We start from the raw sequence: 65,000 nt of genomic DNA, 5'->3' as shown, positions 1-65,000 counted from the left end.
CAATCTATCCACCAGTTCTTGCAGTTTCTCCTTCGAATCCGCAACCAGTGCCGTGTCATCAGCGTACCTCAGATTATTAATATTCTTACCTCCAACCTCGATTTCATGTAAACAATAGTATTTCCGACAAAACTTAACATTAAAATTGAACGAATCACCTCAAACATCATCAGAGGAAGTTTCACGTCAGAAGCTGGTATGTACCGCCCCTTCCAATTCCTTCAGTTCGTCCATTAAAACTTGTCCGTATAATTAAAACAAGTCTGGCGACAGAACACATCCCTGTCGTACTCCTCTTTTTATAGTCACCCACTCCGTCTTCTCCTCTCCGATTCTAACAGCAGCTTTTTTTATTCCAATACAGGTTTACAATGATTATTACATCCTTATTTTCTACCCCAATCATTCGCAACATTCCCACCATCTCTTCATGCCTCACGGTGTCAAAGGCCTTTTCAAAATCCACAGAACATTAGTATAAATTCTTCTGTACTGCCAGAGATATTTCTATCAACATTTGCAATGCAAAAACAGCATTTCTAGAACCTTTGCTCCTTCGAAATCCATACTGCTTCTTTGCCACATAGTTATTTATGTTTCGTCTTATTCTTTCCCCTATCACTCTTAACAATACTTTCCCCGTTTGACTCATTACTGTACACTTATTGTTCTATGCTTATCACATTCCAGTGCGCCATTTTTCTTTGGTATGGCCACAAAGACACTTTCTCTCATTGATTCTGGGATGTATCCAGCATCATATATTCTGTTTGCCAAAGTGGTTATTTTTTCTAATCCAAATTCTCCGGCTGCCTCCATCATCTCAACCATCACTCCATCGTCTCCTTCTGCTTTATTCTTACCCATATTTCTCATAGCTTTCTGAATTTCCTCTTTTAAAATGACTGGTCCGCTCATTTCACCGTCAGTCTCGGGTTTGAATCCTTTCTCATCATGAAGCTCTTGAATATATTCCTCCCATCTCTTTAATACTTCTTCTTTATCCATTAAAATGTTTCCATTTTTATCTTTTATTACTGAACTTTTAGCATATCTTTTTCTTCCGCTTATCTCTTCAGTAACTTTATACATCTTCTTAGTGTTAGTTCTCTGTAATATTTCTACTTGTTGGCATTTTTCATTCAACCATTCCTCTTTCTTCTCTTTGCATTTTCTTTTTATTTCAACATCCAGTTCTCTATATCTACATTCATTATGTTTTTCTCTTCTTCTTTCCTCCATCATTGCTAAAATATCACCAGTAATCCACTGTTGTCTTCTTTCCTGTTCCTTTTCTGGTACGGTTTCCTCCACTGCCTGCAAAATAGCCGTCTGCAAGTGCTTCCACTCCTGTTCAATCCCACCTTCTTTCAGCTCTTCTGCGCTTAGTATATCATACCTATTCCTTAACTCGAGATGAAACTCATTTCCTCTCTCTTCCATTCCAATAAAACTCTACTCTCTTCTTTTGCGCATCATTTTTCTTCTGACTTTCTTGAGTTTAACTTCATCTATATATGACACCAGTAAAACGCCTTTGTCGGCGAGCTACAAACGAGGCTATTTAAATCCAAAAGCAATGAAATATCGCCTTACACCCCGGGGATGCCCAGAGTATATTGACGGCTATTAACCTACGGAGTTTCATGCCTTTACGACAAACTATCTTGCCTGTGGTCCTCTTTTGAAGATTTTCGACATGCTGCACTTGGCACGTGTCGAAAGCTAATCTTGAAGAATTGCGCTGTCATCTTGTGCAACCACGCAACGACCGGCCCAGTGATTGCCAAGATATAAACTTCTCGAAAGCATTATAGCTGGCCTGGGCCGGGATGGGCCGGGCCCAATCGGGCTGCTCATTTTGTGAGAAAATGCCACTACTTTAGAGATTCGCCAGGGCTTCGCTCTCGCTCGTAATGAGTTACCTCGAGGGCCTTTACCAAGGGCTTGGAAGAATGCAGTTATTATCCCTATCCCCAAACCTGGAGGAGGGTTCAAACCAGTCTCAGTAACATCGTGCTTTTGTAAAATGTTGGAGAGAATTGTACTAGAAAGAGTAATGTATGTAATACATGATCAGATGAATAATATTCTTTATGGTTTTATTATAGGTAGAGGAACAACAGACGCAGTGATGAAATGCTTGTCCTATGACTCGGACTACCGCAGGACATTTGTGGCCCTCAAGGGTGCGTTTGACAAAGCCAAGGGAGAAATTATATTTTATGAACTGGCTAATATGGGGGTATTGGGCAGGCTCCTTCTCTGGTTGGGGGATTATCTGCATGGCAGAAGGGCTCAAGTCTCCTACCAGGGAGCCCTATCCCAGGAGGGCAGACTCAAGGTAGGGACTCCCCAGGGAGGGGTAATAAGCCCTAGGCCATTCGATGTGTTAATGAACAAAATTGCTAAACAAAAGCTAACCGATGGAGTGAAAATCATGATATATGCTGATTATAATGTTACTGGTAAATCAGTAGAAAACGTGCAACAGGCCTTAATCATGTTTGGGGATATGACACAAAAAATGGGTCATAATAAATTAAAATAAAATAAAATTTCAGTGTCGAGCAAAGGCTAGCAAGCATATATCAGTAAATAAAATAGAATAGAGGGTAAACGGTTATAAATCCCTGGGAATGTACATAGGATACACTGCAGAGGCTAAGGTGGCCGAGATAAATTATATAACTACACAGTGTAAGGCACGAATACAACCCTGAGGTCCCTGTGCTGGGGTGATGACAGGGTCTGTGTTCCTGTGCTCAGAATGCTTAATGTAAGCACTGTCAGGTCGGTCATAGATTATGACAGTCCGATCCTCTTTTACCTTGGCGAAAGGCGGTTTGAGGAACTCGAAAAAGCACAAAACGAGTGCATGAGAATCATACTAAATTGTCCAAAAAAAAAAAAAAACAGTGATAGACACCATGAAACTTCAGCTAAGTCTGCCTGGTATAAAAGACAGAGTGGGAGAACAAAAAATTATTGCTGTCATGAAGCACATAAGATCACCAGACGATCACGAACTACTCACTGACGTACGGGTCTACTTAAGCCGTATTCGGACCTTCTGGAAGCAAGAGAAAAGATGATTCATAAGCATCTTGCACAGACACTGCAAGATTATGATGCAATAAAACTCTGTGTACAGAAGGGTAAGTTTACACTACCACCACCTTGGGAAGATGAAAGGGTTAATGTAGACATCACACCTCTGACAAAGAAAAAACACTCACGTGATCATGCACTACTAAAGGTGGAATATGAAAAGAAAATCAAAACAGTTGGCTTAGATGACATCTTCCTCGTTTCCTGTGACGGCTCAGTTCTACCAAACGGGGAGGCGGGGTGTAGAATCCTCATCTGGGACTACATATCGAAAATGGATAACTGAGCAGACAGAACACAGATATAGGCTGAGTGATGATACATCATCAACACAGGCTGAATTATACGCAATTCTGTATGGGCTGAATGCGATAAGAGAGGGTAAAGGTGATGTGTGCTTCTTTGTGGACACCAGGGGAACACTAGAATCTTTAACAGTAAAACATCAGTATTGGAGAGTATAGTTATACAATGCAGAAATATCATTCACGAATTTAAAATGGTAGGGAGAAAAATAATGTTCACGTGGATTCCATCTCAGGTGGGTATAGATGGGAATGAAAGAGTTGATACAATAGCCAGAAGTGCTACCACCAAACTACAGAGGGATATGAAGTGCCAGCTGACCATGAGACAAGTGTGGACCGTTGTAAGAAACTTCCAGAAGGAGAAAGAAAATGAAAACATGATCAGAAAATATCAAACTAAAGCTATCGGTATTATGGACCACTACGCTGTTGTAACAAGAAGTACCACCTTTACATATGGGAAAAACACCAGCAAATGGAAGGACTCTGTATGCACTAGGTTGCGACTAGAATACAAATACTATTGGGAATTAGGAAACAGCAGCCAAAACCACGTCAATAGGTGCAGGTTATGTGACAGTTCCAGATCTCACACACTGCAACAGTATATATCATATTGTAAAACACTAGATAAGACCAGGAACAGCAAAATAAACGAGCTGACAAAACTGATCAAATGAATGTTTGATAATGACAAAATATACAGCATCCTAAAAGACTGCAAACAACTTTAATACATTTTATAAGAGTATCATATGTGTGTGATATAGCAAAAGACTATAAAGGCGCTTTGTATGTGACCAAAGAACATGTATGGAGATTTGGTGGGCAAGGAAGCTTGTGTAATGTTAATGTAAATGTATGCCAGTATACACGTTTGTACTTGCAGGTGCAAATGTGTGCCAGCATCCATGATAGCAAACACAAGCTTTTTGTTCGCTGTCTATATAATTGCATAGGCCTACAGATTCAATCACCAAATTGTATGTGGTAAAATTAGTCTTTGCCTATGGGCAGTATCATAATTATAAATCAACGTAACAATCACTATTGCAAACGCAAAATGTGTAAATGATATAATTAAGTAGTATGTGTAGAACTAACTATAATCTAATAAGTTAGAAGTGGTGGAGACTGTGTATCCCTCATCCCTTTGAGATAATGTAAGTATCATTGTAATTTTATGTTTATCCAAATAAAATTAACAGTCAATCGCTCCCTCCCTCTCTCACCACGACTCCATCTCACCGTGACTCAGTCTTGCCCACACAACTCCTCGTGCTTAGGCTTAGATAAATTTCACATGAGCTATTAGGCCATTCGCTACGTCAGTTCATACAGACTCCCCCTCACCACAGCACTCACCGCCTCTCTACGTAGCTGTGAGTAGGGTGTGTGTGTTTGTGCGTTACATTCACGCAATCAGTATATTATTTTATTCTGCGAACTAATACTTGTCATTTCAAACTGCACTCTTTAACGTGGGATGCAGGTTAATCCCATTTAATAACCATGTGTTCTATAAATATCAGATATTAATTTGTGGCTTTGGCTTACCTTTCCTAGCACCATTTCCTTAGTGACTTGTTTTGCGTAGTGCACCTTAACAATTTCTTGTAGTTGATCTATACCACTTTAATATCGACATAATATGAAACTTAGTATACAAGAGGATGCTGTGGTGTAATATTCAGGATAAATGGCAAAGTAAGAGGTATGACGAAGCCTCTTATGCCTGGTACTAAACAGCCCATAGCTTCTACAAAAACAGTATAACCTGGCTCTTTTTTGTTCATTTACTTAATTTTCTTTTCTTCCACTTCTCCCCGCGGTGGCTTAGTGGTTAGCGTCGCTGACTGCCAAGCTGCCGGCCCGTTAGCGCCAGGGTTGGAATCCTGGTCAAGGCAGCTGGGGTCACGACTCAGGTGTCCATCCACCCTTTGTGGGATAGGAGGTAACATGAGTAAAGAGGGTAACACCCACGGCAGGTAATTGTGGTGACCTGGATGATGCAGTGGCCTTGTATCCCAGGTTACTGGGTGAGTAAACCACCACAGGCTCAAAGGCCTAGGTTACAGAGATGAACACTGCGGCTAAGTGCCTCATGGCGTATGCTCCCACCTTTACCTACTTCTCTCTCTCTCTCTCTCTCTCTCTCTCTCTCTCTCTCTCTCTCTCTCTCTCTCTCTCTCTCTCTCTCTCTCTATCTATCTATCTATCTATCTATCTATCTATCTATCTTTCCTGGATAGAGATGACACATTTAGCCAGGTAAAAGTGAGTGGGATTTAGATGTTACTCAAGGGACTGCATTCTTGCTGGATAAGGAGTCTCCCTAGCGCCTCCTCCTCAGCGATTTATTTTTGATTCTGGCTGGTTAGTTCCTTTACTTATGCAGAATATGGCTACATTAGAATGATTTAAACAACGCAAAAGACGACAGTAACCTATAATGAACAAAAATAAATCCCTTAGGAACAGGTGTTAGGGTGCTTCCTTACCCGAAGAGAATACGGGCCGATGACACTAACCTCTCGTTTCTACTATCTTATCGGCCGTTTTAAGATTGTGACTTATGGAATTTCCCACTGAAAGGTTGGTAATATCTCATCGTTGGCGAATATATACAGTTGGTAATATCTCTTCATTGGCCATTTTTTCTGCACATTACTCTTCAATATCCTCTCATATACAGTTCGTACTACCCCTTCTTTGACTTGGCGATTTATTCAGCACACTATTCCTCAATATCGTCATATATACAGGGTGAAATAGTGCTCCATTAGAAACTCACGTGACAGGATCTATCTTGTTACGGGGACGGCTCAGTTGGCTGGTATGGGCATGGTTGTGGCGTTTGGGGTAGGAAGTAATAAAATATGACGGGTAGGTGCTGACAACACTGACTGAGCCGTGCCCGCCACACACGAGACATCACCCAGCGGAGTGGAAGTGAAGCATTATATACGGACCAGCCTGTATAACTGATACATAATTTAGTCGATATTAAAACGATATTAACACCATGCAAGAGGGGGGACTTTCTGGCCACCACTTTGTGGTTCTAATGTAATGGAGGAATATGAGAAGGGAAGAACTAAAAGCAGTAGTCCATACAAGGAGGGTGGAAAGGTTGCATGATGTTGGAAAAAAGGCAGAATATAAAACAGAAGTGGACAAGCGATTGAGCAAATATGATCCGGAGTAGATGAGGGACGTGGAAGGTGTGTGCAAGATATTCACTGATGAAATCCGTGCAGCATGTGAGATGCTGTGTGTGGTTAAGAGAAGAGGAAAGAAGGTACAAGGAACAGCACCGTGGAATGAAGAGGTGGGACAGGCTGTGGCACAAAAGTAGAAAGTAGCCTATATAGTGAGTGGATGAGAAACGGGCGTGGAGGAAGTTGAGAGACGGAAGAGAGAGTCATATGTAGAGAGGAAGAGAGAGGTGAAAAGATTAATAAGAGAAAGAAAAGAATGGATGAGGAATTTGAAAGGAATTGAGTGTAAAGTGGAGGGAATATAAGAAAATGTTCTGGAAAGAGGTAAAGAGTAAGACAGGGTGATAAAGAAGTCTGTTGGGGAGTTAAAGATAAAAATGGTAGATTACTAGTGAAGAAGGAAGAAAAAGTGAGCAGATGGAGAGAGCACTTTAAAGAATTATTGAACATAGAGAATAAAAAGCAATGCCAGTATAAGTGGCTGGGGAAAGGGTGGGAGAACGAGGGAGGTAAGAAGAGAGGAAGAAATCAGTAGGATAGAAGTTGTGGAAGCCATGAAGAAAGTCAAAATGGGGAAAGCCTCAGGAATTAATGGAGTGTGTGTGGTGAAATGCTTAAGTGTGGGGGACAGATAGTAGTAGAATGGATGTTGAAGATGTGTAGATTTGCCTGGGAGGAAGGTAGAGTGCCGGAGGATAGGAAGTCAGGTATAATTATTCCCCCGTACAAAGGAAAAAGCGATAAAGAAGTAGGGCATTTGTGTTCTTAGTGTAATAGGAAAAGTACAGTATATGACTGAATACTTACTGACAGAGTCAGGGAAATAACAGAGTAATTAGTTGGAGAAGAACAGGGAGGTTTTAGGAAGGGAAGAGGATGTGTAGATCAGATATTCAGTATTAAGTCTTTAGTAGAAAAGTTTCTAGAGAGGAGAATGAAGTTGTATGCAGCCTTCATGGATTTGGAGAAAGCATATGACAGGGTGGACAGAAAAGAATTGTGGAAAGTATTAAAAAAATATGGAGTAAATGGGAAGTTGTTGAATGCTGTGAAGAGTGTGTATCAGGGTGCTCAGGCTGCAGTGCACGTGGATACTGAAATGAGTGAATTTTTCTATTTGAAAGTTAGATTGAAACAGGGATGTGTCTTGTCTCCATGGTTGTTCAATCTGTATATGGATTATATGGATGGGGTTATAAAAGAAGTACAAGGTAGGGCAATGGATGTTGGAGTGACCCTAATGAGAGTGGGCATTGTTTGGAAACTCCCTCTACTATTGTTTGCAGATGATACTGTATTGTTAAGTGAAGATGAAGGGGAGCTACAAGGCTTGGTGAATGAGTTTGGGAGAGTGTGTAAGAAACGGAATCTAAAGGTGAATGTAGGCAAGAGTAAAGTTATTGTCTTCGAGAGAAATGAAGTCACTGAATATATAGTGAGGTCGGATGAGGAAGAATGGAAAATGTGAGTGTATTAAAGTACTTGGGTAGTGTGATGCGTAAGGATGGAAGTTTAGAGGGTGAAGTGCTTGAAAGGGTACAACAAGAAAGAAAGGTTGCTGGTTCCTTGAAAGCAGTGATAAGAAACAGGGAAGTGAGCATGGAAGTAAAAAAGTCGATGCAAGACAGTATTGTGATGCCAACTCTAACGTATGGATGTGAACCTTGGATCTTGTTGGAGGGTCACAGGTCAAGAGTGAGAGCAGTGGAACTGTGTTATCTGGGATGAGCATATGGAGTCACATGGAGACAGACTGACAAATGAGGAAAAGGAGCATTGTGGTGTGGATGTGATAGGAAGCGTTAGGAGAAATACATTGATGTGGTTTGGCCATATGGAGAGGATGGAGAGCGAGAGACAGACGAGGAGAGTGTATGTGAGTGAGGTGGGGGGGGGGGAGAGGAAGCGGTAGGCCAGGGATGAGATAGAGGGATGGAGAGGTATATGAGAGAGGGGGGTGTGAGCTGAGCTGGGAGCAGGGTAATGTAATGGCGGGGGACAGGGCGACATGGAGTAGATATGTTTGTGATCACCCCTTACTGGATTAAGGCGCCTGGCAAGAGACAGATAGACAGTGTCACGGTGTAATATGCAAAGTAAATCGCTAAAGAAAAGGTGTTACAAAGCCCCCTCTATCACCTCCAACACATGTAATACTGTAGGTTGGTATTGTAAGTGGCCCTGGAATTTTCTTAAAACATTTTCCAGTGATTTATTTTTGCCAGTTGCTCCTTTATAATCTCTTGCGTTGTTCAAACAATCGATATCGATTATACCACGGCTGTTACTACTGCTACTACTACTACTACTACTACTATTACTACTAGCACCACTTACTATTATATTATTATTATCATTATTATTACTGTATTATTATTATTATTATTATTATTATCATTCGCCTCTCGCGGAGCGGAAGCGTGTGTTATGTTTTTAGCTGTGTGTTGGGGCTGAGATGCGAATGAATGTGTTTGGATGGATGAGTAAGTGGGGAGTGTGTCGTCCTGTCTCGGCTACCTCCCTTTCCTTGGGGAAAGCAGCCTAGGTATATAGATAGATAGAGAGAGAGTGTGTGTGTGTGTGTGTGTGTGTGTGTGTGTGTGTGTGTGTGTGTGTGTGTGTGTGTGTGTGTGTGTGTGTGTGTGTGTGTGTGTGTGTGTGTGTGTGTGTGTGTGTGTTAATCAATTTAACTAAACTTGATGGAAAGGTTGAGAGATAGGCCTCATAGAAACCAATTGTTTTTTAGAGCATTAGGTCAAAGGTGAGTATCACAGTGCTAGAAAGGTCTGCTATGTATTTTCGACCAAACTTTGGGAAATAACTGACAATAAGGCAAGAATGAAGTGATTTAAACGGAGAACAGTGACCCGTGTGAGACATTAGCGTATTTCAATTCTTATCCAATTTTGCCCAATTTGGTGCATGGGTTGAACGTCGACCAAGGAGCAGATCTACTGCCTTTGAGAACAACAGGTCAATGCTCAGGGAAGAATATACAGAACAACGGGATTCAGTTTTGAAAGCAATCAGCCATGGGTCAAGGTCACAGGAAAAGGTCAAAGTTTGAGCCATGTATCTCTGTGTGAATATAATACGTGAAACGATTCTGATGTATTTGGTGGATGAGTTCAGGATCACTCTGAAGTGTGATCTAGAGTTTTTGAGATACGTCAAAGGTCAAAGTCCAACGACAAGATCAGCTTAAAAAGATTCGGTTTGATATAAGCTAAATTATATGGAAGTTTTCGGGTAAAAAGAAAAATTAAAATAGAAATTTAGTTTTGAGAGCAATGAGAGGTCGAGATCACAGGGAAAGATTAAATTTCATGATCGCTGGAAAAAGTCAGTTCAAACATTCCTGATCTTATCTGAACAAAAGTTAGTGGGGGGATTTAAAAGTTAGGCAAGAATGATGTAATTTGATATTGAGTGTAATCTGTCGAAGGTCAACGTCGCAGGGCGAAGTCAAATATTCCATCAGGTCAGTCGGGGGACGTGAGTGCCGAAAGCTATGATTGCTTCTTATTCTTCTTCATTTTATTGTTATAGTTATTATTGTTATTATTATTATTATTATTATTATTATTATTATTATTATCTAGGAAGAAAAATGAATGCGAACTACTCTGAAAATAGAAAGTTATTCTGGAAAGAGGCGCGGAAATGTAGAAGTGAGAGCGTTAAGAAATGGGATGGTATGAAGGATGCAGGTGGTAGATTATTAACCCATGGAGATAAAGTAAAGACCAGATGGAAAGAAAATTTTGAAAGCCTGATGAATGGGGATAGAGAGAGCAGAGCATCTGTAAACATGATTGGTTTTGGGGGTGTGCAGAGAAGGAATGCAGTGCCTGGAGACGTGACACTCGCACAGGTTAAGAGTGCTGTGAAGCGGCTGAAAAATGGGAAAGCAGCTGGGGTTGATGAGGTGTATGCAGAGATGCTTAAATGTAGCGGAGAGAATGGAATGAAGTGCTTGCTGGAGATATGTAAGAAGGCATGGATGAGTGAAACTGTGCCTGCAGAGTGGAAAAAGGCTGTGATTGTACTGTACAAAAATATAGGTGAACGAAGTGAATGCAAGAATTATCGTGGCATAAGCTTACTGAGTGTGGTAGGGAAGGTATATGGAAGAATTTTTAGAGAGAAAGTAGGAGAGATATCAGACGTCCTAGTGAGTGATGAACAGGGTGGCTTTAGGAGTGGCAAAGGATGTGTGGACCAAATATTTGCAGTGAGACAGATAGTAGAGAAGGCTTGTGAGAAGGACCATAGGGTGTTTATGGCATTCATGGATCTGGAAAAAGCATATGACAAAGTGGAGAGAGAAGGATTGTGGAAAGTTTTGCGCATGTACGGTGTAGAGGGTAAGCTGTTAGGTGCCGTCAAGAGTTCTTATGATGGTAGTGAAGCATGTGTCAGGGTTAATGGGCATCTAAGTGAATGGTTCACAATCAGTGTGGGCGTGCGACAAGGTTGTGTGATGTCCCCATGGTTGTTCAATGTATATATGGATGGGGTGATGAGAGAAGTGAAAACACGAGTACTGGAGAGAGAGAGATGCATTGGTAATGAATGGTGATGGATGGAATATCTTTGTTGTATGCTGATGATGCAGTACTGCTTGCAAGTACTGGACGAGAACTTGGTAGGCTGGTGCAGAGTTTTGCTGATGTCTGTAAGCATCGTTCCTTGAAAGTAAATGTAGAAAAGAGTAAAGTGATGGTTACTGAGAGAGAAGGTGACTCCCAGTGCAATGTAACAGTGAATGGAGAGAGACTGGAATTGGTGAGTGAGTTCAAATACCTGGGTACAGTGATAGAAAAGAGAGGAAAATGTGCAAAAGAAGTTGAAAGTAGAGTGACACAAGAAAGAAAAGTAGTTGGTGCAATGAAGGCCTTGATAAGAAACAGGCTTGAGTGTTGCAGCTGCACGAGGCTTACATGAAGGAGTGTTAGTGCTAACTTTAACATATGTATGTGAGACTATGATGTGGCATGAAAATGATAAGTCAAGAGTAAGAGCAGTGGAGATGGGACTGCTGAGGAATGTATGTGGAGTACAGAGAGTGGATAGGATACGAAATAATGTGATTCGTGAAAGATGCGGAGTGAGGAAGTCGGTGGACACCAGAATTGAAGAGAGTGTACTGAGATGGTATGGTCATGTGGAGAGAATGGATAACAACAGAGTGATGAAGAAGGTATATCTGAGTGAATTCGAAGGAGGGAGGAGGCGAGGTAGGCCAAGGAGAAGGTGGAGAGATATGGTGGATGAATGTGTGAGGAAGAGAGGATTGGAAGTCGGTGAGGCTAGGGAACTGACAGGAGATCGAGCTGGCTGGATGAATTTTGTGAGGAGATGTGCATGATCAGGGATTTTTGGCACCCCTTTTTAACGTGGCAGCATCTGGATTGACTCTGTTGGATACGATTATGTGAAGCTACAGAACGTGGTGAATGTTTTTGGCGTATCCGACAGAGCCAGGATTCCTGGGGCTTGAATGATGAGTGAATGGAAGAGTGGCCCATTGGACTGGGCAATTTTGGGCTGTCTGGACATTGCTACTCCTCACCCTGCCCGTGGGTGGGAAAGGAGGTCCGGATGATGATGATGATGATGATGATAATTATCCCTGCTGCGCTGCTGCTGCTGCTGCTGCTGCTGCTGCTGCTGCTGCTGCTGCTGCTCCTCCTCCTCCTCCTCCTCCTCCTCCTACTACTACTACTACTACTTCTATAAGTAATAGTAGTAGTAGTAGTAGCAACAGAACTATCATTATTTTCATACCTAACCTCACTAACACAACCTAAGCTAACCTGACCTAACCTAACCTAAGCTAACTTGACCTAACTTAACATAAGCTAACCTGACCTAACCTCACTAATGCAGCCTAAGCTAACCTGACCTAACCTAACCTAATCTAACATGACCTAACCTCACTAACACAACCAAAGCTAACCTGACCTAACCTAATCTAATCTAACATGACCTAACCTCACTAACAAAACCAAAGCTAACCTGACCTAACCTAACCTAATCTAACATGACCTAATCTCACTAACAAAACCTAAGCTAATCTCAATTGACCTTTCTGTCCATTCTACAGCTTGTGCAACAATAAGACCAATAAGGATGAACAAACAACGTCTCTTATCTGGCCATGAGACCGAACTCCTGACCAATGAAGAGTTACAGAAGGCCAGCAAGGACCTGGTGATGTACAAAAGTGGTTTGGTCCGAATCCTGCCTGACGGATGGTTGTACCCGGCCATTGCTACACGATATCTGGACCGGATCTACAACATGGAGGTACCCTAACACATTTTCCTATGCCATTTATTATCCATGTCTGCTACGCAATATATTACAACATGGAGGTACCGAAACACATTTTCCGTAGTTATTTATTTTCCATGTCACAGTTAAGTGTTATATGGGATGTCATATTCCAAAACAGATATTGGAGGTATGTGCTGTATTCTGAGCGGCATTGGAGATTCAGTAACGTATCTTCTGTAGCGATTTATTTTCCACGTTCCCGGAGCCCAAAGACAACGATAATTCTATCTATCTATTGCCAGACGCCTTAATCTCGTAAGGGATGGTCACAAACAGATTGCCTGTATGTCACCCTGTTTCCCGACATTTCACTGCCCTGCTCCCAGCTCACACTCCCCTCTCTCATATACCTCTCCACTCCATCCCTTCATCTCATCCTTGGCCTCCCCCTCCCCCTCTCCCCCTCCACCTCACTCACATACACTCTCCTCATTAATCTCTCACTCTCCATCCTCTTCACATGGCCAAACCACCTCAGTGTGTTTCTCTTACGCTTCCTATCACATCCACATTCACACCACAACGCACCTTCACTTTCTCATTTGTCAGTCTGTCTCTCCATGTGACTCCACATGCTCCTCTCAAATAACTTATTTCCACTGCTCTCACTCTTGACTTCTGTCCCTCCAACAAGGTCCAAGCTTCACTTCCATACGTTAGAGCTGGTGTCACATTACTGTCATGTAACTTTTTCACTTCCATGCTCACTTCCCTGTTTCTTATCACTGTTTTCAAGGAACCATCAACCTTTCCTCCTTATTGTACTCTTTCAAGCACTTCACTCTCTAAACTTCCATCCTTACTCATCACACTGCCCAAGTACTTAAATGCACTCACATTTTCCATTTCCTCCTCATCCAACCTTACTGTACATTCACTGACTTCAGTTCTCTCGAAGACCATAACTTTGCTCTTCCCTAAATTCACATTTAGATTCCCTTTCTTACACACTCTCCCAAACTCATTCGCCAAGCGTTGCAGATCCCCTTCGTCTTCACTTAACAACACGGTATCATCTGCAAACAACAGTGCAGGGAGTCTTCAGACACTGCCCTCTCTCATTAGGGCTGCTCCAACATCTACTGCCCTACCGTCTATCTCTTTTATAACCCCATCCATATACAGATTGAACAACCATGGTGACATGACACATCCCTGTTTCAACCAAACCTTCAAATTGAAAAATTCACTCAGTTCACCATCCACACGCACTGCAGCCTTAGCACCCTCATTCACACTCTTCACAGCATTCAACAACTTCCCATTTACTCCACATATTCTTCATACTTTTTGCAATCCTTGTCTATCCACCCTGTCATACTGTACGCTTTCTTCACATCCATGGAGGCCACATACAACTTCATTTCCTGCTTTAGAAACCATTCCACTAAAGATCTAAGAATGAATATCTGATCTACACAACTTCTTCCCTTCCTAGAACCTCCCTGTTCTTTTCCAACTAATTCCTCTGCTATTTCCCTAACTCTGTCAATAGGTATCTAACCATATACTTTTCCTATTATATTAGGGAGACAAATGTCCCTATGATTACCACACACTTTTTTTTTTCCATTTCCTTTGTACAAGGGAATCATTATACCTGACTTCCAATCCTCCAGGACTCTACCTTCCTCCCAGGCCAATCTGCACATCTATATCCATTCATCTACTATCTCTCCCCTATTTTTCAACATTTCACCACACTCACTCCATTAATTCCTGGGGCTTTCCCCATTTTGACTTTCTTCATTGCTTCCACAACTTCCATCCTGCTGAATTCTTCCTCTCTTCTCACATCCATTCATCTCCCATCCATTCCCTAGCCACTTATACTCCCATTACTTGCATTCTCTATGTTCAGCAATTCTTTAAAGTGTTTTCTCCATCTGCACACTTTTTCTCCCTTCTCTACTAGTAATTTTCTATTTTTATCTCTCACTCCCCGACTTCTTTCTTTGACACAGTGTCTCTCTTTACCTCTTTCCAGAACATTTTACATTTCCTCCACTTTACACTCTAATTTTTTCCAAATTCCTCATCCACTCTCGTCTTACTCTCTCTTACTAATGTTTTCACCTCTCTTCCTCTCTACATATAACTCTCTCTCTTCCATCTCTCAACTTCATCCACGTCCCTGTTTCTCATCCACTCATTATATGCTTTCTTGTTTCGTGCCACAACCTGTCTCACCTCTTCATTCCACTATACTGTTCCCTGCAACCCCTTTTGTCTTCTCGTCACCCCACACACTACCTCACATGCTGCACAGATTTCTTCTGTGAATATCTTGTACACACCTTCCACGTCCCCCATCTGCTCCAATCCACATTTACCCAATCGCTCCTCCATTTCTCTCTTGTATTATGCCTTTTTCCCATCCACTTGTAACATTTCCACCCTCCTTGTATGAACTACTTTCTCCTGTCCTTCCCTTCTTCTAGGTCTCCATTTCATTGGGACCTTGATTCTCACCACCACCAAGTGGTGGTAGGAAAGTCCACTCCCCCAACCTCTATATGCTCTTGCATCCATTACACACCTTCTCATCCTATCATCCACACACACATAATCAATCATTCCCTTCCATTCATTCAGTTCACCATTCACCCTTCTCATCACTCGCCAAGTATACCTATGGATCATTTTGTGTCTGAAGTGGGTATTTGGTTATCACCAACCTCCTCCCATCACAAATGTCCACTAAAGCACTGCCATTCCATCCATCTCTGCAGGCACATCCCACTCACCAACTACTCCATCCACCTTCACATTCTCACCTTTTCCATTCATATCTCCAATCAAAAACACTCTCTCATTCCTTTCAAACTTTTCCATGCACGCTTTCACATTAATCTAGAACTCTTCTCTCAGTCTGCTTGCACGATCTTGCGTTGGCCCATACACGCACACAATCGCACACATTTGTAGTCCAACTTTCATTCTTGCCCACACAGCCCTTGAGCCAACTGATCCATACTCTCTTAAATTCTCCTTCCATCTGTTACAACAATACACACTCCTTCTTTTGCCCTCTCATTCTCACCTACTCCCGCGCATATACCCCATCCATACTCCCATTCTGTCACACTCTCACCTCCCCATTTAGTTTCATTTAATCCACATACATCCACGTTCGCACCCTCAAGCACCTTGTCAATATCTCTCTCACTCTTTCTCTCTCTCTTTCACGTCATCATTTGCACCCCTTACATTCCACGTCGCAGTCCGATTTGCACCCCTTACATGCCATGACACAACGATAATTTACCTATCTATATACCTAGGCTCCTTCCCCCCGAATAAAAAAAGAAGAGAAGTTGCCAAAACAGGAATACCACTCCCAATTTACTCATCCACACAAACACACATTTACTTATATCTTAGCCTCTCCCCCTCACCTATGGCGGGGGGAACACAATCTGGCCCACTCTACGGCCAGGCTGTGTTAGGAAGAATTCTGCCACCGTATTCCCTGCGTGGCATAAAAGGCGACTAAAAGGGGCGGGGTGAGGGAACTGGGGACTCCCTCCTCTGTTTTTTAGTTCCTACAGTGAGACAGGCAGAAAACGATAATCCATCCATGCATCCAATATCCAGTCCTATATCGCCCCATGGGGAGCGTAGGAGCCTGGCGCTAGGCAAGTTGATCCTGACATTTAAGATAAGAGGGACCAGCCTCGTGAGCAATAAACCTCAACCATCCCTTGGATATAAACCTGTACTGGCTCAATCTGATTCGAGCGCCTTAATCACCCACTAAACAACCAGGCGCCTTAATTTAGTTATATGGTTACCACCCAGCATAGTGAATTGTTTCCTGGTGTACAGGAAACCATTTGGCTTGTCACTTAGTGTAGAGTCCCGCATAGGCAGAAGGAAGAGGAAAGAATCAAGGAAAGAAAGATAGAAGAGGGAGTGTAAAGTCACCTGTAGGCAGAGGGAATAGGAAAGAATAAGGGAAAGAAAGACAGAAGAGGAAGGAAGCAAGAGAGGAAAAGAGAGACACCCAAAGCAGCACTGCATTGAGTGAGTGGATAGTGAGCGCCCCCACCTACCACAAACTCATACGGCTATTGATGAGGAGGATTATTATAGCTGAGAATAATTTTAATAACGATAAATAACTATTGATGATGATGACAGTGGTCACGGTAAAAATAAACTGAAGATAATGATAAGTTTGCTTATGGTAATGTTGATGGCGAGGGTGATGATGATGACGATGATGATGATAGGAATTTTTTATTATTAATTATGATGATGATAATGACAAGGATGATGATAGCGGTGATGATCTATCTATCTATTGCCAGATGCCTTAATCCCGTACGGGGTGGCCACAAACAAATCGCCTCCACGTCACACTGTCCTCGCCAATTCACTGCCCTGCTCCCAACTCACACCCCTCTCTCTCATATACCATTCCACTCCATCCCTCCATCTCATCCTCGGCCTCCCCCTCCCTCTCCCCCCCTCCACCTCACATACTGTACACTCTCCTAGTCAGTCTCTCACCCTCCATCCTCTCCACATGGCCAAACCACCTCAGTGTGTTCCTCCTAATGCTTCCTATCACATCCACATCCACACCACAACGCTCCTTTCACATCCTCATTTGTCAGCCTGTCTCTCCATGTGACTCCACAGGCTCCTCTTAACCCCTTCGCCCATGATGACGCACTTGTCATCATTTGGAAGTTTCTGTGACTATACGCAAAGAAGCGTTTGTCATCTTAAAAGTATAAAAACTTACGCCAAAGAAAAAGTGACAGTGAATCAGGTGAATATAGTGTGCAATAGCCAGTGAGGAAGGACATGGTGATAGGTTTAGCTGAGGGAGGAGGGAAACCACCTGACGACACGGTGTTGTCTTGAAGGGAATATTTGCCAAGGTGTTGAAGTCCTTGTTTTATGCTGATATATGGTGGATAGTGTTATTGTGCAATAGATAGGAGTATAGTGCAGTGAGTGTACGTGATGGAATATTGGCTAGGGCAGGAGGCACTTACGCCTAGCCACGGCACGCCGTTGTCAGGAGGGGATAAAATACAGGAGGTTTATAGGGATATTTCATTTTATCATATTGCTACATTTATTCCGTATGCTTTCTGTGTGAAATAAAGCATGAGTATTATTGATATACTTATCTTATGCTTGTGTGGATGAACGTAAACACTGCACCACGTGCTCGTCGGAATATATCGTCTGGGATACCTTAAGTATCGCAGATGTGACATACAGAGCTCGATCAGGTACTGTTGTGGTGAAATATCATGTATGTCTCATAAAATGATGGATCTGATTATGTTGTTACGGAACAGAGAGAGATAATGAACACTTCAAGTAAGAATACTAAAATCACTACTGTCCCACAAAGTTCCAGGTTCAAAACAAAAGACTTAGGTAAAATTACAAGTTAAAGTTTAATGCTCAAACTAACAACTAAATATTCAGGACTCATAAGGATAATGTAATGGCAAAAACAGGTTAAATATATGGTTAACTGTAATAGCCTCTATTAACACGATTTAGCAAGAACAAATTTATTTAAGTCAGCCCTGATAAAATGAGAAAACCGGATAATGCTCAGTTAAAGTAAGATATAATATTATCACAGATACAAAACACTACTCACACTGGCTGACTTTAAAACTTTACATGAATCACAAAAACCTTACCAGGCCTACGAATTAACGCAATAGGCTATACAGTACAAGAAAAATGGTAATAATACTTAAACTCAAATTATACAGCAGCTAGATGGCTGGAGACTTCCTGAGCACTCACAAAAATAATAATACACTGTACAGGGGAGGACAGAGATGTGAACAAAATTAGGAGTAGATCTAAGTGGCAACTAATGCAGAGACTGAGCTCATTATATAGAGGGCCGGCAGAGCTTGATTCAACTTGCAAGAAGGACGCGCAAATGAGGGCACAGAGGACGAAGAGTTGACACTCCTGCTCTGAACAACAGGAAGAACGACTTACTCCACTATAAGGGGGAGAAGGGGGGAGTGAGGTAGAACACGCAAGCCTGGTCACTATGGAAGCCACGAGGCGAATCGTGATCAAACATGCAGCATACTGTACGTTAGAATTATACAAAGGATGATGAAATCATAGGCTATGTAACAATGTGTACTGTGAAGTAAAACTGTGAACACTGCAGCATCTTCTGGTAAGGGAAACATCATCTGGTACACCTTAGCGGACAGGTAAGGGTCACGTACTTGTACTTTTTGTGATGTAATATACTGTTTATCTCATATATTGATAAATATGGTTGTTTTATGTGAAAAGACAGTGAAAAAGTGAGCCACGTGCTCGTAAGGAAAAGTATGTGTCATACACCTGTGCTAGCACAAAGGTAGCAAAATGTAACGCGAGGTTTGGAACACATGCATTTACATATATATATTTTTTCTTGGTGAAATCTACTGTGTTTCCCATGTACTGATGTATTTGGCTATGTTTTATGTGAAAAGACAGTGAAAAGCGAGCCACGTGCTCGTAAGGAAGAGTGTGTGTCGTACACCTGAGCTAGGACACGGGTAGCGAGATGCAATGCGAGGTTTGGAACACGAGCATTTACATATGTTTTTTTTCTTGGTGAAATCTACTCTGTTTCCCATGTACTGATATATTTGGCTACATTTTATGTGTAAAGACAGTGAAAGACTGACTTACTGCAGCGTGTTCTAGTAAGGGAAACACCATCTGCTACACCTTAGCACACAGGTAACGGCCTACGGAGCACTTCCATCTACAATTTAGTGGTGAAATGTACTGTGTAGCTCATAAAAATTTGGTTATGTGTAATGTCCAAAGAAAATGAAAGGGGTATCAACATGCTACTGGTCCTTACCTGTGTCCTAAGTCAGGTGTAGGAGACAATGTTTTCCAAGGACAGACATGTATATCATGAACCCTTGCGTTGTGCCAGTGTTAAGCCAAGTTCTTGGCTGGCTGTGAATAACATATCTTGACTACTTTATTTCAGCTCACACTCCTACCATAGCACTGGACTACCACGGGGTCCACAATCCCTGAGACAGCAATTTATTCTCCAGGTGGCTTGCAATGACAGCAGTCTTGCAGAAATGAGATGCGGGTTGGCACAACACGAGTGGCATCAGATCCTTGAGGAGGTAGTGTCAGAGAGCGACAGTGAGAGTGACCATTCTGGGGTGAAGGAGGTTGAGCTGACTCCATCTGGTCAGCAAGAGAAGCTGCCCTGCTGCCTTCCTTCAAGGGAGACCACACCACCATCATCAGCTGGCTTCACCGAACAATCCTCCCGACCTTTAGGACTTGCCGGTCCCACTGCTCTCTTCGTCGGCTCCCAATCTCCAGGTCCCTCTGCCCCCCCTTGGCGAGCCAGTGTCACCAAAATCCAGGCCATCGTTCGTTGTGATGGCCCCTCCACCCACTTCTGCCATGCAGGATGCTACGGTGACATCCTCACCGGCCAGGCCAAGGAGACTGGTGTCCCCAGAGCCCTCTATCTCGTCTTCGTCCTCGTCCGAGGCGTTCCCTCCTAGACGAGGGCATCGTGGTCCACTGCCTGGACATGGGGGACATCCAAGGGGTCGGAGGGCAGGCCAAAGGGTGTCGACTGGCTGACCCGCTGCCACCGCCGCCACCGTTGCTGAAGAGGATCCTGGGTGGAGCAGTGGCCCGTTCACACCGAACCATAGGCCGTTCACTGGCTCCCCGGAAATAAAGGTGGATATCCCAACATATCCCTTGCAGTTTTTCCAGCTCTTCTTCACGTGGGAGTTGTTGTCATACCTCACTGTGGAGACCAACCGGTACACCACATTTCTGGGGACTCAGTTGGATGCCTGGTTTTCCTACAGTGAAGAGGAGATGGCCAAGTTCCTGGGGTTATACCATTTCATGGGTGTCATGCACATGCTGACCATCAGGCACTACTGGAGGAGCTCCAAGCTGCATGACTACCCTAGGGTCCGGCAGGCGATAAGTGGAAGATGCTTCAACGCCATCCTGAAGCACTTTCACTCCTTCAACACGCTTGCCATTCCCCAGGACAACCAAGATTGGCTCATCCTCATTCGCACGGTAATGGAGTACCTCCTTCAGCGGTTCCAGTCAGCATACCTACCCGAGGAGCAGCTCAGCCTGGATGAGGGCTCTCTAGGGTGGAAGGGTCGACTGTCCTTCCATATCTACAACCCCCAGAAGCCCAGCAAGTACGCCATCAAGATGTACATGTTGGCTGAGTCGTCCTCGGGCTACATCTGGAACCTGGAGGTCTACACGGGGGTGCACGTACCCTCCAGAACACTGTGTTGGGCCTCATGGAACTGTTGAAGGACCAGGGCTATAAGTTGTTCATAGACAACTATTACAATTCTGTAGCCCTGTGCGAATGACTCTTCACTGCAGGATTTTACATGTGTGGGGCCTTATGGCTGCCTAGAGGAACGCCACGCCAGCTGCAGGCCATTGCCAAGGCTAAGAGCCTGCCCTTGGGAGTCATAGCATGCAGGCACAAGAACAATGTGCTAGTCTTACCATGGAGAGACAAGCGCATTGTGAACATGGTGTCCACCTTCCACACTGTGGACACCAAACCGAAGAGGGTTCGAGGAAAGGTGCGGGGTAATGACGGGCGGACAACCTATGTGGAGAGGATCGTTGACAAGCCCGTCATTGTGGAGGAGTACAGCAGGTATATGGGTGGGGTGGATCATTTCGATCACATGGTCCAGTACTGCTCCATCCAATGCTGAACTGTCCCGTGGACGAAGAAGATCACATTCTACTTCATCCAAATGGCACTGTTCAATGCGTTTGCCTTGTATAAGAAGTACAGACACACGCAAGTAACTCTCCTGGAATTTGTGGAGCAGATCATCTACGATCTTCTGCATTTCCACAAAGGACTGGCCCGCATTTGGACACACACTCCACCACGCTCCAGACCTACCTACCCGGCGGCCAGCACCAGCATCAACTGGCACCTAGCAGGCACAACCACCAACGCCAGGATTGGACCAGTCACCACCAGCACCAGCACAGCCTGCGGGAGACCCCACTCCAGCACCACCAGAAGCAGGGCCATCACAGGTGCCACCATCACCACCAGCACCACTTGCAGGAGGCCCATCAGGGGTGCCATAACCACCACCACCTCCAGTTGCTGGTCCATCGGGAGAACCCTTGCCTGGCCCTGCAGCTCCGGCACTACAGGACCACAGAGCACTAGGGTATCCAGGCAAGCGTTGCTGGGTCATCGACGACAAATTGAGGTTGGATCGCACTCTGGTGCCACCACCGGGCGAGGATCCCTGACAAGAAGAGGCTCAGGTTGCCTTGTGCGTCAAGTTGAGGAGGAGGAAAGACACAAGCAACATGTTTCCTATATGTGATGTGCCGCTTTGCATGGGTGATTGTTTCAATCGGTACCATACCAAGCGATACCTTCACTAGTGGAGCACACACACACATACACACACACACACACACACACACACACACACACACACACACACACACACACACACACACACACACACACACACACACACACACACACACACACACATACACATACACACACACACACATACACACACAGGACTAAACTCCTCAACCAATGTGGTCCTGCAGGAAGATCATCGCCACTGGAGAAGTACTTTTTTTTTTTTTTTATATATATATTTACCTTTATTTTTTTTATGTGTCTGACTCTGGGCAAAGGCTTCAGGGCCTATATCTTGGGGGCAGCAGCCTATCCTAAGGCCTGGTAGTCCTCCTACACCTCCACATGTCACCACTCCGGCGGTAACACTCAACGTCCATATTGAATATATGCTAGGGCTGTCTCATACAGGACTGGTGTATTGGTATTAGCTGGGGTATTTTTACGACATGTCGGCGGGTCATCTGGTAGATTAGGAAAGTTTGCTTTTTTTATGAAATTCAAATCCTTAACCCGCCCCATCCCATCGACGTATGGGTACGTTGCAACGATTTGCATTTGCCAGTCCCGGCGACGTACGGTACGTCGTGCAATTGCAATGTGCATAATTTCGACAGTTTTCAAAATTCGCGCTTGATTTGCGGTACGTACCCTCGCATGACCTTCCCCTACCTGCCACCAGGCGGGGACACTCGGCGACCCCGTGCGATCCGCGCTAGCCCACCACTCATCCACTCACCTGGTAGCCATGGTCCTGCTCAGACAAGGCTAAGAGAGGTCTCTCAGACAGCGAAATTCAAGTCGCCCTGGACACCTTTACCAGCGACAGTGATTCCCCACTGGACAATGAGGATATGGACAAGGATTATGTGCAGCCAGAGGAGGAAGAAACCACCAGCAGTGACGAGGAAGTTCCGTCTCCCAGGAAGCGGCAGTACGTGACTTACCGTGCTGCTAGAGAGGGGCAGGAGGCAAAGAAGGCACGTGCAATATCCTATCCCTATCCCCAGCGTGATTTGGAACCAGAATTCGAGGACGAGGACGAGGATGAGGACAATGACGGAGCCGTGGGATGTGCTGCCACGTGGTATGGACGTGAGGTAATAACACATCGTGGCCCAGAGCGCACGTCATATGAGCAGGTATGGGCCTAGCATTTTGTTTGGGGAGCTAGGAAGTCAAGTGGAGGGAGTGGGGAGTGAAAGGGAAAGTCCAGGGAGGATTAGGGAAAGTGAGAGTGACGTGAGTGAGTCATTGCTCTCCCTACGTAGTGTGAGGCGGCGTAGTGGATCACGTGGGCCAGTGCAGGTGCGTTCCTTATCACGTGGGGTTGTGAGGGAGGGGGAAGGTGGGGAGGAACCACTCCAAAGCACGTCTTATGCTCCCCAATATCCTCTAACACGTGGTTGAGCTAGGGCGCGTGAGAAAGCACGTGGTGTTGTCATGGAGGGGGAAGGTGGGGAGGAACCACTCCCCAGCACGTCTTCTGCTCCCCAATATTCCCCTATTTCATCCCCACAGCCCCCTAATGTTCCTCAAGGCCGTAAGGGTAAGGGAAAGGGAAAGGGTAAAGGCAGAGGGAAGAGGAGTGACAGTGGGGAAGCCCTCCGCACTCCTTCTCCCCCACCTCCCCAACCAGGATATCCTCCCCACCCAGACGAAGGCGGTGATGGGGATGATGGGGACGAGGGATTTGTGTCATGGGATTGGGAGGATGGGAGTGATTTTTCTCCCCTCATTCACCCCTTCACTGAGCAGGGGCGATTTGGCTGCATTGCTCCAGGAATTCACCGTAATTCCACCAGGTTAGATTTTTTCCACCTGTTTTTCAGTGAGGCATTTGTGGAGCAGATTGTATACCAAACAAACCTGTTTGCAAGCGCCCAGCGCCTAGAGAGTGAAAGATTGGGAACAAGGAGTAGGCATTCTATCATCTACGATTACCCTGTCTCCCTTCCAGAAATGTTCTTATTTTTTGCCCTGGTCCTTTTGATGGGTATTATAAGAAAGAATAGAATTCCTGCTTACTGGACGAGGGACCCTGTTATGTTTACCCCAATATTTGGTCATGTGATGAGCCATAATCGGTTTCAACAAATTCTAAGTCGCCTCCATTTCTATGATGCTCATGACCCTGCAAATGCAAACAACACTGATAAAATGAGGCGAATTAGGTTGGTCTTTGATCACCTCAGGCAAACCTTTCGTTCCTCATTCTATCCCTATAGAGACCTCGTCATAGACGAGAGTCTCGTGTTGTGGAGAGGCAATATTTCATTCAGACAGTATATACCCAGCAAAAGGCACCGTTTTGGGTTCAAGATCTTTGTTATGTGCGACTGTAGGACTGGATACGTGCAAGACAGTCTTGTACACCGGTGCACAGACAGACATAACAGAAGATTGAAGTATTGGACTGTCGGGAGCAGTGGTAAAGACGATGATAGAAGACTACCTTCATCGTGGTCACGTTCTCTACCTCGACAATTGGTACACTAGCCCTCTTCTCGCTCGTTATCTTCACACACATGAAACGGGAGTCTGTGGAACCGTAAAGGTGAACCGGCGTCACATGGCCAAGGTAGGGCGGAAACTTGCAAGGAATGAGGTTGTCTTCTTCAAAGCCAACAACATCCTTGCAACAATGTGGAACCACAACAGAGAAGTAAGCCTCTTGTCCACGGTTCACCGCCCCTTGATGCACCGTACTGATTCCGTAGATTACCGTAGCGAGAACAGGCGTCGTGTTTGGAAACCTGAGTGTGTTATGGATTACAATATAAACATGCGCCTCGTGGACCAGTCAGACTCCATGATATCGACGGTAGAGTGTGCCAGGACCACGATGAAGTGGTATAAAAAACTGTTCTTTCACTTGCTAGATATCACTGCTCTGAATTGCCACCACCTTCACGCCATGACAACAGGAGTTCAGGAAACATTTGAAGGGTTTGTGAGGGAGCTCACAAGAGAAATCTTTGCAAAGTATGCTGTTGAAAGGCCCAACATCGCACCCGTACTGCCCATATTGCCCAAACTCCCCAGAGAATATCCGGCCGCCATTTCCCCACTCCTATCCCTCCCCAGCCAAACAGACCTAGGCCCCAACGCAGGTGTCACGTGTGCAGTAATTCCCAGGTGAGACTCACGACACAGAGGAAGGACACCCGCTATGAGTGCGTGCAGTGTGACGTGGGTCTCTGTATTCACTCATGTTTTAGTGAATATCACACGTTGATGCAATTTTAGTATGGTGTGAATGCGAAAGGACGTAGAAATTATGAGGTAAATGCGACAGACAGACGCTCAGTGAAATTATCAGTCATGTTGATCTCCAAATATTAGTATAAAGTGCATACGGGTAGAACATAATTGAAAACATTGTATGTAAGTATATAAATCTGCCCTAAGTTGAAACTTACATAGCGAGGGTTTTATGATGCGATATTCTGTCGCTCAGTGCAATAAATACGGCCCGTAATTATATAATTATTATTATTGGAAATTCTTACGGGTATAAGTTCAAATTATTGTAAGTGATGATATATATTCTAAGTCAAATATTCATAGCGTGTGTATAGAGATGCCATTTCCTGACGCTTAGTTGAATGAATAAGGCACGTATTAGTCAAAATATAAGTCAGCAAGTGATAAAGTGAATAATTAGTATATAAGTGTGTGAGTGAATTAGTATATAAGTGTGTGAGTATTATGTTTGTCGAAACATTCCTTGCGAGGGTATTTTCAGGCGATATTCTCACGCTCACTTGAATAAATAATGGCAGTAAGTATGTACAGTGCATTATAGGGGTGTAAACGTGTGTAATGTAAGTGGGAAATTATAAGTGGAGTGAATAAATAAAGTAGATGATGAAACACGAGTGTTTGAGATCGTGGTTGCTACGTGAATATGCGCTAGCATGTCGCTAAATGCCCTCGTAATGAATGAAAATAATTGAAAACCTTTACAGTGGTGGAGGAAAGGTTCTATGTAAAGGGGAAAATAATTGGAAAGTGATAAAAGAATTTGGTATGTTGAAATACGAGTCATAGCGAGTGCGCTTATTAAGCTGATGTGCGCTATACTTATGCTGCATGTCATCATAATGAATGAAAACATCTGAAAACACAAACAGTTGTAATTGGTAAAATGTCATTGAAACAGAAGTATACAATTAGAAAAAAATGATAGGTTGACTCATACCAGACACTTAGCATATAGCATGTTATGACTCGGACCAAACTCGCTATGCTCGCGCGATGGTACAATGCTTATTTTTCATATATATGTGTCTGAAATCCATTATATTGTTACTGTTATTGTTTATTAGTTCAAATTCAATAAATATAGAGGTGCTGTGTGTTGTTTCTCCCATTATTCCTTACCATAGAAAACGTAAACGCATATCCAGCCCATTACAGAACACCATACCTGCCGGGGGGAACCGCACCTGTACGGACCACTTATAGACCGCGGGAACCACTTTCTTTGTGATTTTCCTTCGTTTCTCGACCTAAGCGGAAGTTTTAGCAAAAAAAAAAATTTTTCCAAAAAGGCTCGGGACTGGGGGATGTCATAGGTGCGGAAAACCTTGGGACGTGACGGGTTAAACTGTCCCCTGCCCCAGCCAGGATTCGAACCTGGGTCCATCATGACTGCAAGCCGCCTCTCTATCGACTCAGGCACTGCCTCCCCCATATATGAGGTAAAAAACAATATATATGTATATATACATATACATATATATATATTATTTTTTACCTCAACACAAATGACAGGGAAATAAGTACAGCTTCAATTTCAGTTGGTAGCAACAGGTTTAGTGTTCATGTGTGGTTTCTGAGAGGACTAAAAACAAAACAGAAGTAATTATGTGAAATAGTTGTTGGTATGAAACCAAAACAAAGTGAAGCTAGCAAGCATAACAGTGTTTGCGCGCTACGGGAAACTAGCGTAAGTGAGCACGGCTGTTGGTGGGTCAGCGTGCGGCAAAATATGCCGCACTTTTTTGCATTTTTCTCGAAGACTATGAGGACAAGGATCACCGTTCTTTACTGAGAAGAAATAGGATGAAATTATGCATAGGATGATGAAATAAAAACAAAGGTGCCACTGAAAGTTCTTCGCAAACCCTCCCCGAATAACAAATTTGTTTTCTGTCGAAAATGGGTTTTCTTTCTCTCTCTTTACTCGAAGATCATACATCGTATCAAACTGGGACCTGACCCATTCGAAAGATAATAAAATTCTCTTTTGACTGATGTCTAACATGTAGAGATTGATTAGTAAACATTCGACTTGTGATGTTGAAAGTGAAATCTATGATCCCAAATGTTTTTCCAAGCGACCTAACGTATGTATAGTTTTTTTTTTTTTTTTTTGCTTATCGTGTAGAATAAACATCGGCGAATAGGAATATATGGGTTTTGAAGCAAAATAAATATGTTTGGGTGGTGAAAATAAGCCGAGAATACACATTTTTGGAGCACGCGGCGCCAGGGGGAAGGGAAAAAAAAGCCTGCGTGTCAGAGCCGGGAAAACTTACAAACTTATCCCCAAGCGAAAGGGTTAAATAACTCATTTCCACTGCTCTCACTCTTGACTTGTGTCCTTCCAACAACGTCCAAGCGTCATTTCCATACGTTAGAGTTGGTATCACAATACTGTCATGTAGTAACTTTTTCACTTCCATGCTCACTTCCCTGTTTCTTATCACTGCTTTCAAGGAACCAGCAACCTTTCTTCCTTGTTGTACCCTTTCAAGCACTTCACCCTCCAAACTTCCATCTTTACTCATCACACTCCCCAAGTACTTAAACGTACTCACATTTTCCATTTCCTCCTCATCCAACCTCACTGTACATTCATTGACTTCACGTCTCTCAAAGACCATCACTTTACTCTTCCCGACATTCACCTTTAGATTCTGTTTCTTACACACCCTCCCAAACTCATCCACTAAGCCTTGCAGCTCCCTTTCATCTTCACTTAACAACAAGGTATCATCTGCAAACAACAGTACAGGGAGTTTCCAAACACTACCCCCTCTCACTAGGGCCACTCCAACATCCACTGCCCTACCTTGTGCAGGCTATAAAAAATTTTTTTGGCACCCTTACGGCCAGTGGCGTCACCAGGGGTTAGATTTTGGGAGGGCTGTAGCCCTGGTGTATGTAGAAGGGGGGGGGGGTGAGCGAAGCGAGCCTATGCAGCTGGGGGGTACGGGGGGGCACTGTAAGCCCCCCCGGAAAATTTTTCGGAAATTGAGCAGCTTTAGGGGCATTTTTTAGGCCTATAGATGAAGAAAAAGTAAAATAAGGTTTCATAGGCTATTAATAAGAAACTTATAGGACACAATAATATTGATGGGCCTAATACCAGGCATCAATAACCCTTATGATATAACGTGTACAAGGTAATTGTATAAAGCTTTTTTGTAGATAATAGTTTTTCTTCAATTGCTAGTAGTATGTGGTATCATAACGGTTTCTTAGTCTTACCATATTAAATTTGATAATTCAAAGAAGCTCTTTATTCAATGTATATATATAGCTATAATTGCCAAGATTTATCTTCCATTACCGGTATTGTGATAGGAAAACAAAGCCATTCACAAAAAAACAAAAATTATAAAATATTATTCTAAAACAAGTAACTCCAATTCATAAAGCAATTACATTATAAAACCATTTTGATAAAACAAAATTACAAAAAAAAAAAATTGTATTCTATAAAAACTGATATCCTCCCATACCGTGACATAATGCAATGTGGATGTTTTTTTTTTTTTCATTTATTTCAAAGTATTACGTATCAGTGAATGTAAACTAAAATTGCAGTTCATTGCAGAGAGAGAGTTTTAGCCTACTTTCCCACTCTGTACGTTTAGGACAGTGTATTTGCAACAATGAGAAATACCCTAGGTCTAGCCAATTTAAAAAAAAAAAAAAAAATCCTGGCCTACCGGTAAGTTTCATAAAATGACTACTGAAATAGTTTGATATAGGGCTACTTACACATGTCTGAATGGGTTCAGCTTTGGGGTTATCTGGGGTTGCTTCTGGCACCTCATTCCCAATAACAGCCACTTTTTATTGGCACTCATCTGAGTCATCTTTGGAGGTGCGGGTGCGAAAGAATTTTACTTATGTCACCCTGTCCCTGAGGATTTTTAGATGACCTTTTCATCACTTGAGTGGCTGCTGGCTGAGATCCGCAAATGTATTATTGTAGAATAGCCTATAAAAGGGAAATAACATTCAGTTTTGACAGTCGAGTGTCGACTGAACCAACTAAGTACTGCTGACTCTTTGTATAGAGTATAGGCTGGATCTCATATCTGTGGCTAGCAATATACCGGAACGTAGTAAAGTCTATACAGCCACTGAAACCAATACATTCAAATAAAACCGAAAACAACACAGAATTTAGTCACAGTTCACAGACACTTCTCAATTGTAAACAAACATTCCGAGTTCCGATACTCTGAACATTCGAATTTGTAAAAAAATTGCATAGATCAGATATTTTAGACTGCATAATCCAATTTTAAAGCTCCGTGATTAATATATATTATATACTGTAAATATATAATAAATCTGATAAATGTAATACATTCTTGCATTCTTTGTGCAATAAATATATTTCAAAGAAAACCAAGCTTGGAAAAAGTATATGAGAAACTAATATATTATAACTATTATGATTTGAGTCAGGTTTACGTAAATTGTGAATAGCTAATCATATTATATAGCTATGAATAATATTGTATTAAACTAATATGGATGCACGAATAAAAGTGGATTGGCTTTAGGGGGTTGGGGGAAAGCTAGGTGGGTCAATGCCGAGCTGCAAGCATACTATGTAAACTGGTGATTTTTTATTATTATTATTTTGGGGGGCTGCAATCTTGGGGGGGCTGAGTCCTTGATTTGGGGGGGCTAAGCCCCCCTAGCCCCCCCCTGGTGACGCCACTGCTTACGGCACGATACACTATGCCACACCACACGAGGCATTTTGAATCAACTCCTGAATTACGGTGCGTGGTTGGTATCTCTGGCCCTGCGTTGCTCATGTGTGTTAATTTGTCTGCTAATGATGAAATCCAGTCGCAGAGGGAGAGAGGTACAGGGGTACTAACCACACCATGTATCCTCGCCGTCTGTAACAGTAATCGTTGCTAAGGGTACCAGAGCAAGGGGTGCCTAAACATTTTTGAGAGGGTGTACCTCTTTTATTACCCCAACCATGTACAGATTGAACAACCATGGAGACATGACACATCCCTGTTTTAACCCAAACTTCAAAGAGAAAAATTCACTCAGTTCACCATCCACATGCACTGCAGCCTTAGCACCCTCATACATACTCTTCACAGCATTCAACAACTTCCCATCTATTCCACATATTCTTAATACTTTTCACAATCCTTGTCTATTCACCCTGTCATATGCTTTCTCCAAATCCATGATGGCTGCATACAACTTCTTTCCCTTCTCTACAAACTTTTCCACTAAAGATCTAAGAATGAATATCTGATCTACACAACCTCTTCCCTTCCTAAAGCCTCCCTGTTCTTCTCTAACTAATTCCTCTGTTATTTCCCTAACTCTGTCAGTAGGGGTAGGCAGCCCCGCCCAGGGAAGTACTACCGCCATGGTAACGGGAGACTCAGGGAATAACCTGGATTCCATTTTCTCTCCTAGGCCTTTGCAGCTGGTTACACATCTTTCTGCCTCAAACATGAGAGGGCATCAGGTTGCCCTCTTTACACAACACACACATCCACATTATATCACATTGCCTTAAACCAGCTATCCTCTCTCCATAAAACATCAACCTTGTCATTACATATCATACACATTTCACAACACATCCCTGCTCTCCATTCCATAAGAAGAACCATGGCTGGTGCTATACTGGGAATTAGTGTGGTGGTTTCTCGGGTGACCACCACCGGCAGGGCTGGGTCGTTTGCGCAAGGCCCTCCCGGTCGTCAACAAGCGACTGTGCCACCTCCAGTGTTGCGGCGCCCTAAATCTGCTCGTCAGTGCAGTAAAATTTTCTTTTGCAATATTAGGGGATTTCACTCCAACATCAATTCAGTTCAAAATTTCCTCCAGTTTGAATCCCCTGATCTGCTATTTTTGACAGAGACACAAGTAAGTTCCACCTCTGATTTAGCTAAATTTAATTTTCCTGGTTTTATCTTGATTCAAAATTTCAGATCCAAAGGAGGCATATGTTGCCTTGCTAAATCAGAAATTGCCCTGGAGGAGATTACTAAATTTAATTGTCCTTATTTCGACTATTCCATATACAAATTAAATTCTTTTGGTAAAATTAAGTATTTCTGTTGTGTTTATCGTTCCCCTAATGCCCCTCCAGAGCCCAGTTTATTTAACTCTCTGTCTTCACAACTAAGTGTCCTCAGCATTAATACTGCATCAGAAATTACTATTCTGGGTGATTTTAATGTCCATAATGTTGAATGGCTCACTTATTCAGCCAGAACTGATGACTCTGGTCTTGAATGTGAGCTATCTGCAGACTCATTTAATCTCACCCAGTTAGTTAGTCAACCCACCCATGTACCAGACAACCCCGATCAAAATCCTCACCTATTGGACTTGTTTCTAACAACCAATTCAGATAATTATAGTGTCGAAGTGAAGTCCCCCCTCGGATCCTCGGATCATTGTCTGATTCATGCCACCGGTTTAACACCTACCACACCCTCCTGCTCTGAACGGGTCGTGGTGATTAAATGGCACTACGACAGGGCAGACTGGGAGAGACTCCATAATTTTTCATGGATGTTCCTTGGACCTCCTTTTTCTCCCAAGATGCAAACTCCACATTGGGCCACATACAGGATTTCATTAAATTCGGCATGGAAACATTCTTTCCCCATCATAGTTACAGAAAAAGATGTAATTCTCCTAATTGGTTTGACCACAATTGTGCTAGAGTAACAGAACATAAAACAATAGCCTATAACACTTATACAAGGACCAAAACCAAAGAAGCCTTTAACTATTATAGAAATATCAGAAACCATGCTAAAACTATCATCAATCTTTCTAAATCAAACTTTCTGCATAGACAGGCTAACAAACTACTAAACAACCCAAATGATAACAAAATATTCTGGTCAACCCTTAATTCATTCAAAACTAACTTCACTACCTCCTCTTCCATTCCACCTTTACAGTCCCCCAATGGAAATCTAGTAAGTGACCCACGTGGAAAAGCCAAACTTCTTGTTGACATTTTTTCAACAAACTCAACCCTAAATACAGAAAATTACAATATTCCTGTACTTGATTTTGATTCCCCTCAAATATCTCCTTTCAACGTTCACACCAGATACGTACAAGCTGAATTACAGAATCTCTCAGCAGACAAAGCTACTGGTCCAGATGAAATTCCTTCAATAGTACCTAAAAATTGCTCCTCAGTGTTGGCTCCTGTATTGGCAGAATTTTCTGCTTATGCATCCGTACCTCTAATTTTCCTGCCTCTTGGAAAGAAGCAAATATCCATCCTGTTCCTAAAAAGGGGGCAACTTCTGATCAATCAAACTATAGACCAATTGCAATAACTTCCATTCTTGGTAAAGTTTTTGAGATGCTAATTAACAAACACATAATCAAGCATCTAGAAATCAATAAATTAATCAATGATCGGCAGTATGGATTTAGACAAGAACGTTCAACTGTAGACATTCTTTGCCTTTTTACCCATCAGATTAACAAAACAATAGACCAACACGCTGAAACACACACAATAGCACTAGATATATCAAAAGCATTTGACAGAGTATGGCACCGGGCCTTATTGTCTAAGGTGTCACACTATGGCCTTGCATCACTGGTTCCTCTAATTTCTTCTTACCTTCATAATAGAAAAATACGGGTTATGGTAGATGGTATTTATTCTCAGTTTCATTCCATAAATGCTGGCGTACCTCAGGGATCAGTTTTGGCGCCAACATTCTTTCTCATTCATATAAATTACCTCCTATCTGTCACACACAACCCAATACATTCTTATGCTGATGACTCGACCCTTCATAGTTCTTTCACATTTAGTACTTCCTTTACACAATTTAATATTATAAATTCCCAAATAAACACAGCTATTTCTCTGAACCAGGACCTTTCTAAATTAATCAATGGGGACAAACAAATCTGGTCTCATTTAATGGTCAGAAAACTAAATACATTAATTTTTCCAATAGAAAGAATCACTCAGACTCTCATATAATTTTAAATGATGTCAATATTCCCATATCCACTACAATTGATATCCTAGGTGTTAGTCTAAACCTCAGCCTAAGCAGGACAGCTTATGTTAAATCCCTTGCTAAAAATGCTTCCAAAAAATTGGGACTTATGTACAGAGTTCGTGAGTTCTTCACTGACGAGCAGATGGCCACAATATACAAATGTCATGTGCGTTCTCAGATCGAATACTGTTCACCACTGTGGAGTAGATGTGGAGCGGTTGCATTGAGGCAGTTGGAGAAAATTCAAAATAAAGCCATTAGATTAATCAATAATCCTGCCATCACGCAAGACCTTCCTCCATTATCAGTACATAGAGATGTTGCTTCTTAAGCATTATTTTATAGATATTTTTACCGTAAGTGTTCAGACGAACTGTCTTCAATTGTTCCTTCTCTTCACATTTTCTCCCAAAATACTCGGGCAGCTGGGAGCGCCCATGAATTCACACTCTCTCCCCCGCAATGCAGAACCTCTGCTTATCAAAATTCATTTATCGCCAGAACTACTACTCTCTGGAATTCGCTTCCTGGGAGTTGCTTCCCACAAACATTTGATCCACTTTAGTTCAAGTCCAATTACTATGGGTATTTTATGAATGGAGGATGCCTTTAGGCACATGGACTTATTTTTTTTCCCTTTTGTTTTTCCTTCCATTCATTATCTGCTAAAAAAAAAAAAAAAAAATACACTTTTCCTATTACACTAAGAAGACAAATGCCTCTATGATTACCACACACTTCTTTTTCCCCTTTTCCTTTGTACAAGGAAATAATTATACCTAACTTCCAATCCTCCGGGACTCTACCTTTCTGCCAGGCCAATCTGGACATCTTCCACATCCACTCTACTACTATCTATCCCCTATGCTTCAGCATATCACCATACACTCCACCAAATCCTGGGGCTTTCCCCAATTTGACTTTCTTCATTGCTTCCACAACTTCTGTCCTACTGATTTCTTCCTGTCTTCTCACCTTCCTCCTTCGCCCAGCCATTCCCCAGCCACTTATACTCGCATTACTTTCATTCTCTATGTTCAAGAATTCCTTAAATTGATCTCTCCATCTCATTTTTTCTCCCTTCTTCACTAGTAATCTACCATTTTTATCTTTCACTTCCCTGCTAACTTCACTGCCACCCTGTCTTACTCTCTTCACCTCTTTCCAGAACATTTTCTTACAGTCCCTCCACTTTACACTCAAATTCTTTCCAAATTCCTCATCCATTCTCTCCTTACTCTCTCTTACTAATCTTTTCACCTCTCTCTTCCTTTCTACATATGACTCTCAATTCCGCCTCTTAACTACTTCCATGCCCCTATTTCTCATCCATTCATTGTATGCTTTCTTCTTTTTTGCCACACCCTGTCTCACCTCTTCATTCCACCATGCTTTTCCTTGCACCCTCTTCCGTCTTCTCTTCACCCCACACACCACCTCACATACTGCACATATTTCTTCAGTGAATATTTTGCACACACCTTCCACGTCCCCCATCTGCTCCAATTCATATTTATTCAATCGTTCCTCCACTTCTCTTTTATATTCTACCTTTTTCTCATCCTCTTGTAACCTTTCCACTCTCCTTGCAACTACTTCCTCCCGTCCTTCCCTTCTTCTATTTCTCCATCTTACTTGGATCTTGATTCTGGCCACCACCAAGTAATGGTCAGAAAGTCCACTCCTCCAACATCTATAAGCTCTTGCATCCATTATACATCTTCGCATCCTATCATCCACACACACATAATCAATCATTGCCTTCCTTTCATTCAGTTCACCATCCACCCTTCTCATAACTCGCCATGTATACCTGTGGATCATTTTGTGCCTGATGAGGGTATTGGCTATCACCAACCTCCTCCCAGCACAAATGTCCACTAACGCACTGCCATTCTCATCTATCTCAGCAGGCACACCCCACTCACCAACTATTCCATCCACCTTCACATTCACTAATTTACCATTCACATCACCAATCAAAAACACTCATTCCTTTCAAACTTTTCCATGGACACTTCCACATTTGTCCAGAACTCTTCTCTCATTCTGCTTGCACGGTCTTGCGTTGGCGCATACACGCTCACAATCACCCACATTTGTATTCCAACTTTCAATCTTACCCACACAATCCTTGAGCCAACTGATCCATACTCTCTTATGTTCTTCTTCCATCTTTTACTCACAACAATACACACTCCTTCTTTTGCCCTCTCATTCTCACCTACTCCTACACATATATCCCATCCACACTCCCATTCTCTCACACTCTCTCCTCTCCATTTAGTTTCAGTTACTCCACATACATCCACTTTCGCACCTCAAGCACCTGGACAATCTCTCTCTCTCTTTCACCTCATCATTTGCACCCCTTACATTCCATGTCGCGATCCATACCATGTCCTTTGTCAAGTCCTTGGTCGTCATCTTTTGGTCACTCCTAGTCCGAGGCTTCTTGTTCATCTTTTTAGTTAGCTGTTTTCCAGGGAGGGGCACTAACCTTGTCGCCTCATACGACAAGCACGGATACTGGGGGAGTATTCTTGAAACCTCCCCTATCCCCAGGGGGTAGGGGGGTGATGATAATAAACTTTATATTATTAATAATGATAAGAATGATGATGATGATAGTAAAGAGTATATTATTAATGATGATGATAGCGATAATAAAGTTGATACTATTAAAGATGCTAATGACGATGATGATGATAATTAAGCTGATACCATTAATGATGCTAATGACGATGATGATGATTTTCCAGCTTCGGTCAGACGACGTGTTGATAATGACTTTCCCAAAATGCGGCACAACGTGGATGCAGGAAATTCTCTGGGCCATGATAAGGAACCCGGATTTGGACCCCAGTAACGAGGAGATCAAGGAGCCATTGTGGGTCCGCTCACTGGATGTTGGGTAATTATTTAGCGATGAGTGTGTGTGTGTGTGTGTGTGTGTGTGTGTGTGTGTGTGTTAATATTTAGGCTGTCTTTATCTATATCGGTCTGTCTTTACATCATTCCATATCAGGTCAACTGCAGGATCAAATTTTCACCTCGGAGGGAAAGTGTTCGCCAGGACGAACCCTATACGAATTTGGAGCTACAAGGACTTTCAAAATATTGACAAGAGTCATTTTGGTGGTATCGGCATAAATATCGTTTTGAAACAGATAAATATCATGTGAAAATACCTTTGACGTAATATCAAGTACTTACTGAAATTTTATGTTTCGACTTCGCTTAAATAAGGAAAATACAGTATGGAAGACAGTCCATCTTTCCACACTGAGAAATTACTTATTATTTTCCTTACTTACGGCCATTATATTGTTTTTGTTTTTTTCTTGGAGGGAACAGTCTTACGGGCTTCTGACCTTTGGTTCCTTCTTCCTTGCATAAAAAAAGGACATCATTCAGCAAGCACTTGATATTGTGTCAAAGCTATTTTCATACAGGAGTGATTCATAGGAGCCACAGTGTTAACAAATCTATCTATTTATCTACCTGTTTCTTTATAGTCAGACGCCTTAATCCCTGCACTTCGCCATCAGGCTGCGCTCCCTCTAACCCACACCTTGGCAATTCCAGTATAGACATGCTCTTCGACAACTACAAACTAGCCAAAAACGGCATGAATTCGATCGCAGAGAAATTCAGCCGAGTCTGTCCTGGGAAGAAAAAGGAGGACGGTATGGCGATTCAGATAGTGGAGAATCAGCCCTCGCCAAGGGTGATTAAGACGCACTTCCCTCTTGACCTGCTCCACAAAGATCTGCTCAAGAAATGCAAGGTAGGTGAGAGAGAGAGAGATAGATAGATAGATAGATAGATAGAGAGAGAGAGAGAGAGAGAGAGAGAGAGAGAGAGAGAGAGAGAGAGAGAGAGAGAGGCAAAGCAAGTGAAAGGGTCTCACTATTAGCCACTGATATTCTTCACATTACATCTCACTGTATTCTGTATTAATGATGCAAACTGTATGGAACTATAAAAAATGCAGATAACGTACAAGGGAACGCGAAGGTGTAATATAAAAAATAAATCGCCGAGGGAGAGGTGTTACGAAGAGCACACAGAAAGTAAAGACACCTGCATCCTTCAGTCCAAAATTTTGCCCGTGCCATGTCACCCTGACAGATGACCTTTTATTCTCAAAAATCGATTTTTTTGTTTTCTTCTAACCTTCAACCTTCTCGCCAAGTCTGAACCTAATCATATCTAAGCTGTCTGAGCTGACCTTACCTTGTATCCTTTCCTTTTGGCCTATTGTTCTCAAAATCGAGTCATTTTATTCTTGACTGACCTTTAACCATTCCACCAAGTTCGGCCGAAATTGAATAAAATGTTTGAGTAATAGAGCCGGATTAAGTTAGGTCAGGTTAGATTTGGTCAGGTTGGGTAAGGAGATATGACTTTATTTTGTGACTAACTTAAATTTCATTTATTCTGTGATTAATTTATTTCATTTCTACCTGTTCCTTAGTCCTTCCAGCAACTTTAGCTTTATTGGATTGAAACTTATAACCTGACCTTGCTCTTTGTCCTTGATCTTTGTGCTACTGTTCTACAAGGCAACAGATCAGCACAGTGGCATATCCTCAACCCCTGCACTAAGTTGTGTTCATATAAAAAGACAATTGTTTGAGTTATACTGTTCGCGCACATACACACACACACACACACACACACACACACACACACACACACACACACACACACACACACACACACACACACACACACACACATTGCGCAATAAAATACACACCATATGAGGGTCAACTGCGCAGTGCAATCAACGACAACCGCAGCAGGGCCCAGCAGTAGAGCTGGTTTACCCCTGCCACATCATAATGGACCCATCCCCTTATCCGCACCTGATCTGATCAGCTGATCAGACCAAATGCGGGAGAATATCCCCTCATGGCTCCGTTTCCATTTAATCATTCACAATTTCTCTCCATTCAACCCTATCACGGACAAGCCAATCTTCCTTGCTCTACAGACATCCCTGTCACATCTAATGCACTCTTCATACTGTCCATCCATCCTATTCTTTTTTTTTTTTTTTAAATAACAGAACGGAGGACGGAAAAACAAATGGGGGGGGGGGAAATAATCCATACCCCAGACTACTGGTGTCCTCCATTCATAAAATATCTGTAACAGTTAGACTTGAACAGTTGTGGGTTGAAATTTGGAGGAAAACAACTCTGGGAAAGCGAGTTCCAGAGAGATGCAGTTCGGGGAATGAAAGAATTCTGATAGGCAGAAGTTCTGGAATATGGTTGAGTGACATTCCAGTCATGAGCGCTACCAGATGCCCGTGTAGCACGAGGGAAGTACTCTCAGTCTTACCCCCTGTGGCGGGGAGAACACAATCTGGCCGCACTGTGCGGTGTTACAAGCACTCTGCGTCCAGTTTGTGTTAAGAAGAATTCTGCCACCGTATTCCCTGCATATCGTAAAAGGCGACCAAAAGGGACGGGTTAAGGGGACTAGAGACCCCCTCCCATGTACTTTTAGTTCCTATAATGAGACAGACGACAACAACAACAATAACAACAACAACAACAACAACAACAACAACAACAACAACAACAACAACAACAACAATAATAATAATAATAATAATAATAATAATAATAAAAGCTAGAACAACGTAAAATTGTCCAAGGACAATGTTGATAAAGAAAAACTTCCCTCAGCCATTGTCTACTAGAAGCCGAGCTTTAAAGGGATCTTGAAGTCAGGGTCACCCCAGGACATCAAGATCAATAAAATCACCAAGTTTGGTGTCTGTAGCTTCGTTCTTTCACGTAAAATCAGATGACTTCGTCTTCCGGAGTAATCAAAATTTTGGACCATAAGCGAGATCAGAGAAAAATGATCCGATCTGTACTATATTAAGCACTGCGTTCTGGCCATGTCAGGTATGTGCCACTAAAAATTTCAGCCTTCTAACTTAAGTGGTTCTTAGGTTCACTTTTTTTTTTTTTTTTTTTGGGGGGGGGCTGTTCCGGATCCTATCCTGCTTCCGCTAGCAGGATCAGGATGATATTTGGTCAGATGAAGGCCAGTACTTTAATATGGCAAAAAATGAAGGCTCTAACTCAAACGGTATGCGAATGGCAACGATTTAGATCTTCCCTAGAGTAATAATAATATTGACAAAAACAAAAACTTCCCACAGGGATGTGGAAAGTTTTTAATAATAACAATGGCGTGGACAAGAAGGAGGGGAAGAGAAGGACGAACACGATGACGATGATAATGATGATGATGATAGATTGATGCTGATTATTATGATGATTGATGATGATAATGTATTGGCGATGATGATGATGTTACAGGTAGTCTACGTGGCCAGGAACCCCAAGGACATGATGGTATCCTTCTACCACTACATACGTGTGGCCAAGGGTGGAAGCTATCAAGGATCACTCGAGAAGTTTGCCAGGGAAGTGATGAGAGGCGAGAGTAAGTAGAGAATACAGAACAGAGATCATAGTATAGATATTACAGTCCAGAGATTACATTACAGTGATTATAGTACAAAGGTTACTGCACACAGATACAGTACAGAGTACAGATATTATAGTACAGAGATTATAATACTCCTAAACTCCGGGTGACATGCTCTGTAATTTACCTTATCTTCTATGTGGGTGACATGCTCTCTATTTTATCCTTGCTGCTGTCAGGGTCACATGCTCTCTAATTTACCTTTTCTTCTGTCAGGGTCACGTGCTCTATAATTCATCCTTGCGTCTGTGAGGGTGATATGCTCTCTAATATATCCTTGCTTCTATCAGGGTGGCATGCTCTCCAATTTCTCTTTTCTTCCATCAGGATCACGTGCTCTCTAATTTACCTTGTCTTATATCAGAGTGACGTGCTCTATAATTTTCCTTTTCTTCTATCAGGGTCACGTGCTCTAATTTACTCTTGCTTCTATCAGGGTCACGTGTTCCTTAATTTACCGTTGCTTCTATTGGACGATATTAGTTAACTTCAGAAAGGACTCGCATACTGAAGGGGTTAATTTAGGATGCATTTAACTCATCCTGTTCCAAAACTCTATCCTAAGGTGAAATAAAATCATAAGGAGAGAACAATAAATTCTTTTTTATAGGCGTATCTTGAATGAATGGTTTAAACGAGGTGTTATCCGTGAGGTTTGGGATGTCTCGCCCCTTACACCCCCTCAGACCCTCTTCCCCCAACATGCCCCCCCATTTAAAGTTTCTAATTATTTAATGTGCAGCTGTATGCAACACTGTGCCGTATACTTTGTGGAAGCTTAATAAGAACTAAATTACCATTATGTATAAAGTAATAGCAATATGTGAAATTTTTAGTAGCCTGGGATCAGCTTTTCAAACATAATTACGATACATTTTTTGGTTACGAGGAAAATTGTTGTACGTACGGAGGTTTACGCAATGTCAAGTCTCTAGTTTGTCTTTCAAAAACAGGTCTAAGTTAACTCTAAGTTAAGACAGGGAATCAACCGTATGTATGTTCAAGAATCACAAGACCCACATCCCTGTTTCAGTACTTAGCTCTGTGATTAGCTTACCAGGGATGATAACTTTTGGTCAACTTTTAGGGGAGAGAATAAAGGTATTGTATTAAAGTACTATATTGTGATGACAAGTACATATAGTGCAATACATTATTCTGTACATTGCAAAGAGTAATTGTTATTGTACTTCAACGTCTTTTTTTTTAATCGAAGAAACATTGAAAATTCTCCTCCTCATGTACAGTATTTACATTGCCTCATCATACCACTCTCATTTGATAAGCATTCTTTTTCAAGAGCTAATAACATGATGAAATAAGATTATCAGCAAACTGTGGGCGATTCATATTTATTTCTTTTGTGCTCTCAGTTCTTATGTCTGTGCTCAGCCAAACGAATACTTTCAATATAAACTTTCACCTTAAGAGCACATGGAGCGTGTAATACAGTTCTGACGTAGAGCTATACTAGAGCCAACACAAATTTTAAACACTGAACATCCCCCTCCCCAGAATAGAGCGTGGTCCTCCTCCTCCATCCCTCCCCCTTCCCCCCTCTGTCTCCCCTCCATTCCACCTTCTCCTTTCTCCTCGGTACAGCCGTGAGCAAAAAGTTCGCCGAGAATCTTTTGTCTTGTCTTCCACATTTCTCCTTCCTCCCCAAACGACAGACAGTACCCCTTCTCTGTATACTAATTTATTAGGTGCCTTATACTACAGTCGCGTCAAAATACTTCATTTAATAGCTTCTACTGAAACATCAAGCAGGGCAGTGTCGGTGAACTCTTGGTCATCGCTGTATATCACAGGATAAGAATTTTTATATCAAAGACGACTTTCGTGATGTAAAAAAAAAAAAAATACAACCATGATTTCATCAATGATGTATTGTATTTTATGTTTGTCTGTCTGTCTGAATGTATGTATATATGTGTTTGAATGGATGTGCACGAATGTATGTATGCATTTATCTATTTTCTGTCTTCATGTGACTATATAGTGTTATACTGTCCGTATTAATTTACTGTATCTGTTTTTTTTTTTTTTTTTTAATGTGTCCGACTCTGGGCATAGGCTTCACAGCCTGCTATCAAGGCCCAGCAGTCCTCCTACATACCATACACCTCTACATATCACCACTTCTGCGCTAACACCCACCGTCCGTATTGAATACATGCTAGGGCTGTCTCATACGGGACTGGTGTATTGGTATTAGCGGGGGTATTTTTACGACATGTCGGCGGGTCTTCTGGTAGATCAGTAAAGCCTGATTTAATGAAATTCAAATCCTTAAACTGTTCCCTGCCCCCGCACGCCACCTCTCTACCGGTTGAGCCACCGCCTCCCCCACATGTATGTATGTATGTATGTATGTATGTATGTATGTATGTACGTTTGTTTGTATGTATGTATGGATTTATTTATTTATTTATTAACTTCTGTATTAATTTTGCGTCCTGGTGGTACTAGTCCCATACTGCCCGTACTGGCCACACGTGCTACAAGCCTGGAGGCAGAGAGACAACCCCAACCTTTACTTCACCACCTACGAGGACATGAAGGACGACATCATGGGGGAGCTACGGAAAGTTAACAAATTCCTCGGCAAAAATTTGACGGAGGAACAACTCAAGAAGGTGAATAGAAGAAACTCATGCGGTTAGGAAGCTTACTCAACACCTCTTCCTTATCGGTTCGTTCCTGATTCTGCTTCGCTCCTATAGTCTTGTGGTTTATCAATGCAACCTGCGTCGATGTAAAAAAGATATTAAAAGCAAAAAAGAGAATATTAATGGATAGCTTAGAAAATAAATCGCTAAGGAAGAGGTGCCAAGGAGCCACCCTATCCAGCGATCATACCGGCCCCTCTTGTAAGGTCTGATCCGCCAAGGTGTAAGGAAGCCACTTAGGATTGACGGTCGTTGATGGAACACGTGTAGTTGTTAGGTGTGATTAGCCTGCATCCCACAATACATAGTGCAGTCAGCAAGGATACAAAAGTATCAGTTCTAGCATCATCACATTTAAGGATCATTTACAATCGTTAGGTGTGATTAGCCTGCATCCCACATTATTCAGCACTGTCAGCAACGATACGGAAAATTCAGAGCTGTGCTAGGATTACCACATACTTGAGAAATTTAGCTAATTAATAGGGGTCTTGTCCACACTTTGTCGCATTCTCAGGTTGAACCACTTGGCTTTAGCACTTTTAATTCTATTTCATTTTCTTAATTATTTCTAACTCAGTGCTATAAATTTGAGATTCGTAATAGTAAGTGTCTAACGATTGACTGACTAAAAAAGAGGACCACATGACACATCTCTCTCTCTCTCTCTCTCTCTCTCTCTCTCTCTCTGCTCGTATCTGTCTTTATCTACCTTTCTATCCGTCCTCTCTCTCTATCTGTCTCCCCTCCCCCTCCCGCTCTCACTATCTTCCTCTCTCTCTCTCTCTCTCTCTCTCTCTCTCTGTCATGACAGTCGACGGATTGATTCTGGATCCCTTTGTACGCGGCTCTGTTGATTCCGTAACGCGCCTCCCTTTGTGATTTGTTCTGAACACATCTCAGTATCATCTTACAACCCACTGAAATAAACTGTATTGATATTAGTAAATACGAAAAACATACACAAGAATTTTGAACTCGAATCACCCAGATAAATCGCTCAGGAATAATTGCTACGAAGCTTCCTAGTTCTCCCACCTTCGTAATTTCCTTTTCAATGTCTCAGGATCATGCCTTACCCCATCCTTGGACCAGGAAAATAATAAGAGTGAAGACTGTGATGATGATGATGATAATGATGATTATGATTAGGAGGAAGAGGAGTGGGAAGAGGAGGAGGAGGAGGAGGAGGAGGAAAGGGAGGACAGGGATGATGATAATTATTATTAATGATATTACGCGTAATAATATTATTACTACAAGCCTATTATTATTATTATTTTTTTTTTTCCTTCTCCAATCCACAGATTGCCGAGTTCACCAGTTTCTCGTCCATGAAAACTCGCGGGGAGCCGATTGACAAGGCCTTCTACATCGAGGATATCTGGCAGAAGGAAGGTGGCATGTTTAGGAAAGGTGAGAGAGAGAGAGAGAGAGAGAGAGAGAGAGAGAGAGAGAGAGAGAGAGAGAGAGAGAGAGAGAGAGAGAGAATTTATTTATTAGGCTCAGACTTTATACAAAGTACGGAGCACACCTCCCGATTTTAGTACACAGTATAGTGTATCCTATGGTTATCAATACAAATTACCTAAAAATATTAAGTACAGACATGACGAATAATGCTACTTTGCACTGTATGACATAGCTATTACTTTGAAATAATTGTGCTAACTTACATCTACTGGGATTATTCCTGTAATACATTGGTACATACCTAAGCCTCAATGCTGTGATGTCTTCATTAGTACACTCAGATAATACATGATACTCGTCTCCAAGGATATTATCATTACATTTATTGCAGAACCTTTCTTCTCTAGGAATTCTTTTTTTCTTTTATAAATAACAGAACGGAGGAAGGAAAAACAAATGAGTAAAAAAAAAAATAATCCATACACCAGATTACTGGTGTCCTCTGTTCATAAAATATCTGTAACAGTTAGATTTGAACAGTTGTGGGTTGAAATTTGGAGGGAAACAACTCTGGGGAAGCGAGTTCCAGAGAGATGCAGTTCGGGGAATGAAAGAATTCTGATAGGCAGAAGTTCTGCAATATGGCTGAGTGATATTCCAGTCATGAGCGCTACCAGATGCCCGTGTAGCACAAGGGAAGGCATGGAGAGGTGGCACCATGGACGCAACTTCATCTGAGCATTTGCCATAAAAATATCTGTAAAATAATGCAAGGAAGGCAACATTCCTTCTTACTTGCAGGGGAGGAAGTTTATATGTAATGGCAGGGTTGTTAATGATTCTAACAGCTTTGTTCTGAATTTTGTCTAGTTGTCTTAATGCAACCTCTCCACACCATTCCACAAGGGTGAGCAGTATTCAGGCTGAGAGCGCACATGACTCTTATAAATTATAGCTAACTGCTCATCGGCGAAGAAGTTACGGATTCTGTACAATAATCCAAGTTTCTTTGAGGCGGTTTTAGCAAGTGCTCGGACATGAGAGGTCCAGATGAGGGCACTGTTAGTGAGACGCCAAGAATTTCAATACTTTTGGAGATGGGAATATTAGTAGCACTGAAGGTAATGTACGAATCTGGCAATATCTGTCTATTAGTAAACTGCATATATTTAGTTTTACTAGCATTAAAAGAGACAAGGTTGTTTTGTCCCCATTCACTGATTGTAGATAGATCTTGATTTATGAGATGGCTGTACTGAGTTGAGAGGTAGATATTAGACTTTGTAAATGGATGTCTGAGTGTGAATGAACTGTGTAGTGTTGAGTCATCTGCATATGAGTGAATGGGATTGTGGGTGACAGATAAGAGATCATTAATATGAACCAGAAATAGGATTGGCACCAGAACTGATCCCTGCGGCACGCCGGCGTTAATTGAGTGGAAATTGGAATATAGATAATCTACTTTTACTCTTATTTTCCTGTCACTAAGATATGAAGAAATCAAAGGAACAAAAAACGTTAGTCCATAGCAAGGGAGTTTGGACAGCAGGGAACGGTGCCATACTCTGTCGAAAGCTTTAGAGATATCAAGAGCTACTGCATGAGTTTCTCCAAAAAGATCAATTGATTGATGGATGGTATGAGTTAAGAGATTGAGTATGTCAATGGTGGATCTTTCGTGGCGAAAACCATATTGTCTATCACTAATTAAGTTGTTGGATTCAAGATGTTTTACAATGTGCTTATTAATTAATGTTTCAAATACCATACCAAGAGAAGATGTGACAGCTATTGGTCTGTAATTGGAGGGGTCAGACGAACTTCCTTTCTTCGGAACTTGGTGGATATTGGCTTCTTTCCATGAATTTGGGAATAAAGAAGTACGTATGCATAGTCTGAATAATTTAGCTAGGACAGAGGCAAGTTCAGGGGAACACTTTTTCAAAACAATTGTCGGAATTCCATCTGGGCCTGTAGCTTTGTTGGTAGGTAAATTGTCTAGGATGGATTTTACGTATCTTGTCTGTATTTTAAGTGGGGCAATTTCGGGAGAATCAAGTTCCAGTACTGGGACATTCTGGCTGGTATCGTCTATGGTAGAGTTTTTGGCAAAGGTACTGGCAAAGATATCTGCTTTCCCACGTGGATCATTTGTAATGTCGCCATCTGAAGATTTTAGTGGGGGAATGGAAGATGACTTGTTAAAGTTATTGAAAGAATTAAGAGCTGACCAGAATATTCCATTGTCATTAGGGTTGTTAAGTAGTTTTGATGCCTGCTTTTGAAGAAAGTTTGATTTAGATATATTTAATACAGCTTTTGCATGATTTCTAGCAATTTCAAATTGGGAGAGTGATTCAGATGTTTTTTTATTTTAAGTAAGAGTTATATGCTAATGACTTTTGGGCTGTTGCTCTGGCACAGTTGCCATCAAACCATTTTGGTGAGTTCGATCTTTTAGTGAACTGTTGACTTGGTATGAATAAATCCGTACCAGGTAGTATTAAGTCGCAAATGTGGGACTGGGTAGAATTGGGATCACTAGAGAAGAAAGACTGCCATGGAGCATCAGCAAGATAATTTCTAAATCCATCACAGTCTGCCCTCTCAAAGTGCCATCGGGTCACCCTGACAGGTTCAGAACGGTGAGGTGTGGGAGGGTTAACTAATGAGGCTTTGATGAGATTGTGGTCAGAGGATCCAAGTGATGACAGTACCTCTATCCTGTATTGATCTGGATTATTTGTCAAGAATAAATCCAAGAGATGGGCATTATGGTCAGGATTATCAGGTATTCTGGTTGGTTGCTTTACCAACTGGGTGAGATTAAACGATTCCGCAAACAGCTCGCACTCTAGACCAGCGTCGTCAGTCCTACCTGTTACAATGGGTAATCTGTGATTATTAGTTCTGAATTTACATAGGTTAAGCCTGTGCTGTTTTGGTAATTTTACTAGATAACTTTCGAAGACAAATCTATCTTTATGGGAAACATACATGCTACATGATGATTTACTATTCAATACTGACTGCCATTCAGTGATCCACTGGTCCTTAACCTTTCTCTCAAAAGCAAGTTTCAACCAGAAACGATTATTAACTTCTTGGCCCAACCATATGCCTGACATACCTGAATTATTCAACAAAGTTTTTATATAGTTCAACCACTGTGAATTGAAACTGTTTTCATTATACAGTTTGTAAAGACACTGATACATTACAAAACAAAGTTTATCTTGCTTACCATTAATTATTCTTGACCAATAATTCAACATTCTACTTTTAACATGCGTACTGATAGGATATTTACTCAACTCCCCATAAATCATCGCATTGTATGTGGTTTTACGAACATTAAGTATATGTTTCAGGAATGTAACATGTACCTTCTCTATATCCTTAATACATCTGTATCCCCAAACCTCAGCCATATGTAATGATTGGTAATATCATCGTATCAAACAACTCTAGTTGCAAGTCAATAGGCAAATCAAATTTACGACACTTTGCAATCAAACTGTACATTGCTCTCCTACCCTGCTGCACCAGTTTTTTTTTTTTCTTCTTTTTTTATGTGACCGACTCTGGGCATAGGCTTCACAGCCTGCTTTCAAGGCCCAGTAATCCTCCTACGTACCGCACACCTCTACATGTCACCACTTCAGCGCTAACACCCACCTGCCATACTGAATACATGCTAGGGCTGTCTCATACAGGACTGGTGTATTGGTATTAGCGGGGGTATTTTTACGCCATGTCGGCGGGTCTTCTGGTAGATCAGTAAAGCCTGATTTTATTTGTTCCTGGCATGTTTTAAAACTTCCATTATAATTCATGATAACACCCAAATATTTAATTCCTCAACAATTTCAATCTTTTCTCCTTTAAATTGAAAGTTATAATCCTCTGTTCCACATTTTGTCTTGCTAAATATAGTAATCTTTGTCTTTTTACAGTTGATATCTAACTTTCATGTGTCACAATACGTTTCCATAGCTTTAAGTGCATTGCAAATATCTACTTCATTCTCAGCTAATATAATAGTATCATCTGCATACATCAAGACGAGAACTTTAATCATATTATCCACCCATTCGTCATCAATATTAATGTAATTACAGTTATGTTCTTACAGGTATTCTTCAATATCATTCACATACAAAGAGAAAAGAAGTGGTGACAGATTTTCTCCCTGCCTGACACTAGTATAACTTACAAAATAGTCAGAGACCTATTGATTAACTGAAACACGAGATTTTATATTGCCGTACATTTTCCTTATTACTCTAATAATTTTACCATTAATTCCTATCTTCAGTAGTTTATACCAGAGGCCATCTTTCCACACAAGGTCGAAAGCTTTTCTGTAATCAACATACAGGCAATACAATTTTTTCTTCTTGTGCTGAAACAGATCAATTAAATTTTTTAAAACAAAGACATGATCAGTAGTAGAATATCCCTCCCTAAATCCTGCTTGCATTTCCTTAATGACAGAATTATCATCACAAAATTTGGTTAACCGTACATTGAGTATTGTTGTAAACAATTTTCCTACACAACTTAATAGAGTTATACCTCTATAATTATTTACATCATTTACTTCTCTTACGTTCTTATAAATAGGAACAATTATTCCTATCAGCCATTCCTCTGGGATATTTCCTGTCTCTAGAACCCTATTAAGGAGTTTTACATATAAGGGGCATAATAGAAGTTTAGTATTTTTTATATATTCATTGATATTATCAATACCAGCAGCCTTGTTATTCTTAAGCTTCAGTATACACTTGTACACCTCATCCGCTGTAACCTCTTTATTTAACACACTGTCGTCTTCAATATCAATATCAATGTCTATATTGCTAAGAGAATCTTCGGGGTTACCTCTTGTGCTAGTCTCTTAAAATGATTCATAAATTCTGAAATTAGTATGGGTATATCAGATTTTTTCTGTGTTCCCTGTAAAATCTGCCAATATAATCTAGGGTCTTTGGTCTTAGCATTCCGTAACTTTACAGTTAAATTACATTTTTCTTTCCCTTTGATTCGTTTCAGTTCTTGCTTATATTCCTTACCTTTTGTTATCATGTCATTATAACTATTCAGAGTTTTTTCTATATTATTCTTATGTTTTGCCTTATGATACTCTTTCCTGCTTAAATAACATTGTTTATCATAACCAGACATAGTACTATTATTACTTTTCTTTATAAATGCCTTACCCTTCTGTGAGAGAGACAGAGAGAGAAATATCAACCTTTTTTTTTCTTTCTTTCTTTTAGGGATAAAGGGCGATTGGAAGAACCACTTCTCTCCAAAACTGAACCAAGAGATGGACCAATGGATCAGCGACAACGTGAAGGACACTGGCCTTAATTTCAAGTTTGGAAATTAGAGGCGTACTGAGTGACGACTGAGCTTTCGTAACACCCATTCCTTACTTACTTATTCTGCACATTTTAATTCATTGTCCTCTGTATAACTGATGCAAACTTCGTCAATATGAAGGTGAAATAAATAACACACAAGGCAATGTTAAGGTTTGATATGCAAAATACATCGCTAAGGAAGAGGTGCTACGAAGCCTCCTTTGCCACATAAGATATGGGCCTCACTAAGATGCAAGTTTTAGTGTATTCTTACTACCTCCAGACGATTTTAGTCAGCTTAGGAGAGCACCGTAACAGCGAGGAGGTTAATGAAGCTTTATCCAACCCCTCCACTTCGAAAGGCCTCTGCTAAGCCTAATAAAATCGTCTGAAGCTGGCAAGAATTAAATGATGAAGGGTTGATGGAGGCTTAAGGTGCCAAACCACACTATGTTGATATCCTTGTAGAGATTTTCCCCTCTTCTCTCTCATTTTTTTCTTTATCTTTTTCTTAGGTACTTGCCAACAGCATGCCCAACATTTTTTTTTTTTTTTTACTAGACACAGCTTCGCTTCATCTCCTACGCGGGAAAAGAAGTCTTGATGATGATAATGATGATGATGATTTACCTGTAGTTCTTTGATAACAATCTATGCACTAAGCTAGGTTTTACTCTCTTTTTTCTTCTGTTATAAATTTGTACTGCTTTGCTTCGACATTCTCCGTATATTGGCCATGGCTACCAAATTTGTAAGCAGTTTTATGGTGTAAATTAAAAGACAAGGAACTTTAGATATACTGATTGCTATCCCGATGCCACGTCAACCAAAAGGCGCTGGAGGGGGACGCCTTCACGTGGTGGTATTGGTGTAATCGAGTGGCTCCACTGGCCGGTTATGTAAACGTTCCTCAGCTCCTTCTCTATCCCCCGAAAAAGGATGGTGGACTGCAGAGAACAGTTTCAGCCTGCAGTCCACAGGGTTCACGTTCAGCTGAGTTCTGGGCCACAACAGTGACAACAACGTCTGCCTAATACAGTCTTTTTTTTATGCGAGGAAGAAGGAACCAAAGGCTGAGCCCGCATGAACGTTCCTCCCAATAAAAAAAAAATACAAAAAAGACCTAAGTTCAAGATCCATTCATTTCGAAATGCCTGGACACACAGCGTTTGAAAGACTTGCGATCATAGGAAGCAGGAAATACAGACAGAGGGAGACAGTTCCAGATTTGACCTGTTGCATAAATGAAGGACTGGGAATAACGGTTACCTCTTGCATTAGAGAGTTGGACAGAAGAGGGATGAGAGTTTGTCGCTAGACGGGTGCTACGTGCCCGTCGTAGAGGCGGAGGGATGCATGCAGACAGTTCAGAGGAGCAGCGACCTTTGAAGTAGCGATAGAAAAGAGATGAAGATGCAGCAGTGCGGTGAAGAGATCGAGGTTGAAGGAAACCGGTAAGAGAAAGAGAAATGATGAGACGAATAGCCTTTGACTCCACCCTATTGAGAAGAGCTGTACGTGGGGAGCCTCCCCACACATGTGAGTTGTACTCTAAACAGAGGAGAATAAAATCCGTGTATCAAGTCAACAACTGTGCAGCGGTAAAGAAGGCACGGAGTCAGGTTAGCACACCTTATCTCTTTGAAGCATATTCTACAAGAGATGCAATATGATCTTTCCAAGATAAGTCCCATGTGAATGAAACCTCAAGCATGTTCAAAGATGATGCAGGATTGAGCTGAATATTATTAAACATTAGTGGGTATTCCTGTGGAAGATTTTGACGGGTTGATAGGTGTAAAAACTGAGTCTTTGATGCATTAAAAACAACCTGATTATTTTTACTCCAGTCCGAGATACGAGCCAAGTCAGACATTAGGTGTGCCATAGCCTCATCCCTTAATTGTTGAAGTAAATGATGAGATGGACGTTGCGGGAACCGAATGGAAAGGTGAAGGGTGGAATCATCAGCGTACGAGTGGATAGGATTAGATGTACAGCTTAGAAGATCATTGATGAATATAAGGAAGAGAGTTGGTGATAGGACAGAGCCCTGAGGAACACCACTGTTGATAGATCTAGGATAAGAACGATGGCCGTCTACAACAGTGGCTATAGAACGACCAGAAAGGAAGCAGTAGATGAAGGCACAGATAGAAGGACAGAAACCGTAAGAGGGCAGTTTGGAAATTAAAGATTTATGCCAGACTTGATCGAAAGCCTTTGAGATGTCAAGTGCAATCGCAAAGCTTTCGCCAAAGTCCCGAAAGGAGGATGACCAGGAGTCTGAAAGGTAGGTAAGAAGATCGCCAGTGAAGCATCCATAACGGAACTCACTGATGATCAGAAAGAAGGTTGAGATAGGAAAAATGCTTTAAAATTTTTCTGTTAAGAATAGACTCGAAAACTTTTGAGACACAGGATGTTAAAGCGATTGGATGATAGTTAGAGGGTTGGGAATGGTCACCCTTCTTTGGGACTGGGTGAATGAGGGCAAACTTCCAGCAAGAAGGAAAGATACAAGTTGAAAGACAAAGGCAAAAGAGTTTGCCTAGGCAGGGTGTAAGCACAGAAACACAGTTCTTGAGGACAACAGCAGGGACTCCATCAGGCCCATATGCCTTGTTAGTATTGAGGCCAGTGATGCCGGAAAATACATCAGGTGAAGAAATTTTACTGTCAGCCATGAGGAAGTGAGAGGGGGGAAGTGATGGAGGAACAGCACCGGAATCGTCTAGGGTGGAATTGGAGGAGAAAATCTTGGCAAACAGATCTGCTTTATCAGTAAAAGATATAGCTACAGAGCCCTCACAGCAGAAAAGAGGAGGGAAGGATGATGAGGTAAAGTTGTTAGAAAGTTTTTTGGCAATGTGCCGGAAGGAGCGGGGAATAATTGAAGTTGGAAAGTTGAGAGCATTTAGTACAGATGAAATTATTTTTAGCAGAGCGAAGAACACAGTTAGCACGATTCCGGGCAGAAACATAAAAAAGATGTGATTCAGGGGTGGGTTGGCTCTGGTACCTTTTATAGGCCCTCTCCTTGTTGCGGACAGGATTAACCTCTCCTTGTTGTGGACAGCATTAGAACAAGCATGATTAAACCAAGGCTTTCTTGCATTAGTGAAAGGATATTAGAAAGGAATGTATGCTTCCATGCCCAAGGGAATAACCTCTGTAATGAGCAAGGCACACTCAGATGGCTCCTGGCCATGGAAGCAATAATCATTTCAGGGAAAATCAGAGAAGTACTGCCTGAGGGCCTCTCAATCTGCAGCTCCTAAGTGCCACAGACAACGTTTCTTTGGAGGGTCCACAGGCCATACTGGAGCAATAGGACAGGTCAAGGTAACAAGGTTATGATCGGAGGAGCCCAACAGAGAGAAAAGATTAATAGTGTACCAGAAGGATTAGTTGTAAGGAAGAGGTCAAGTATGTGTGAGCTCTCTCCAAGGTGGTCAGGGATATGGGTAGGGTGCTGTACAAGCTGCTCTAGGTCATTAAGGATAGAAGAGATGAAGGCTTGTTCACCAGGTGGATCAATGAAAGGAGGGGAGAGCCAAAGGTGGTGGTTAACATTGAAATCTCCTAGAATGGAGATGTCAGAGAAAGTAGAAATGGATAGAATGTTTTCCATCGTAGAAGTAAGATAGTCGAAGAATTTTTGATAGTAGAGTTAGTGGATAAGTAAACAGCGCAGATATATTTAGTCAGAGAATGACAGGAGAGCTGAAGCCAGAGAGTAGAGAATTCAGAAGAATCAAGTTCAAGAACATGAGAGCAAGATAGGTCGTTGCGTACATATTATACGCAACATCCACATTTGGCTTTGAAATGAGTATAAAGTAGGAGGATAGAGAAAACGGTTTCCTGTCAATTGCCTCAGACAGCTGAGTCTCAATAAGGAAGAGAAGGTGAGGTTTAGAGGAGAGGTGTTGCTCGACAGACAGAAAGTTAGAGGAAAAACCGTGAATGTTGCAGAAATGAAGAAGATGTGAGTCAGACAGTGGATCCTGGCAGCTCAAAGAGTCAACACCGGGAGAGCGGTCACTTCCATAGCTTGAATATTAAATCATGGTTATGTGATATCCTATGAGCTTTAGTTATGAGGCGAGAATATGCCTTCTTGCTTACTAGTCAAATTTATCTTAGTGCGCGTCCACACGTGTGCTTGGACATATGTTGGCAACACAGCTGGCAACATGTTCGGGAACATGTTTGCAGCAGTATTTGGACAGATGTATGCAAACATGTTTCAGTGTTGTTTCAAACACTGGCAGCAGAGGCGATGGGATAAGTGTGTCCATACGAGGCAGGTGAGACTTCATCATGATGTTGCCAACATGATTTGGACGCTGCTGTTCCCAACATGTTTGCAGCATGTTTGTTACTGTGTTGCTTACATGTTGCCAACACTTGTTCCAGCACATATGTGGATGCGCTCTTACAATCTGGTTACACCTGGCCCATCAGGTAAACAAACACCAGCTTTAACATGCAGATATTTAATCACAAAAAATCTCACCAGGCCAACGAATCAACACCTTATGCTATACAGTACAAGAAAAAAAAATGTAATAACACTTATACTCAAATTACACGGCAGCTAGATGGTTGGAGATTTCCTGAGCACTCACAAAAATAATAACAACTGTACAGGGGAGGACAGAGATGTGAACAAAATGAGGAGTAGATCTAAGTGGCAATTAATGCAGAGACTGAGCTCATTCTATAGGGGCCGGCAGAGCTTGATACAACTTGTAAGAAGGACGCGCAAATGAAGCCATAGGGGACAAAGAGTTGACAATCCTGCTCTGAACAACAGAAAGAACGACTTACTCTACTATAAGGGAGAAGGGGGGAGTGAGGTAGAACACGCTCGTGATCAAACATGCAGCATACTGTACGTTAGAATTATATAAAGGATGATGAAATCATAGGCTATGTAACAATATATATATATATATATATATATATATATATATATATATATATATATATATATATATATATATATATATATATCAAGTTTCCCTTAATTTCAGTATAGGTTTCACATTATATTCATACATGACTGAAAGTGTCCTTATTGTTCTTTCCCAGTTCAACATCCGACACATCTTTTGACCAACACTGCACCTCCGTGTCCGACAGACTATCATTCATTTCATATGTGCATGCCGTTCTCTTAGAAAGAACTTCGATCCTAATCATCTGGAAAAATCAATCAATAAACCCTGCTATGGAAGAAGGTATTCTTACTGTGCTCGGACAGTGCCGACCATTACAAACTGAGCTAAACGTTACCTTACCCGAAGGCATTATTTTCCCAACTGGGTGTTGTACGAGCACATCTCATGGCCATTTAGTAATCAATTGCACAGCATGAAAAATGAGGGGGGGGCATTATATTATTTTTCTCTCTGTCCGAATTCGAGTCCCACACGCACAACACCGTATGGTGGCATACTATTTTTTCTCTCTCTATCATAACTTATAAAAATATATATATATTGAATAAGTTATCGCAAGATGAGTGGCAGCTTTCCTGACGACTCGAGAGGCCCCAGTTGAGTAACGCTTGTTATAGCTACCTGTTCTCTGTGGCACTTTCAAGGCTTGCCCACCCCACTCATGACTCTTCCGGGAATTCTTTAAGGACAACTTCAAGTAACGGAATTGGATACTACTGGCAGTCGACAATGAAGGCTGTCACACACTGACTCAGTGTGTCAGCCCCACAACTTAGTTCTTTGCATGCAATTACATCAGCATGAAGAGACACCTGTTCACTCTAGAGCTCAGTCCATCACTGATTCTTACCAGCAGTCTGCCTCAGTCTTCTTAGTAAACCATCCAGTGTCCCTCTCGTGATGCCCTTATTTTTAGAGGTATGGAGGCTAATGAGGCTGAAGCCCCAGGTCTTATGTCTAAAGAATCCCAAATAAATAGATAAATAGATGGATAAATAAACAAACTCATAAATAAATAAGTAAATAAATAACATTGGTATAGATTAACAACTTGCCAGGCACAAGAATCCAAGAATAAATCTACTGCCATTGGACAAACAGAAGAAGAATTCTGGGAATATTGTATCCATCCATCCATCCATCATCCAATCCTACATTGCCCCATGAGGAGCGTAGGAGCCCGGGGCTAGGCAGTTGGTCCCGACATTTAAGATGTGAGTGACCAGCCTCACTCATCCCTGAATGGCATTACATGAGCAAGCAACCCCAACAACCCCTTGGATATAAACCTTCACCGGCTCAATCCGATTGGAGTGCAATAATTACTAGTATTATATTACTCTAATATGTGCTTACGTACGTATGTATATGTGAGGGTGTATAATGAAAAGGTCCTCTATCTGGCCTCAGGCACCAAGTAATTCGTTGTCCGCACCTGTCGATTTCCATTCACCACTCACACTCTAATGGTCACCGTCTCCCCTTTTCTAGCCCATTCGCTTGACACTTCTCAACTTACGTCCATTCACTCACTGTCATTCCTCCACTTTCCATATTTCGTTCTTTTCTATCCATGTCGGAAACAGATTTGGGGGGCAGATTAATTGTTACTTAAAAGAATAATATTGTTAACAAAAAAAAATGTAATAAATATCTTCCATATGTGTTATTCCAGAATAATTTCAGTGCCTGAAACAAGTAAACTGAGGGTTCATTTTGATCGGAGATTTAAATTGTTTAAGTGGTGATTCCATTCGGTATCATGTCCCGCACCCCATTTCCAAAGTGCTGGACCCAGTCCAGCATACTCATTCCTCCCATCATACTTCACACCATCACATCAGTTACTCTGCTCTCCCTCACTTACTTAAGGTCATCCACAGGTGTTCCTCATTCAGTCAGTCTAGTTGGAAAAGCATGAGTCTTATATCCAGCAGTGCTCTGCTTGCTATATCAATGCTTAAGTTCAATCAGAGCTATATTACACGACTATTCTCAGAGAGGGAATGCTCCCTCACCTATGTATAAAAAAAGTTTATTATTCTCAGAAAGTGAATGCTCACACTATAGGACAGACTGCAGCACGATGAAATAATCAGGCATGATCATTGTATGGAGGATCGTAGTGCAAAATACGAGTATGAGGGGAGAACCAACCCCGTGAGGAAGCAACGAATTTGATACAACAAAGTACCTTGGACAGCGTTGTTGCCCTGAGACAAGAATAAAAAGTTTGCCTTTGAAAACTTATGCAACACCTTGGCAAACTACACACAGAGGCAAACACTCTCAGAAGACAACCGTAACCTACGATACTGGCTTCCGTTTCAGCAACTAACCTGAAATAATGCTCATGAAAAAGAACTATTATGGGGGGAGTTTGAAACTGGTATAGTCAGTTCCGACGGGGCCAAGGGCGGCATTAATGAGTATCATGATAGTGCAGAGAGTGTTGCTAAAGGCAGGACAGCATTTTTCGTAGATTCAGTTGTCCAGAAGGCAGTATAGAGAGGTGTGAGATGCAACATAGCCGAAAAGTCCATAATGATTACGCTGGTATTAAGGGGTACTGATGGAGAGTATGGATGCACAGATAGTGTATCGAAGATGCAGATGGGGTTTCTTGAAATTATGGCAATGGTATGAACATCGTGATGCTTTGGTGGGGACGGCTAGATATAAGATGCCCACCACCGTGGTAAATAACTTAAATCCCAAATGAGGGGTGAGCAAGTCGCTTGTGTCGATGGAGATGTGCTTCAAAGGTTGTGTGGCCTGTATGAAGTCATGGAGAATGGAAGCTCGTGTCCTGTCCCTGTCGGCAAGACATCCTACATGCAAATGCACATGGCGTCTCGTGCCTCTTGCTGAGATTTTGCCAGAGTAAATGTCCTGAATGTCGCGAGGAGATGCTTTTCCCTAAGAATTGCACCAGCCCAAACAAAAAGTGTGGAACAGTTCTTTCAGTGAGGCTTGAGATCTCTGCTCAAGAGAACCCAAGGTGGCTGAATGTAAAGTATCCCTCTCACTTTGTATGGTGTTGTAGGAGGGTTGGGAGGGTTCCAGCCTCAAGGATGGGAGGCTTAAGTGGTCTGGATATAGCATATGCATTAAATAGGGTATTCCAGGTAGGTATATGATGTAAGGTTATAATATGCAACAGGATTTCTTACATAGAAACGTCACTGAGACAGAAATTTGCGATCTACTCAGTCACTGCAGGCTGATGCTGTCTGTTAATACTTAGAAAGGTGTTTCTACAAAGTATGAACATGGCCACAAAAGTAAAAGGTACTCCTTTTTTTTTGGGGGGGGGGGGGTTTACTTTAGTGATGTTCATGCCAGGTCAGTCTATGACTGGTGCAACATACGGTTATTAACTTCTCACCTTCTGTCTGTTGGGCTAAAACAGCAAACAGACTGGTCGGGAGAAGTTAGGGTAAGCTAATGTACAATGTCAGTGTTGGTGAAATACGATGGCTTGATGGCATTCTTAGGACCAGATGAAGAGACATTTTGAATAGGGTGACAGTCTTGCCATGGCCCATAATAAACTGATAGTAGTAGAACGACACAAGCCAAGAAATACTGAATCTCAGTAACAGTGGAGGTAGGTTGTAAGATGGAGATGTTTGTGACTTGACGTGTCCAAATACAACTTCTTTACGATCAGGAAGCACAATCAACACTTGCCAGGCATTAACAGGGGATTGATGAGTCTTCTTGGACTTAGGCATGCCTTCGATTTTCAGGAAACCCGACTTACCTGCATGAATCACGAGCCCTCCGTGCTGCCTCCACGTATATTCTTGTGTCATAGGCAACTGTGTGCCTGCATTTCATGTACAGTACAACAACATTATAATGCAATATAACTTTGTCACATCATATTGTTTCAGTATAGGCTTATCTTCTCAGAGTCTGGTTTTATTCAATATATGGGATTATGCATATGTAATGCAGTTAAACACGAGTTAATTAAATTTATAATAAAATATGCCTCTACAAAACAGGAAGTGAACAAACACAGCAACTTAAACACACACACACACACAAGACACTGAGCGGAGCAGACGCACGTCGCCACCACTCTGTAACTGGCCAACCTGGCCAGTGGCAATACCTAAATTAGTATCTTTATATGAGTCAAGCTCAGGTTAGACTAAATGGTGTTCTAATATAAAAAGAAGAAGTTTTAAGTAAGACCGTTGTTCAAATAGTAAAGAAAACAAAGTAGCACAAGAATGCGCAAAATCAGCAGCTCAGTTGTTTAGTCTACGTCTCTGCACCAGGGAATGTAAGTAGTATTTGTGCTCTTAGTACTGCATGATGGCCACCTACTTTAGTAAAGTAAATCTGGAAAAGGAAAGGAATAAAGGTAGAAAGCAGGATGATGATTTCTACAAAGAACTGGTTGAAATGGAGACTTACAATAAACTGGTGGAACGAGTAAACAGACTAGAGATGGCTTTTTAGAATGAGATTGATGAAATTAAGAAACAGATGCACTTGCAGAAGGAAGAAATAGAAAAATTAGGAAAGGAAGTCAACAAGAAAGACACAATAGATGAGCTGACAGGACAAGTGGGTTCACTTAGGAGGAAAATTAGTGAAATGGCAAGTACAATAGCCATCCAAGAGAGTATTATGGAAGAGTTCAAAAATGATACAGAGACAATTAAGCAAGTAAGCAGTCTGATAGATCAGAGCAGTGATATTGAGGAGAAGATAACACAGGTGAATGAAGCGGTGCAAAGCTACAAAAATGATGTGGAAACCACTTATGCTGAAATGGTGAAACTAAAGAAAGACTTAGAAACAAGGATGGAAGAAAAAAGCATTAAAAAGGAAGTGAAAAGAATAATCCAAAACAATCCTAAATTAGTCAGAGATTCAGTAGATATCAACAAATCTATAGTAACCACTGGTGTAGAAGAGGAAGAAATTAGAAACAAGATCTCGAGAGACAAAAAGGAGATGGCAAATGTAATGAACATATTGAAAGAAGTATCAGGGGAAATCTGTAGTAAAAACATAGAGGAACACAAAAGGTAAGGGAAATATGAGAGAAACAAGTCAAGGCCTCTAAGGTACCCTTTCAGAGTGTAAACACTGTGGAGGAGATACTAAAAAATGCAAAGAAACTCATGGAAAAAGACGAGTTCAAAAATGTATGGATAAAACGATGCCTAACACAAGAGGAACTGGAATTATTGAAAGAGAAGAGGAAGGAAGCAAAAACAAAAAATGAGGGAAGATCAGAGGAGGAGAAGAATACACTTTTTTACAAGATAATTGGATTGCAGTTACGAAAGTGGTACATAAACAGGAGGGAATAAAAAGGGGGAAGTAGTAAAACCAAATAATGATAAGTATATAAACAAGATGATTAAGTTGATGTACTCAAATGTAGATGGAATGGTATCTAAATTATTAGAGATGAATGATTATGTCAGAGAGAATGAACCACATATATTATGCCTAACCTGAAACAAAATTAACACCAAGGATATCAAATGACATCCTAAAATTAGAGGAATACAATATATGGAGAAGAGATACGACTTAAAGAAAAGGAGGAGGATTTATAATACTAACAAAGAAAAATCTTAAAGGCAAATAAATTGAATTAGATATACCCTCACAAGTAGAACTGATTGCAGTAGTAGAGATTAATACATCTAAAGGGAAAGTAATTGTAGCCAATTTGTACATGCCACCCAGATCAAACACATGGGAAAGAGACGAATATGAGGATCTGGCAGAGAGTATAATTCAGAGTTTAAGAACATTACTACATAAAATGGAAGAGAAATCGGAAAGAATTATACTAACTGGAGATTTTAATACTAATGTAAATTGGAATACTGTAGATATAATAAGCCATGAAAGCTGTTAGGACTAAACGCTCCTGGATCTTGTGCAGGAGTTTTTCCTAACGCAACATGTAAGGGAAAGTATCAGGAAAAGAGGACTCGATGTACCCTCAGTGCTAGATCTTATATTTACTAGGCAAGAAAACGATACTGACAATTTAATATATCACCCTCCATTTGGCAAAAGCGACAATGCAGTACTAAATTGCAACTTCAGGATTGCATATGACATAGTTAACAGCAATGAAGGTTACAAAAAGAGCCTAAACTATAAAAAGGGAAACTATCATGACCTAAAGAAGTACTTCTTATAAACTGATTGGGAAAAGGAGCTTAGAGGACAAGATTTATATTGTATACTGTATATTAAAAATTCTGTGAACTTTATGAAATAGAAGTCCAGAAGTACATACCACAGCACAAAGAGGCAGAAAAGAAAATAAAGAAATGGTTCAATACAGAATGTAAAAAATCAAAAGAAAAAAGAGATTTCTTATGGAATAGATACAGAAGACACAATAGTGAAAGGGCATATAATAATTACAAACAGGCAAGAAACGATTATACAAGAATAAGGAGGGAAGCCCAAAAACAGTTTGAGGAGGTTATCATAAATAAATATTGTGATCAACCAAAGCTATTTTACAGCTATATCAGAAGTAAAACCAAAGTAAAAGATATAATACAATCCATGACGGATGAGGGGATCACCTATACACAAGAGAAGGATATTTGTGAAGCACTAAATAAGAATTTCCAATCAATTTTTACAGAAGAAAATAATTTTGAGAAGGCTTATGTGGAACATGCATGCCCACACATACTACTAGATATACAAATATCAGAAAAAGAAAATACAGGAGTTAAATAAATTAGACAAAGGAAAAGCAAATGGTCCTGATGAAATTTCATATTGGGTGCTACATGAAAGTGCAAAGGAGTTAAGTAAACCATTATCTTTAATTTTCAAGAAATCCTTGAGTCAAGGTAAACTACCTGATATTTGGAAGAAAGCAAACATTGTTTCCTTATTCAAGAAAGGGAATAGACAACATCCACTCAACTACCGACCAGTATCACAAACCAGTGTTGTAAGCAAGGTATTTAGAGAAGCTTATAAGAAAGACAGTTTGGTTTCAGAAAAGGAAAATCATGTGTTACCAATCTGTTGAGCTACTATGACAGAGTAACAGACACATTACAGAAAAGAGAAAGATGGGTGGACAGTATCTATTCAGATTTCAAGAAAGCATAGTGCCAACGGCCATGCCACGTTGAGAACACCGCTTCCCATCCGATCAGCGAAGTTAAGCAACGTTGGGTCTGGTTAGTACTTGGATGGGTGACCGCCCGGGAACACCAGATGCTGTTGGCATCCCTATGTGTCAAGTGGGGTTGGTGGAGGATTAGTGTCCCTCCCTGTAAAACAATTAACTCTAAGCCCTTGGCCACCCCATTTGGGATACATGGCGTCTGGCAATGAATGGATGGATGGATGGATTTGACAGAGTACCGCACCAAAGACTTTTATGGAAACTGTACCATCAAGGAGGAATCCGAGGCAAACTGTATTGTTGGATGCAAGATTTTCTCAGGAAACGAGAAATGAGAACAGTACTAAGGGGAAATTACTCATCATGGAGAGAAGTAACTAGCAGAGTTCCACAGGGCTCAGTGCTGACACCAATCATGTTTTTAGTGTATATAAATGATATAGACAGTAACACTGGAAATGAACGCTATCTAAATATGTTTCCTGATGATGCAAAAATACAAAGGACAATTACTAACGCAGACTCATGTAAAGAACTACAAAAAGAATTAAATAAACTTCATGAATGGAGCAATACATGGCAAATGGAATTCAATGTGGACAAGTGTCATGTAATCAAGTTTGGTAAAAGTGGAAAAAGACCTGATTGGGATTATAAGTTAGGAAATTAAACCCTACACACATCAGAAAGAGAGAAGGACCTAGGTGTGATTATCAATAACAGACTATCTCCGGCTGACCACATCAGCGAGAAGGTACGGAACATGTTTACACTGCTTGCAAGTATGAGAATAGCATTCACATACTAAATGAAGACATGCTAAGAAGGATAATAACATCATTCATCAGACCAACCCTGGAGTATGCATCAGTAGTCTGGAGTCCTCATCTCAAAAAACACATAGACAAGATTGAAAAAGTACGAAGGGCCGCTACAAGATGGGTACCAAGCTTAAGAGATCTAAGCTACGAGGAAAGACTAGAAAAACTGAAACTACTTATACTACAGGAGAGAAGGAAAAGAGGAGACATGATTACGCTATACAAATGCATATCAGGGAAGGAGAAAATAGACATAAATGATTACATAATCTATGGGGATGCATCAGCAAGAGGACACAGCAAAAAAATGCATAAAAAGAGAGGCGATAAAGACGTAAGGAAATTTAGTTTCCCAAATAGAGCAATTGATCAGTGGAATGCACTACCGAATGAAATAGTGTGTGCCAAAACAATTAACAAATTTAAGGGTATGTACGAAAAAAATGGTTTAAGACACGGGACAGTACGAGCTTGACTCATTCCTGTAAAGATACAATTAGGTAAGGTAAGAACACACACACACACACACACACACACACACACACACACACACCTCTGGTATACGGCACAAGTAAAATAACGTAACTTGCTTGGTTTAGCATATCTCTTTAGCGGGTCTAGCATATACTACTGAGGTAGCCTGACAACAGTCAGGAACTGGTCACTTAGTGACTAGAGGGTAGTGTTCCCGCACACAACTCGGTGCTCCACATAACACTTGAGTGGCATCCAACTCGGGAGGAAACTGAGAAACGTGCTTTATAATAAGGTTGGTGTTATGATATAGTTCGTAGTCCATGTGCTAAGAAATAATTTACATTAACTCAGATCATTATACACAATACATCTTGTTAATTAAAGTGATAATCCTTTTCAAACAAATGCTTTAAATAATGATGGTTCCGTTATTTTGTACTGACTCTCTTAAATTGTCTGATTTACCTGGAAGTAATTAAAAAGTGCTCTGATACGAGTAACTAAATATTAACTCCTTCAGTTGAAGTGGATGCTTCAAATTTTAATAAGCTGTTTAAATGTAGTAAGGATGAATTAGAAAAATAGTCATCATAGTAATGGTTATAAATCTCATTTATTACCCTAATCAGTTATGTTCCGTAAATCATAATTTATTCAATCCCTGGTATCCTGGAGTAGGATTCACAATCTAAAATCGATTCCCTGTCGTAACATAACTGTACGTTTTACAGGAAGAACTAGTGAAACGGAAGGATTCTTGCACTCTACTCCTTTTTTCTTCCTGAAGCAAACAGATACAACCTACCTATTTTTCTTTTTTTCCCATAACTATAAAAAGACCTCTTTTGGCAGAAGGAAGAGGAAACCTGTTAAGGCCTATCATTGAACTGCAGAAGCAAATCAGATTTACGATTAAGAATTGATCGTATATCTATGACTCTGACCCCTGATCTAGTGACATCTGGTTAACTTACTCTTATCCATGATGACGTCTTACTGTTGCATGCACTGTGTAATAATAACATGTAGAAATGAATGAGTGTGCGGCCCATTTCACTAGACATAATACCCTCTCCCACACACACACACACACACACACACACACACACACACACTCATATACCATACATAATCATCTTCCCACACTACACCAGAGTCCTTCATTAAAGGGGTCATGAAGGTTCCGCAACTATACTCCATTTCACAGAGTCTGGCACCATCAGTAATCTTCTCAACACCTGTAGCACCGATAAAGGACGTCAGTATTGGATATGCCTTTTTGTATTGCCTTTACATATTGGTTCTCAAGGTAAAACATAGAGGTTTACCAAGTGCAGAAAATTTACATCAACATTTAAAACATAGGGGTTTACCTAGTGCAGAAAATTTACAGCAACACTACAGGCGATGAGGACATCAGTGATTATTATGCAAGACTCGGTGAAATGAAGTATAGTTCTTTGTACTTGTTGCGAGTACCGAGGCACTGGGTTTGTTATAAATTATGTGAAATTAGGCAAGGATGAAAGTGGCGTTTTCTCCCTCCTTGCTTTCGACCCTGCTTCACCCCCATCCACAGGTAGAAAAGACGTCGGGATGATGACGCGGATGTAAAATGTAAAATGGGCTCATAGCAAGGAACGTCTTTACTGTAAATAACATTAACAAGATCTATCACTCTCCTCAGCCTGTATACCCGTGGAAACAGTGGAAGGTAGAAAGGAAGATGCCCAGTGCTAACGAATTACTCGAAGAAAATTAACTTGAAACCATAACCATCACATTCATAACCGCCAGGGAGACTTTTCTCCTGGGTAATAATAACCATAATAACACAGATTCCCAAATATACGTGATTTAGAGAAATATACAACAT

General features: G+C 41.4%; 1 protein-coding gene and 1 non-coding gene across 2 annotated transcripts; both read left to right on the top strand.

Moving 5' to 3' along the window:
* Positions 1-12,763: 12,763 nt before the first annotated feature.
* LOC145408088 (sulfotransferase 1E1-like) lies at positions 12,764-49,732 on the top strand. The gene is made up of 7 exons (XM_080278895.1): positions 12,764-12,952; positions 36,487-36,638; positions 37,313-37,514; positions 40,075-40,201; positions 42,719-42,885; positions 44,226-44,334; positions 49,620-49,732. The coding sequence occupies exons 1-7, from the start codon at positions 12,776-12,778 to the stop codon at positions 49,730-49,732; spliced, it is 1,047 nt and encodes a 348-aa protein (XP_080135021.1). The 5' UTR covers positions 12,764-12,775.
* A 12,076-nt stretch (positions 49,733-61,808) lies between these two features.
* Positions 61,809-61,927, top strand: LOC145408117 (5S ribosomal RNA). The gene has a single exon (XR_013898863.1). It is a non-coding gene; the product is annotated as a 5S ribosomal RNA (ribosomal RNA).
* Positions 61,928-65,000: the final 3,073 nt, after the last annotated feature.

Source organism: Coenobita brevimanus, chromosome 75, assembly GCF_032717465.1.
Source record: "Coenobita brevimanus isolate Jiangsu-jjx chromosome 75, ASM3271746v2, whole genome shotgun sequence".
Taxonomy (NCBI): Eukaryota; Metazoa; Arthropoda; class Malacostraca; order Decapoda; family Coenobitidae; genus Coenobita; species Coenobita brevimanus.
Note: the sequence above shows the minus strand (reverse complement) of the source record. Positions and strands in the feature narration are given on the sequence as shown.

Excerpts from the sequence above, each read along its gene's own strand:
- LOC145408088 (XM_080278895.1), top strand. The coding sequence starts at position 12,776 with ATGAACAAACAACGTCTCTTATCTGGCCATGAGACCGAACTCCTGACC. Across the intron at positions 12,953-36,486 it reads ACCGGATCTACAACATGGAG|CTTCGGTCAGACGACGTGTT; the intron begins GTACCCTAACAC and ends ATGATTTTCCAG. Across the intron at positions 44,335-49,619 it reads AGGTGGCATGTTTAGGAAAG|GGATAAAGGGCGATTGGAAG; the intron begins GTGAGAGAGAGA and ends TCTTTCTTTTAG.